Source organism: Lactuca virosa, chromosome 2, assembly GCF_052849685.1.
Source record: "Lactuca virosa cultivar CGN04683 chromosome 2, Lactuca_virosa_CGN04683_v6, whole genome shotgun sequence".
NCBI lineage: Eukaryota > Viridiplantae > Streptophyta > Magnoliopsida > Asterales > Asteraceae > Lactuca > Lactuca virosa.
Genome location: NC_136427.1, coordinates 199,443,275 through 199,515,363, shown reverse-complemented (window position 1 = coordinate 199,515,363; position 72,089 = coordinate 199,443,275). Strand labels below are relative to the sequence as shown.

The 72,089-nt window shown below is 41.5% G+C and overlaps 1 protein-coding gene and 1 pseudogene across 2 annotated transcripts; one reads left to right on the top strand and one right to left on the bottom strand.

Moving 5' to 3' along the window:
- Positions 1-47,361: 47,361 nt before the first annotated feature.
- LOC145159999 (mitochondrial uncoupling protein 5 pseudogene) lies at positions 47,362-48,610 on the bottom strand (annotated as a pseudogene).
- Positions 48,611-54,418: 5,808 nt separating this feature from the next.
- Positions 54,419-56,319, top strand: LOC145159998 (ribosomal protein S5 domain protein). 2 transcript variants are annotated; one of them, XM_079079057.1, is made up of 6 exons: positions 54,420-54,790; positions 55,313-55,354; positions 55,457-55,572; positions 55,641-55,746; positions 55,827-55,880; positions 55,999-56,319. In XM_079079057.1, exons 1-6 carry the CDS (start codon positions 54,527-54,529, stop codon positions 56,155-56,157), a joined length of 741 nt encoding a protein of 246 aa, XP_078935183.1. In that variant the 5' UTR covers positions 54,420-54,526; the 3' UTR covers positions 56,158-56,319. The 2 variants fall into 2 exon arrangements, with proteins under 2 accessions (XP_078935184.1, XP_078935183.1); XM_079079058.1 differs by lacking the exon at positions 55,313-55,354 and having other exon boundaries at positions 54,419-54,790.
- The last annotated feature ends 15,770 nt before the right edge of the window (positions 56,320-72,089 follow it).

Genomic DNA, 72,089 nt, shown 5'->3' with positions numbered 1-72,089 from the left:
GCCTAGCACAAAAGATGAATATCTCTAATCAATACTCTTTACATGACCCCAATAAATGAGGGCTATTCTTCTCTCTCTAACTCTTGAATTGGGTAAAAGACCATTTTACCCCTCCATGGTCTCCATTACTCATGTTGACCAAACCCCAAAGTCAACAGAAGTCAAACTCGAGTCAACAGTCCATGTCTGACCCGACTCGCCGAGTGCACCCTTGCGACTCGTCGAGTCCACTTACTTTCCTCAGAAATCTCATGACAGTCCAGCTCAGCTCGTCGAGTTGACCCCCAACTCGTCGAGCTATCGCATGCTCAAGCTCATCGGGACAAACCCTCACTGACTCGTCGAGTCAACTCATGGACTCGACGAGTCCCCTCGGTCTGATTCCTCATTCAGACGTCCAAAGTCAGATCTCTCATTCCAAACCCTAGATCTAGCCCTTTAAGTCACCAGAGACACATAAAGTCTCGACCTTTACGTTCATGCATGGCATAAATGCCTCAAAATGCCAAAACAAGCCCTTCATAAGGTGTTAAGCACAACAACCCTCATTTGGATGAATAAAGTTGGGACCTTTAGACTCTAGGGACCTCACAAGGTCCAGATCTGAGGACTAGGCTTCTACCTAATCCATATTACTCAAAGTCCCAAACCAAAGGTGGTAAAAGCCCTAGAACTCCAAACACATGAGATCTAACCAAATTAATGAGAAAGGTGCAGACTTTTACCTTCCTCAGAAGCTCTGGACGATCTATCACTGGATCCAACTTTCCCCCTCTTGATCCTTGCTTGACCTCCTTATCTTCTTCTCAAATGATGCACTAAAAATCCCAAGATAGCTTCTCTCTCACTTTCTAGCTCAAATGACCTTTAGGGTTTGCTTCCAGGGAAAAGGGTGGCCGCAAATGAGGCTATAAGTGCCTTTAAATAGGTCCCAAACCCCGGAGATTAGGGTTTCTGTGCCCAACACCTACTCGGCGAGTCCCTCTCCTAGGACTCGTCGAGTCCACTCATTAAATCCACGGGAGAAACCCGACTCGACTCGGCGAGTTGGACCCTTTAACTCGTCGAGTCTCTCCTTTAATCACAAGATTAACCTACACCATAATACCTCTGAAAATCCGGATGGTACACAGTATCATATAAATTGGTTATGGCACAAGAGACTATCTCACTTGAACTTCAAGAACATATCAAAGATTTCTGGGAATCGGCTTGTAAGAAGAATTCCTAAGATGCAGTTTGTCAAAGATAAATTATGTTCAACGTGTGAAAAGGGGAAAGAAAACCAAGTCCTCCTTCAATCCAAAGTCTTGTTCCTCCATCAACAATCCCTTACACATTCTCCATATGGACCTTTTTGGACCGGTCCTAATTAAGTCAAGAGCTGGGAAGAAGTATACTCTCGTTATTGTAAATGAATTTTCAAGATTTACTTGGGTAATATTTTTAAGAAAGAAAAGTCATGTTGTTAATGAAATCATATCACTCATTAAGAAATGGGAGGTTCTTTATGATCATAAAGTCATACAATTACGTAGTGATCATGGCACTGAATTCAAAAACTCCCCCTAAAAAACTTTTCTCAAACTTACGAATCTCTCAAAACTCCTCGGTTGTTAGAACTCCCCAAAAAAATGGCATTGCTGAAAGACAAAATAGAACTCTAATTGAAGCTGAAAGAACTATAGTCGTTGAAGCTGGTCTTGCTCTGTTATTTTGGGCTGAAGTTGTCAACACAACGTTATGGGAATACTACCTATGAGAAACTTAAGGGGATGAAACTGGATATCTCTTACTTTCATGTGTTTCGGTGTGTCTGCTACATTCTGAATCAAAGAGATCAACGCTCTAATTTTGAAGTTAAAGTTGATGAATGAGTGTTTCTAGGTTACTCTAGGGTATCCAAGGGTTTTAGGGTATTCTATCTTTCAAGGAAAACTGTTGAGGAAACTGATCATGTCACATTCGATGAAGTCTCGACCTTTACGTTCATGCATGGCATAAATGCCTCAAAATTCCAAAACAAGCCCTTCATAAGGTGTTAAGCACAACAACCCTCATTTGGATGAATAAAGTTGGGACCTTTGGACTCTAAGGACCTCACAAGGTCCAGATCTGAGAACTAGGCTTCTACCTAATCCATATTACTCAAAGTCCCAAACCAAAGGTGGTAAAAGCCCTAGAACTCCAAACACATGAGATCTAACCAAATTAATGAGAAAGGTGCAGACTTTTACCTTCCTCAGAAGCTCTGGACGATCTATCACTAGATCCAACTTTCCCCCTCTTGATCCTTGCTTGACCTCCTTATCTTCTTCTCAAATGATGCACTAAAAATCCCAAGATAGCTTCTCTCTCACTTTCTAGCTCAAATGACCTTTAGGGTTTGCTTCCAGGGAAAAGGGTGGCCGCAAATGAGGAAACTGATCATGTCACATTCGATGAAGACACATTCATTCATGATCAGATTGATCATCCTTCCTCCATTTTGAATGAACTTACTTTCAGGGCATGGTATGACACATTGGTGAGTTATCTTCCATAGACTGGAAACAAACGAAGAAAAACTGACAACACTTTGTTTATCAAGCATTCGTGATATCACATCATTCTTGCTCAAGTGTATGTTAATGACATCATTTTTGGATCCACAGATGAGAAAATGAGTTATGAGTTCGCTGAAGTTATGACCAAGAGATTTGAGATGAGCATGATGGGTGAACTAACCTTCTTTTTAGGTTTACAGGTTAAAAAACGAACTTATGGAATATTTATTTGTCAACCTAAATATATTGCAATCATACTGAAGAAGTTTGGCTTTTCTGATATCAAACCAACAAAGACTCCAATGTCTTCATTAGCATCTATCTCCTCAGTCCTTCAGACCCTGTTTACCAAATGTCACAGGGCCTGTTGTTGCCAATGTTGATCAAATTATCAACTCTCATTCTAACTCTGAAGATCATCTTGTTGTCTCTGAAGAAGTTGGGCCATATAACTTTTCAAATCAGGAAGATTTAGTTACAAACAACACAAATGAGAGTACTACTCCTAGAATTCTTAGAGATCATTCTGAATCTCAAATCATTAGAGATGTATATTATGGGATTCTCACTCGTAGCAGAGTTAGTAGCAACTTCTACATGTTTGTGAATTTTATCTCAATGATTGAACCAAAGAATGTCGTTGATGCCTTGAAGGAAGTTGGTTGTATCAAAGCTATGTAGCATGAGCTGGATGAATTTGAACGTCGCCGTGTGTGGACTCTTGTTCCCAAGACTCAAGGAGAAACCATCATTGGTACTAATTGGGTGTTTAGAAACAAGATGGATGAATGTTGAATCATCATTAGAAACAAAGCAAGGCTTGTGGCCTAAGAATTTTGTCAACAGGAAGGTTTAGACTATGCCGAAACCTTTACCCCTATTGCTAGACTTGAAGCAATTCATCTGTTCCTTGCTTTTTCTTCATTCAAGAACTTAAAAGTCTATCAAATGGACATTAATACCGCCTTCGTATATAGGGATATTCAAGAAGAATTATTTCTAAAGCAACCTCTAGGGTTTGAAAGTTAAGAATTTCTCAATCATGTATATCCTGTTGATAAAGCTATCTATGGTTTGAAGCTGGCACCCAGGGCATGGTATGACACATTGGCGAGTTATTTTCAAGAGAGTGGATACAAACGAGGAAAATGACAACACTTTGTTTATGAAGCATTCAAGATTTCACATCATTCTTGCTCAAGTGTATGTTAATGACATCATTTTCGGACCCACTAATGACAAACTGAGTTCTGAGTTCACTAAAGTTATGGCCAAGAGAATTGAGATGAGCATGATGGGTAAACTAACCTTCTTTTTAGGTTTACAGGTGAAAAAACAAACTAATGGAATCTTTATTTGTCAAGCTAAATATATTGCAATCATACTAAAGAAGTTTGGCTTTTTTGATAGCAAACCAGCAAAGACTCCAATGTCTTCATCAACGTCTATCTCCACTGATCTAATTGGGGCTGATGTAAATGCAACCATGTACCGAGGAAAGATAGGTTCACTGCTCTATCTTATTGTCAGTCACCCTGACATTATGTTTGCCACCATATTGTATGCTCGATATCAAGCTTATCCTAAGGAATCTCATATTCTCGATGTAAAAAGGATCTTTCGATACTTGAATCATACACCTAATCTTGGACTATAGTATCCTCGTGAATCTGAGTTCAAGCTGGTGGGATTCACTGGCTCGGATCATGGAGGATGTGGTATTTATTGTAAAAGCACTTTAGGAGGAGCTCAAATACTTGGAAATAGATTTGTGAGTTGGTCCAGCAAGAAGCAGACATCCGTGGCTTGCTCTACCACTGAAGCTACATATGTAGCCACCAGAAGGTGTTGTGCTCAGATTCTATGGATTCAGAATCAACTCTTAGATTATGGTGTTAACTTCTCAAAGACTCCTATCTGCTGTGACAACACCAATATCATTCAGATGATACATAATCCAGTGAAGCATTCCAAAACCAAGCACACCGACATTCGTCATCACTTCATCAGGGACATTGTTCAAAAGGGAAAATTGGAGTTGTTCTACATCCCATCCACTGATCAACTAGCTGACATTGTCACTAAGGCATTAAACGATAAGACACTAAACAAATTGATTGCAAATCTTGGCATGCTTTCAATGACTTATTCATTTTCTATCTCGTTTAAAATAAATTTTCTTCTACTTTATTTCTTAAAACAAAAAAGCACAAAAAAGTGCTTATTTTATTATGCTTTTTTCAAAGAACTTTACATAGTTTGCTTAAGCTTTGCATCTAATGTTTACAAGTATTCTCTTTTCTCTCTATTCTCTATTTTCAGGTCCATCAATATCTTATCTACGAATTATCTACACCTCTTCCTTCCAGAGTTAGAAAGAGTTGGAGTTGTTCAGAATGTTCTGAATGCTCTAGTTATTGAGAAGAATATTGGCATCAAGTCTTCTTCTTGTTGACAATACTCTTTCTCTCATCCACTTACTGTTATGGATGAAATAAGCAACCATCAATGCAACGAGTCTTACTTTCATCTACTGACTCATAATCCGATAAAACCTCGAGTGCCCTCGTGTTGATCTTGTCAACTTGATGGTTACATGTATTTGGGCCAATTAAATCGTATGTTTCAAAAACTGGTTTCAGTTCCTCTCATGATTTTGGTGAACATGAAGCTTGGATTTTATCCGCAACATCTCAATGATTAAAGGCTTCATCATTCTTGGTATCTCGACGAAAGGAAATTGATTCATGAGCTTTTAAATCAAAATATCTTCTAGCAGCAATTTTATGATTCTTCTGAAAAAGGCTACATAAAGAGCCTATGAAAAAGTTGTATATTCCTTTTTAACTATTCTTCTGTTTATTATCTCTTACGCTTTTATCTCCTTGCCTATTTTGTCTTGTACAACATTAAATGAATTGATGGTGAGTTTTATATTCTAGAATGCAACTCAGCTCTATAATATGGAAGATAAACCACTTCTTGTTGATAAACTAACATTGTTTATGATTCACACTGATCTCACTTCAGAATGATTGAAACATTCCATTCTCTCCGCAAATTCTTATTCATAAAACTTTACGATTCACTATGATATACCACACACTGATGAAAGTTTGAAACTTTATGTCGATGGTTAATCTATGTACCGTAGGCTATCACATGCACCAACCCCCTCTTGCCCATGAATTCTTCTTTAAAGCTTTATGATTCAACGTAACTGTAACACTCTAAATTTTCAAATAAAATTTTCATTTTTAATTCCACACTGTTGTGATATGTTGGAGACGGTAGTGTTGAGATTGTCGGTGGGGATGGTGCAAATGCCCTCTCCTGATATCACAATACACAAATGAAAAGTAGGTCATTAGTCGACATTCGTGAGGGATTCCCGGGATGAAGCTCCGACGATCTAGTTAGTGTTTTCTTACGGAAAAGAATATTCACTTGAAAGAGAGTCCTCCCTCCTTCACGAGGAAGAAGGATCCTTTTATACCTGGTTCCAGAGGCATGTGGACCTCAACTGATTATGTTGAACATTCCTTCGCGGGACGTGATGTGGCGGTCTCGTACTGGAAGATCCTTCATCACGTACCTTTTGCGTCCTCTCCTCATTGGCTAGAGGAGGATCATTCAATTATTATGGAGATCTTGGCTATCGTCTAACGAGCAAGTGGGACGCTTTGAATGGTCCCACACTCCCCGAGATGTTACCCATTGGTGAGGAGGTTATAGCGCTGCTCTGCACCATAATTGTCACGCCTATGCTTTTTCGCGTTGGCGAAGTCCCAACCTTGGCTTCGGACTTGGTCCGACTGAGTTCAGCTCAGGCCAAGCTCGGTACTAGTTTTGACTTCTCTTTTTGACGTTCCCTCTAAGGAATATGTTAACACACACAAAACACATTTTAACATCTCTCATACTCAATTTATAAATGTTTCAAAACACAAACATAAAAATTGTTTGTCACATATCCTAGAATTCTCAAAACATAAATCAGCAAGCTGGTGTGTACAATCATGCACACGCCTTCCCGCGATCCTGAGATGTACCTGAAACACATTTCACACAACACTGTAAGCACAAAGCTTAATGAGTTCCCCAAAATACCACACAAATAATTAGCCTCTCATGGCTATATCTCGATAAGGACCCTCCGGTCATGTGTCTCAGTGAAGACCCTCTGGTCTCACGGCTCGGGTTGGACCCTCCAGTCCTGTATCTCAGTGAAGACCCTCCGGTCTCACGACTCGGTTTGGACCCTCTGGTCCTATCTCAATAAATGCACAGAATAATATACAACATAAATCACAAAGACAGAATGCATAATATCACATATCTCAGTATTAGCATATAAGACCCTCCGGTCAGTAACACAAATAAGACCCTTCGGTCGCACAGTAATTACCACTCAGGTAATTATAGTGAGAAGACTCACCTTGTAAGTAAAGCAAGTATGTCTCGCACTCAAACTGTCGGTCTAGACTCCGCCTACATATATTACAATCATCTCTAATTAACAATTTATATTAACAACTCCAAGGATGTTAAGCTAACTCCTCTACTAAATCTCAAAAAGGGTGAAAGACCATTTTACCCCTCCATGGTCTCCAAAGTCCACAACTTGACCAAACCCTAAAAAGTCAACGAAAATCAACACTCAAGTCAACAGTCCCTATTGACTCAACTTGTCGAGTGCATCTATGCGACTTGTCGAGTTCCTTCTGTTCTTAAAAAATTGAGAAAATTCGAGTCAAATCGACGAGTAGTCTCACCAACTCGTCGAGTTTATACAGCGTCTAAAATATCGGGGAAAACCCTAACCAACTCGTCGAGTTCCTTAAGCCCTTTCTCTTATTCAGACGCTTTTAAGCGAGACTAATGCCCCAAACTCTAGATCTAACCTTCTAGGGTTGAGATACCACGTAAAGCTGCAAGCTTTACGTCCATGCATGGCATTTAGGGGCTAACTTTTCCAAAACAAGGCTCAACAAGGGGTTTAAGGCATGAAGATTGGCCAAAGCTTGATAAAGCTTGAGTCCTTAGGCCTAAAGGGCCTAGTAGTGTCCAGATTTGAAGTCTTAGCTTCAAGGCATGCTCAAAACCAATAATGACTCAAGAAACAAGTGATCAAGGTAATGGCTTTTTACCTTCAAATGGCTGCTACAACTGAATAAATGTTGGATCTATAGACTCCTTCTTGTTCCAAGCTCGTCACTCTTCAAGGAATGCACCAAAAACATACACTATTAGCCTCTCACACTCTCAAAATGGAAGGTAACTCGATTAGGGTTTGTCTCTGGTTGATAAGGTGATGAGGGAGGCGGGTTAAAGGACTTTGGGTCCTTTAAATAGGGTGCAAACCAGGAAATTTAAGGTTTTCACACTCAGCTCCAACTCGTCGAGTTGAGTCCACCAACTCGTCGAGTTGGTTCTAAAGTCACGCGGCCAATCTTAGTCTCTACTCGATGAGTTGGGGCCTCCAACTCATTGAGTTGCCCTATCAATATGAATATAAAACAATTTAAATTTATACCTGGGAGTCGGGATGTTATAGTAACATACTATACGCTGATGAGAGCTTGAAAAATTTGTGTCGATGGTTAAGCTAAACACCACAGTTTATCACATACACCAACCCATTCTCACCATATATTCTTCTTTAGAATTTTGTGATTCAACGTATGAAGCCTGGAACTGGTGAGAATTTGAAAATTCTATGTCAATAGGTATATCATTGTCCGTGATGTATTACATGCACCTACCCATTCTTTCCTAACAATTCGTTTATTAAAGAAGTTAATGATTCACTATATTAGCCATACACTAATATAACTTCAACACTCTTTTCCGATGGGTACATTTCATACCAGAATGTATAACACGCATCATCGTTCTTGCCTTTTATTCTTCTAATAAAAGAAGTTAATGATTCAGCATGTAGAACCACACGCCGATGAGACCTCACAATACCATGACAGTGAATGATCCATTTGGACATGTTGATCGCTTCTGCCAGTACCATATATGTTTCTAATGTTAAAAAAGGGGGAAATGATGGCACATGGTCTTCACATGGCGAATTCATGATACCAATACTATTCATTTGCTCAAGGGAGAAAGGACGACACATGGTCTTCGATACATTGTCTTCAATATACCCTCATGTGAAGAATAGACTATGATATTAGTTTCAATAAAGGAAGTTCCCATTTTCAAGGGGAGCAAATTTTAGATGTTATAAGCTCTTACTGTTTCCACTGCTGATGACCAAAAGTGGGGAAGATCCAATACACTTTCTCAGGAGGAGGAAATGCTGAATAATTTGTTGAAGATTGGTTTTTAAAACATCATATAGGAGGATATTGTAAGGTCAAACCTTATGATCTGATTAGTCAAACACTTTACACGCTGACCGCCAGCAGCAACGCTAGCGTCACCACCATCGCCATCTCCAACACAAGACCTTATCAGCGTCAACGTGAAGATAATGATCTTTATGATCTTTGTATATTAGGAAGTTATATATATATATATATATATATATATATATATATATAATAGATATTTGACACGTAATCTTTGTGATCAGGATCAAACCTTTACTTAGATAGGTATACAACCCTTAACTAGTAGGATTTCAGTTATCGCAATCGTATATATTCAACATTAGGGTGAAACCCTAATGTAATGTCTTGGTGACCGTCATTGTGACCAACCTTCTCTTGGTTAGAACATCCTTTCTTAGTGAAAGCATCTTTGTGATTACTCGTGTTCTTTATTTTTTTGCTTAATATTTTCTTAGTTAGTTTGTTATTTGTTATTCACACATGAAGTATATCTGATCGATACAAACCTTCAATTTTACACATCATTGGCATATGTTCAGTTTGTCAAGGTATAGGATCTCAAATGTGGTTGATATAAGGATGTGTCTAATAGTGGTTGGGGATTCGTCATTTCGTTCGATTTGCTGGTATGTCACTTGGGGGTAACGTCACATTTAAGGAGAACACAGTTGGCCTAAATGGCATTGTGTTTTCTGTTGGGGAGTGTGCCATGTTGTGTTTACAAGATGGAGCAGGCGTTCGACCATCTATTTTGTTTCCTAATCGTGTACGGTCAAGTTTCATCTAACGTAGTGTCAGAGGCAGTTGAACTGTGGAAGAGTGTGTATTTCGGAATGATATGGCTCCTGAATTTTGATAGTGTTGAGTGGGATCTTGACTGGATCCTTACCGGTTAGTAGGATGATGACAGTGTGTCTTTAGATAGTTGGATGTTGATCGGGAGTCCTCATGGTTGTGGTTGGGTGATGGCAGGGACGATGAGGAGCCGTGAGCTTCTCATCGCAGCGACTAGATGGCGTCACACTGTGTCATGAGCCATTATGGATTTTACTTGTGAGAGTGGGGCTGGTGGTTGTGTACAGGAGACCCATGTGTTGGTTTTTTAGTCGTATGGTATGGACGAGTGTTGTGCAATATATTGTTGTCGCTGGTGGCTCAGTGACAGATAGGTAGAGTTGGGCAGTTGTAGGGTGTTGGCTTGCGGGAGAGGTCATGGCGGTATATTAGCAGCTTGTTATTAGGATTCTTGTTAGTGGGTAGTGTTCGTCTTATAATGAGGTTCGTGTGGGTCTTCTCATTGTATTGCATATGTCATAGTGATGTGCGTACTAAACTAGTTGAGTCTTAGTAACTGGTGGTTGTATGAGTACTCTTAGAGTTACTGATAACTTGAGGATTGTTGATAGTCCTCAGGACGAATGATAGACCCAGGGTTGCTGATAACCCATAACCGTTTAGATTGACATAGGGGTAGTGGTACACTGGTTGGGAATACCAAGAGGCGGGTGATGCAAGTGGTTTTGAGACCATTGAAAATTTTGGCAGATAGGGGTGCGTCTGGTGCTATTTTGGGAGCCTGATTGTCATACAATTTTTGATATTTCTACGATTGTGATCGTAGGAGTAATTAGTTAGTTGTGAGTTATCAATAATTCGGGTTTGCAGATAAGGACCCCAATCATGATATCTGATTCTGCGTTGGAATGAGCTGAACCACTGTTGTTCTATTTGAGTATCTCCATGGCTTGATGTAGGGTTTTTAGACCAAGGGGGTTACTTCTATAGTGGAAGTTAGAAATGATTTAAAGGACAAAATCTAATTTAAGTGGCGGAGAATTGTAACACCCAGTTTCAAGAACGAATCGGTTTAGGGCTTCAAGGAGTCAGGCATGGTTTTTGATTAAAACCATAGAGAGGTCACGATGTGACAATCGATTAAATGAAAATGTTGATTTAACTGAGCTCACGACGTGAGACACTAGTGCTCACGATGTGAGATGCTTACATTGTGAGATGCGCTGCAACCCAACCCCATGATATTTTAGGGTTTCCTTCATATTTAAACCTCGTAAACTTCATTTAAGAGTTTATTTACAACCTCATTCATCCTCAAACACAGAAAACCCCTTACCCTAGCCTCTCGTTGTAATTTTTTAGCTATTGGTGGTGTTTTGGTGGCTTAAAGAAGAAAGGATCACCTTTTGGAGCATGGATCCAACTTTGAAGTTTCAATTGCATCTGCTAGCAATATCTGTGGACCTTTGTGTGTAACCAAGATTCAAGCTTTTTGATTTCTTATTGCTAGATCTAAGGTTTTATGCATGATTATCCTTGTTTAGATGAGTTAAAATGTTGGGACTCCGTAAAGTTTGCAACTTTATGTGTCCTTAGAGTCCCTTGGTGATTATATGTAGTGGATATGAAGTTTGGATGATGTTTGAGTTCATGCTTGATTTTTGACCTCCTTTTTCTTCATGAATGCCTTAATTTGAACTCAAGTCTTGCATTGGACATGCAAGACCTTAAAGCATAGATTTTTATGGTCTTTAGGATGTTAGGAAGCCTTCTAGAGAAGATGGATTAAGGAGTTTCTTCATCAAAATGCCATTAAGACAGATCTCACAACGTGAGACTATGCCTGTCACATCGTGAGGATCAAAGATTCTCGATTATTTTTTAGTGGATTACGACATGAGACTATGCTTGTCACGTCGTGAGGGGAAGTTTACCATTATCCGATGACTTTTTGACCAGTTTGACTTTGAGTCAAACTTCAAGGATTCGAGCTGTTGACTAAGATTCTACCATTTTTTTTAGTGTTAGAAGGTTTGTGAAAGAAAGCAGTGTAGAAAAGGGGGCGTATCGCAGTGTTTCTAGGTTCTTCGATTCAGGTGAATTTTCCTCACTGTACCTGTGGGTCGAAGGCACCAATGCTAGCCCACTAGATTTGGTTATGTATCCTTGTGTTTAGGATGTTTTTGAGCTATAGTGAGTTGTTAGATATATTTACATGCTTATGTGTTAGGATGCAGCAGTAATAGTATGCTGGCTAGAATACCAGTAGGCTAATTACTTATGGCTATGCTTTTCATGGAGATTTGTTGGTAGCAGAGTAGTATACTGTGAGGGGTCTAGTAGACGCTAGTGAGTTGTATGATTCGTAGTTTCCTGTATTTATGTGCCTACTTGATTTGTTGATTTTTTGTATGTTGACATATCATAGCAGTTGGGTTGAGGCACCAGGCCAATAAACCTATTGTAGCAGTTAGGTTGAGGTAGCTGGCCAACAAACTCGGGGAGCGGTTGGGGTTGAGGCAGCAGGCCAACACACCCAATATGCATGTTGTATATATATGTATTTTTTGTGTAGGGTATTTTGGAGTAACTCACTAAGCTCTGTGCTTACCCAACTAAGTAACATCCCGTTTAAAATAGAATAATTAAATAATAAACCCGGAAACCCCGAGAAGTAATTTTATTATTTTTTTTAGATTATTATAGCCCAAAAACAAATAATAATTATCGGGATGTTAGTTTCGGGGGTTAAAGGGTAATCTCGGGATTTGTTTTGCAAGGATTTTAGAAGTCAGGGGGTGTTTGGTATTATTTGGACTTTATATGTAAGGATTTATGGAAGCAGGGGCTCCTTGGAAAATATTTCAGACTTGATTATAAGGATTTTCATAAGGAAGGGTTTAGATGGTAAATTAAGGATTTAAATTGAAAGAAAAGAGGGATAAAGGGACCATTTCGGTTATTATGGATGGAAGTTTGAAGGGGCGGGTATTTAACCGTTCACCATCCCGTAACCTTAACCCTAATCCCTTCACACCATCCGCCACCCTCACCTCCTTTCCTCCATTCTCCAGCCGCCACGCACATTGTTGCTATGTCCGTCGCAGCCTCCTTGCCAACCGGTGTCGCCGATCGAAGCCAACAGTCGGTGCAGCCACGACAGCGATGAAGAATCACAAGTCACGTCGGTTTACTGGGTCGTCGGACCATATAGCGCCGCTGCTATCGAGTCGTACTCCGTTGGAGGCGCAACCTCCATTCCCCACTGCAGCAGCCTTCTTCTACGACCTCTGCCGCCGCCGTTGGATCCATGGGACCACTGAGAAGCTGTTGTGTCGTCTCACCGCCAATGAAGACGAAGATGCTGCCATCTGTCGTGTTTCAGTCGTGGGGATCAAGGCCGACAACCATGGAGACCATGGTGGTTTATGGTTTGTGATGAGTTTACGTGTGCATGTGTGGGTTTTCGGTCAAGTAAAAAGCCATGAAGAACCACCATAGCAGCCGGCCATGGTGGCAGCCTCCGAAAACAAAACTGTTACGCTGTTGCCCGCCTTATTGTGTCGCCATCGCCGCCTTATGCCACCAGGTGGGTGGCTGGACACCTTCCACGAACAGAAGAGTGTGTGTGTGGGTGATGCATGACCGAAAAGCACAAGAGAACCACCACCACCACCGTGAGGTGGTGGCTAGCACCTCCGACCACCACCTGCCGCCACAGAGCGGCTGTGTGTGTGTGTGTGTAGCTTAATATGTGTGTGTGTGTTATTTGAGATTTGCATTGTAAAACTGTAATAGGGTAGGAATAATCAAAAGAAAAACTCAAAAACCACCACCGTAGGGTGGTGGCTGGCGCCTTCTGCCGCCACCAGCCGCCGTGTTGGGTGGCGGTGTGCCTCGTTTGCGTTTTGACTTGTTTGGGATGCTTGGACAGAATGGGCCTAATGAAACCCTAGTGGGCCCAATGAAACCCTAATGGGCCCAATGAAGCCCTAATTTACCTAAAAGCCCAACCATGTTACTAATGGGCTAGTATTGGGTTTGAAACCCTAATTAGGGTTTGGAAAACCCTAATGACATGAAACCTTAATTTTGGGGATTTATTGGGACCCGCACTTGAATTAATTACTAAACTGAAAATGTTAATTAATAATCATTTGAAAATTAACCTAAGGCAATATTGGACTTAATGGATTAAGTACTTAATGGATTAAGTACTTAATGGGTTAAGTAGGAACACTTAACCCTAATCGTCATTTCATGTGAAAACCCTAATTTCACTTGGGCCTTGAGTTGGGCCTTCCTATTGGGCTTTGGTGATTGGACTATTGATGGGCTATCCAAGAACAAGTAAATGGACCAAAATAATTGGATGAGCTTTAGGGTAAGGCCTATGTGAGAGTCATGGGCCCAATTTGGAAAATTGGGCCATAGATGGGCCATAATTGGGCCTTTATGATTATGTGATATTGGGCCATGGGAATACCAAGAGTTTGGATTAGAATAATTGGGTGGGCCTTAAGGAAAGACCATGTAGAGGTCTCGGCCCAATTGGGAAAAGTGGGCCATATGTTGAGCTTTGGCCCATTACTTGACTTTTGTGCCTTTGGAGTGTGAGTTGGACATTGGGCTTGGAACTCAATTATTAATTGGGTATTGTTTAATGTTGGCAGTTCGGGAATCTGTCAACCAGCAGCTGAAGTTTTATCCTCGGGACTTTAGCAGTGCCAGGTGAGTTATCCTCACTATAATAAGGGGTCTAAGGCACCAAGGCCGGCCCATTGGATTTGATATCCCAGTAGTTGATTACGTGTTGAGTATGAGATGATTATGCATGCGAGTTTGCTATGCCAGTTTGCTATGCCAGTTAGGTAGATCTGTAGGACTACCTGTGTTACTGTTTGATTATCCGTATGTGCAATTAGTTGTATATGTAGACATGTTGTGTGAGTAGGGTTGAGGTTGCACTGTCTCGTGCAGTGACCAACAAACCCTGGAGTATGCCAGATATGAGCTGAGGGTCGGGAAGGCATACCAGACCCATACTGAGGACTCATTAGCATACCAGATACGAGCTGAGGACCAAGTGGTATGCCAGACTCGTACTGAGGGCAAGTCAGTTATGTTTCAGTTGTAGGACTGAAGGGGGAAAGCCAGTCATAAGTTGTGGGCTCGAAGGCAAGCCAGATGTGAGCTGTGGGCCCGGAAGGTAAGCCAGACTCACACTGTGGGCCCAGGGGGTAATCCAGTCTGTAGGGCTGTGGACCCATTACATGCTGTTATTATGTGTATTGTTGTTATGTATGGGTATTTTGGGGGAACTCACTAAGCTTTGGGCTTACAGTTTCAGTTTTGGTTTCAGGTACCTCAGATGATCGTGGGAAGGCAAATGCGTGATCGTACAACTCCTCACATTTTATGACTAGGTTTCTAGGTGACTCTGATAATAAACTATTTTGAAAACGTAATAACTAATGGCTTTTGAATGTTTGAAAAAGTTTTAAATTGGCTTGGTTTTTATGGGTGTTACAAACTATTAATGTTTTCATGTATCATCTATGATCATGGAAAGGCGAATGCGTGACTGTACACATTCACCAGCAGCAACGAAAATTTCACATTTACTATAATACTCTGATTTTTAATAATATGCTCTGGGACAAATGGTTTTTCTTAACGTGTATTATGAAAATGAGCAGTTTTACCTTAATTAAAAATGAAAAATTTTGGTTGTGAAAATGGGATGTTACAAGTTAGTATCAGAGCCCTGGTTTGAGGGATTTAGATGAACACTCGTGGAATTCCAAACTCAAACTATGGAGTTGGGAGTTTTTCTGAACCTTTTTGAAGAATATTCATTCAAGAAAAGAAAGGAGAAGATGCGATGTGTACAGTCAGCCAGAGCTCGAAAACTGATTTCCTAAAATATTTACATTTACTTTATATGTTATATTTGACTTGTTGTTATATGTGTTATAGTATGATGTGCATGCTATAATTAGGATAAGGGTCTACTCAGGTTGCATGCTAGAGTGACTGCTTAGGAGAGATGCCTTTTTGTTTATGATATTTGAGATGTTAGAGATGATGGATAGTGTGTGGGTTAAGGATCCTCGAGAATTGCATGTTAGAATTTCCTAATCCTTTTGATGTTTTGTTGCTAATTGATGTTAGCTAGCTATTAAGTGAATATGTTAAGGTACATGCTGCAAAGGGAAAATAATATTGGAATGATTGATTCAACCCTATTGTGCAACTCTCGTCTGAGTCTAACCGTTGTGGGGACGAGCTTTCAGTCGAAAGATTATTTTATTTTTGTTTCATGTAAGTGTATTCATAAGATAGTTAGTTGGCATTAGTAAACGTTTCTTTCACAGCTGATAGCAGGGTGGGGATGAGTGTTCCTAGTGACCCCGGAGGAGTGCTATAATGTACTTGTGTGAGCGTTGGTGTATGAGGAAGTCTACGTTAGGAGTCTAGGAGCTTGGGGTGGCTTTTCTAAGCGTAGCGGTGTACTGATACACCTGGTTGTGGTAGAGTTCCTAGAAAAGCATTCTAGTGTGTGCTCATCCATGAGAAGGACCCTAGAGTGAGAGAGTCTAGGGTGAGCGGTAGTATGTGCCTGGGGTGGCATGGAGATCTGAGATTGATAGTGGTTTGGTGAAGTCACTTAGGGACTTTGAGGAAATTCTCGGGACATGTATGGATAGTTATGGAAGGGAGTAGGGAGCATGTCAGTAAGGGTCAAAAAGGTTTCTAAGGAGCTATAGGAGGGTATATAGTATGGTATAACGCTAGTGTTAGTTTCAGTTGTTCCTGCCACAGTTGGCCGGACGGCCATGATTTTTTTTTCAGAATAAGACTGGTAACTGATTCGGCCTTAGTGTTCGTGGCAGTTTGGTAGTAGATAGTGCAGATCCGTGTGAGTTAGTTGATTCAGAGGTCTCGGAGACCTTACTCAAATTAGTACTAGTTTGAGTCGCGGGACTCAAGAAGGAAGCATTTATGATGATCGACTCGAGGATTACAGCCTGAGGCTGAGTGGTCAGCCGATGGCTAGGGATGATACTTTCTGCATCGGGGTTGTGTTTTTCTGGTCTCCTATGCTTGAGGGAGGAGATAGATCGGATGTGGGTCATTTGATGGTTGAGATAGGATATGGTGATATCCTCTTTGGTTCTGCTGTAAGAAGGTGAAGTTTAGTTTGTAGTAATTAGTCTCTGTGTTGCAATGAAGGGATATTTAAGAGTCATTGTTTATTATGGTTCGACGGCCAAGGTTAAGGCAATGTTGAAGGAGGAATATGCATTGCAGGTTCTAGAAGATCGAGTGTACCCCAAGGAGGCATCAAGTTATTCCTGTCTTAGGACAGGAGTGTTTCACAGACATTCTAAACTTTTCAGAGTTGTATTTGAGCATCCATGGGGAAAATTCTTGAAGTCTCTAGAAGAGGATAAGGTTTTGGATCAACTCTCCAAGTGTAAGGTTTTTTAGGTGCAAGTTCAGTTCGGAAGGTGCTTAACCTATCCAATGGTGTTATGATCGTTTCCACTAAGTTTAGTTGACGATGCTGGGAAAAAGTCTTCGAAGTCTCCATATGAGATTCAGAGTCTTCTAATTCAAAGGATCATTTTTTGTTATTTATGCATTCTGAGAGTCAAGTCGAGTATGATCACAGTTAATCCGGTATGAGGTTTTGGTGTTGTAGACGTCAGTCGATGATGGTTCAAACCCTAAGTGGGGGAGAAGTGGGTATTCTTCTTGGAGGATCATTGGTCGATTTGAATTCATGGTTTCATCACAAGGGGTCGGAGGAATCTACAGTTCATGTGAGCTAGAATTAGGTTCGGGTTTATGGCCGCATGGGGGAGGTAAGAAAGTGGGTTACCATCAAAGTGCTCACGATTTACAAGTTTCTCGTTGCGAGGATCTTTCGGAACCCTCCATAGATGTGGATAATTTAAGGTTTGGACAAATCGTGGGTTCAGAGCAAGTTGTCGTTAGGTGCACGTCTTGAGAACACATGATTTGTTCTCATAGTAGAAAGCTGATGGGTAAGGAACTTCTTGTAGTTAGTAGCTCCTTTTTGGGTAGCACCACTAATCTATATGGAGAGGCATTGAACTGCTCATTTTTGTTTCACTTATAGGAAACATGGTTAGCTCGCGGTATGGTTTGGTTATTCCTGGCCGAGAATGGGCAGTCATTAATATGTTGGGCAGTTTCTGAGTTCGCCAAGAGTATTCCCACGGGGATCTTATTCGGTGTGTGTATGGTCATCGGGTTTGGTTCCCAATCCATTTTTAATCGTTGGTTGTTCGGTTATCACTAGCATATGAGGTTATTCAAAGGATTCAACCTGCATCAACTAAGGGTGTGACTGATGAGCCGACCCTTGGTCAAGTCTAGTAGAGTTGTGTTTTGATCTCGGTGTGGGTGACCTCTTGATTTTCTTGGTTGCGAAATTGTTGATTCTTGTTATTGGAGATGACATTTGGTATTAGTTATTAGAAGATTTGATATCGGATCAACGATGTTCAATTTTCATGAATGATCGTGGTTGTGCAAGATTCTGTTTTGGCAGATCGCATCGGCTGGGTTGTTATTGGGATGTTTTCGAGCATGATTTTGGCAGCATTTCTGACCAATTTTTTTAATCCTTCCCGAAGTTGAAGGTTTTATTGATCTTTTGTGCATTGGTGGGATATGTTCAGATCATCAAGGTATGGGAACTCGAATGTGTTCAATAGAAGGACGTGTCTAATAGCGGTTGGGGATTCTTCATTTTGTTCAATTTGCTAATACGTCACCTTGGGGTAAGGTTACGTTTAAGAAGAAATACAGTTGGCCTGAGGAACGTTGTGTTTTTTGTTGGGGATTGTGTCATGTTGTGTTTACAAGATGGATCAGGCATTCGACCATCTATTTTTTTCCTAATTGTGTGCAGTCCGGTTTCATCTAACGTAATGTTAGAGGCTATTGGTATGTGGAATAGTGTGTGTTTCAGAATGGTATGGCTCCTGAACTTTGATAGTGCTGAGTAGGATCTTGATTGGGTCCTTAACGGTTAGTGGGATGATGACAATGTGTCTTTAGACCATTGGATGTTGGTCAGGAGTCCTCATGGTTGTGACTGGGTGATGGTAGGGACGATGAGGAGTCGTTGGCTTCTCATCCTAACGACTGGATGTCGTCACGGCGTTTTGTGAGCCATCATGGGTTTCACTTGTGTGAGTGGGGTTAGCGGTTGTGTAGTAGAGCCCCATGTGTTGGTTGTTAGTCATGTGGTATGGACAGGCACTGTGCAATATAGTGTTGTCGCAGGTGGCTTAGTGATTGGTAGGTAGAGTTGGCAGTTGTAGGGTGTTGGCTTGCGGGAGAAGTCATGGTGGTATATTAGAAGATTATTATTGAGATTATTATTAGTGGGTTATGTTCGTCTTATAATGAGGTTTCGTGTGGGTCTTCTCACTGTATTACTTATGTCATAGTGGTGTGCATACTAGACTAGCCGAGTCTTAGTAATTGGTGGATGTATGAGTATTGTTAGAGTTACTGATAAATCCAGGACTACTGATAGTCCTCAAGACGACTGATGGAACTCGGGTTGCTGATTACCCATAACCGTTTAGATTGACATAGTGTGGTGGTACATTGCTTGCGAATACCAGAGAATTTTGAGACCCTAGAGAATTTTGGCAGATAGTGTGTGTCTGGCACTGTTTTGGGAGCCTGGGTGTCACACGAGTTTTGATATTTCTATGATTGCGATCGTGGGATTAATTGGTTAGTTGCGACTTGTCAATAAGTCGGGTTTTCAGTTAAGGACCACAATCATGATATCTGATTCTGGGTTGCAATGAGCTGAACTGTAGCTGTTCCGTTTGACTATCTCCATGGCTTGATGTCGGGTTTTTGGACCAAGGGGGTTACTTCTAGAGTGGTGCAAGAAAAGATTTTGAGGATGAAATCTAATTTAAGTGGGGGAGAATTGTAACACCTAGTTTCCAAAACAGATCAGTTTATGGCTTCAAGGAGTCAAAGTTATGGTTTTTGGGTAAAACCAGGTGTCAAACACAGAAAAACCCTAGAAAGGTAATTTTAGGGTTCATTTATAGCCTCCTTCGTCCTCAAACACAGAAAAACCCTAACCCTAGCCTTTCCTTGTGATGTTTGAGCTTTTAGTGGTCTGTTGGTGGCTTAAAGAAGAAAGGATCACCTTTGGAGCATAGATCCAACTTGGAAGCTTCATTTGCATCTGCTAGCAACATCTTTGGACCTTTGTTAGTAACCAAGATTCAAGCTTTGTGATTTCTTGTTGCTAGATCTATGGTTTTCCTTGTGATTTTTGAGCTTTTAGTGGTGTTTTGGTGGCTTAAAGAAGAAAGGATCACCTTTGGAGTATAGATCCAGCTTGGAAGCTTCATTTGCATCTGCTAGCAACATCTTTGGACCTTTGTGAGTAACCAAGATTCAAGCTTTGTGATTTCTTGTTGCTAGATCTATGGTTTTATGCATTATTATCCATGATTAAATGAGTTAGAATGTTGGGACTCCATAAAGTTTTTCCTGAACTTGTATTGGGACAAATGTTTTTTATGAACTTGTATTCTGAAAAAGATAATTTTTACCTTAATTAAAAATGAAAAGTTTTGGTTTAATAATGGGATGCTACACCTCTCTTATAGTTCCATGGTACCTTGACTATGGGAATGCGGCTCTGTTTAAGCCTCTTGACTTCGCGATCTATGATCTCGATAGGTTCCTCAACGAAGTTGAGTTTTGTGTCAATCTGAATTTTGTTGAGAGGTACAACTAGTGTGTCTTCAGGGAGACATTTCTTAAGGTTTGACACATGGAAAACATTGTGTATGCTGTTGAGCTCTTGGGGCATAACGAGTCGGTAGGCTACCGTGCCTATTTTAGCAAGGATCTCAAAAGGTCCTATGTATCTCGGTTTGAGTTTGACCCTCTTTCCAAATCGTATAACTCCTTTCCAAGGAGATACTCTTAGTATAACTGTATCTCCTACTTGAAATTCAAGTGGTTTCGTCGAAAGTCGGCATATTTCTTTTGAGGATCACGTGCCACTCTCAATCGTTCCTTAATTTTCACGATCTTCTTGGTGATTTCGTGAATAATCTCAGATCCAATTAGCAAAGTGTTCCATGTATATTTCTTTTCTAGTTGGGTATCACTGACTTCTTCCCAACATAACAGTGAACGACACTTTCTACCATAAAGTGCTTCAAATGGTGCAGCCTTTATGCTCGTGTCATAACTATTGTTATAGGAGAACTCGACCAACGATAGGTGAGTATCCCAAGCATCTCCAAAGTCTATTATACATGCTCTGATCATATCCTCCAAGGTTTGTATGGTTCTTTCTCTTCGAACATATGTTTGCGGGTGATAGGCTATGCTCATATCGAGTCGGGTTCCCAATGCTCGCTGTTTGCCAGAACCGGGACGCAAATCGGCTATCTCTGTCTGAGATAATAGATGTCGGTATTCCATGTAGCCGGACTATCTCCTTGACATAAGTCTTGGCTAACTTTTCCATTTTGTCTGTCTCCTTTATGGTTAGGAAATGGTCAGACTTAGTCAGATGATCGATTACTACCTAGATCGTGTCGTAACCGTTAGGAGTCTTAGGTAGTTTTGTGATGAAGTCCATGGCGACTTGCTCCCATTTCCACTCGGGTATTTCGTGTTGTTGCAGTAACCCGATGGTTTTTGGTATTCTACCTTGAACTTAGCGCAATTTAAGAATTTGCTCATGTAGGTGGCGATTTCTGCCACCAATAACTTTTCTTTAAGTCAAGATACATCTTATCAGATCCCGGGTGAACTGAGTATCTTGTCTTGTGAGCTTCTTCCAGTACTAGGCTCCTGATGTTGCCAAATATTGGTACCCAAATTTTGTCCATGAAACGTAAGGTTCCATCTTCCTTGTACTCGAATTGTTTCTCCATATGTAACGCCCGGTTCTTGGTACATATCTTAAATAAAGATTTTTTGCATTTCATACTAGGACTCGACGAGTTGGGGGCTCAACTCGTCGAGTAAGGGACGGATTTTGGACGCGGATGAAAGAGCCTACTCGCCGAGTCGGAAGCCCCGACTCGACAAGTTGACCTATCTGGATGAAACCCTAAGTTTTAGGGTTTTCACCCTATTTAAACACATTAACCAGCCTCCCATGCAGCCCCCATCGTCTCCCTTAGTCCAGAACGCCATAACTTGTGTCCCTTGAGCTTTGTTGAGTGTGTGAGCCATTTGTGAGACTGTTTGTGTGATTTCAAAGCTAGAGGAAGAAGAAGAAGGAACTAGAAGATTCAATGAAGCAGTAGATCCAAGGTTCAAGCTACATTTCCACCCCTTAAAGGTATAAAGTTGCTTCCTTGACTTTCCTATTGCTAGATCTCTCCATATTTGAGTTTAGGGCCATCTTTAAGCAAATTTGTGAACCTTTTTGAGTGTGAAGTGTGATCTAAAGTTGTAACTTCATATCCAGATCCCTTTCAGCCCCTATAGCCATAAAGTTTACGAAATTATCATGCTTTAGCTCTTCCCTTTAGCCTAGACTTCATTTTAGACTTGGAAATGGTGTTTTTGGCTCATGATACCTTGCATGCACGTAAAGTTTGTAACTTTACATGTAATATGTACCCTAGGAGGTTAGATCTACGTTTTAGATGTGTTAAGCCCGACTGAAAGTGGCTGTATGGATTTGGGCATTGAGGGACTCGACGAGTCGCTTATACGACTCGGCGAGTTGGGTCGCAGTTTCCCTAATCTCTTTTGATATTGAGCAACTTGTTGAGTTTTGAAAAGAACTCAGCAAGTTGGGCTCGTTTTTGGACTTAAGGATCATGGAACTCGGCGAGTTCAGGGCAATGTCCCAATGAACAAGAAGAAGAACTCGACAAGTCAAGGAAAGACTCGGCGAGTCAAGGACTTACGTTCCAACTTGCATAAAGAAGGACTCGACGAGTTTAAGGACGAACTCGGCGAGTCATTGACTAAAGGTCCCGATTCTGTATGAAGGAGAACTCGACGAGTTCTTGAGAGACTCGACAAGTAGGAGCGAAGTTCTAGGATGTTAGTGGATTATGGAACTCGACGAGTTGGTGGACCAACTCGACAAGTTGAGTCAAACAGATGTTGACTTTGACCAGGGTTTTGACCTGGACTTTGACTTGACTTGAGTTGACCCTTGAAAGGGTTAAGAGTATGAAATGGTAATTAAGGAAGGTTGTTATGTGTGGGAGTTTGAGAGGAGTTGATCCCAACATCGAGGACAGTTCGGACACTTCACGTCATTGAGGTGAGTTACCTTCCTGTAGGAGTGGGTCTATGGCTACAATGCCGACCCGCTAGTAGGAGTTGTTTGATTAGAAGATTATCTTTGTGATAATTGTTTGGGTTGCCACTATCTGATATGGTTTATGTGCTAGGATGCTCTGTTATATGTGTTAGTAGTAAGAGGGGTGGAATAGCCTCGGAAACCGGTTGAAAGATACCGAAGGGGTAGACAGCACCCACGCATGCCTAGCAGTATGTTCATGATATGTTATTATATGGTAGTGGTAGGCGGTGAAAAAGTCCCAGGTTACCGGTTGAAAGATACCGAAGGGGAGGTCAGCTCCCGGTTACCGGTTGAAAGATACCGAAGGGGAGGTCAGCTTCCTTGTTACCGGTTGGAAGATACCGAAGGGGAGGTCAACTCTCGGTTACTGGTTGAAAGATACCGAAGGGGAGGTGAGCTCCCGGTTACCGGTTGGAAGATACCAAAGGAGAGGTCAGCTCCCGGTTACCGGTTCAAAGATACCGAAGGGGAGGTCAGCTCCCGGCTACCGGTTGAAAGATACCGAAGGGAAGTCCAGCTTCCGATTATCCCAGTCGGATACCTGTTGAAACATACTGAGGGATAGGCAGTATATGTTTGTGGTATGTGGTATGATGGGGGAACTCACTAAGCTTCGTGCTTACAGTTTTCAGTTTTGTCTCAGGTACCTCTTCGTGCTTAGTTTGAGGGATTTAGGCGCACTCTCGAGTTTGAAGGATTTAGGCGCACTGTCGGGTGTGTCTGGACTCAAACTAAGGGCTTGGTATGAAAATTTTCAAAAGAAAAACCATTTTTATAAAAAGGAAATTTCGAAAATATTTAAAAATAGAAAAAGGAACTTCAAAAAGAACGAGCTGTGTGATGCGTTTTCCCCAAGATACCCATACATGCTATGTTATGATGTGATATGACTATGAGAACTGCATGCTAGATCAGGGCTAAGGATCTAGGAATGATGCCTTATATGCCTATTGACTTTGTATGAGAACTGCATGCTAGATTAGGACTAAGGATCTAGGGAGATGCCTTATGTGCCTGCTATATGTGCTTATTGAGATACATGCTAGAATTGATTAGTCAGTAATACGATGGCCTGTATAGGATATGCTTGGTGTGGTTACTCAATGCTCGAATGCTGCTTGCTTTGTGCTCTTAGGAGTTCTAATTATTTTTAGTTAACTAGTAAACGAATACGATAAGTTACATATTGCGAGGAATAAATAATTTCAGAAGCTTAGGTCTAGCCCTACTGCGCAGCTCTTGTTTGAGTCCAACCGTTGTAGGGTAGGATCTCTCATTCGAAGAATTATCTGGTCTTAGAAATATGTAATGGTATTCGCAAGCTAGTTTGGTAAAGGTAACATGGATTTCTTATGCAGCTGATGGTAGAGAGTAGGTTGGAGAGTTACCCTAGGGTAAGCCTAGGATGAGATTAGTGCAGAAAGCAACAGTAGTAGAAGGGACTTGGTGAAGTCAAGGCAATCCTTGAGGAAAGTACGGTGTAACGCCCCGATTCTCAGGTATTGTTTAAATAAGAATTTAATTGGTTTCAAGGCCTACTCGTCGAGTAGCAGCGGGTTGGTTCGCGTATTTAGTGGCTTACTCGCCGAGTCTAAGAAGGGACTCGACGAGTAGGAGCGGGCAGATGAAACCCTAAATCCCGGGGTTTTGCACCCTATTTAAAGAAGCATAAGCCTCCTTTGGCCTCTTTGCAGTCCACTGAGAGTCCAGAAGAACCCTAACTCGAGTGTGTGTGTGTATTCTTTGGAAATTTAAGCTTGGAGGAAGATTTTTGGTGAGGGAATCTCTTAGGAAGCAAGCTAGTTGAAGCAAGAGCTTGTGGGTTTCAAGTTATGCATCAGAAAGGGCTCTCTTGAAGGTATTAAATCGTTTTTCCCTTGGCTCATTTTCTCCTAAACCATTTTATGCATAAGTTTAGGAAAGGATTCTTGTGTCTAAGCCAAGATCTGAAGTTGTAACTTCAGATCTGGACTCCCCTTGGCTTCTACATTCATAAAGCCATCAGCCTTGTCTGGTATGAGCCTTCTCTCAAGGATGTGACTTCATTGCAAGCTTAGTTGTGCCATTTTAGGGTCTTAAAGCCTTGCATGCACGTAAAGTTTGCAACTTTACGTGATAAGCATGCCTAAGGAAGTTGGATCTGCAATTTGGGGCCTGGGCATAGGTTAGAAAGTGTCTGCATGGTTAAAGGGCTGAAGAGACTCGGCGAGTCACATAGTCGACTCAGCGAGTCATATGAAGATAGGCATTGAACTCGACGAGTTGGATGAACAATTCGGCGAGTCCGATGAAGATTGTCGTAGACTCGACGAGTGGACGAACAACTCGGCGAGTCGGTTGAGGTTTCCCCAATTTATGTATGCGTGTGCAACCGTCGAGTCGCAAGAAGGAAAACTCGATGAGTGGCCTTAGAGTTCCAATCGCGAGCCTTAGAACTCGACGAGTCACTCCGGTGACTCGGCGAGTGGTCAGGTATTTCATGGAACTCGGCGAGTAGCTAAGGGTACTCGACGAGTTAGGGTCAACATGGATTGTTGACCTTGACTGATGACTTTGACTTTGACCAAAGGTTGACTAGTTGATTGATGGGGTACCTTGAGAGGTTGAGAACTTACAGTATGGTTATACTATGGTAATAGGTGGTGGAGTTGGTGGCAGTGATCCGAGTGTTGAAGTTTATCGACCGAGTTGACATCTGCAAGGTGAGTTATCCTCACTATATCGATCGGGTCTAAGGCAACAAGGCCAGCCCTTTAGTTGTTATTGTTATGGTATGCTACATGTGGTTATGACCTGTTAGATCGGAATCAGGATAGACAGTATGTTATGCTCTTATGATCCGTAGGGATTGATATATTAGTGACCTGCTAGGTCGGTGCTCTAGTTACGAGAGATTGCTATGATTGGTGATCAGTGAGATAGATATGTTTGATGCTTGTATATGCCAGTATATGTTAGTTATGCGCACATGGTTATTTGCTTGTTGCTTGGGTTGAGGCGGTCCTGCTTTGTGCTGAAGGCCAACATACCCTATGAGCGGTCCGGGGAGACTGTAGGCCCACGTGGCGGTCTAGTTATGCCGAAGGCTCGGGACAGATTCAGATAGACTGTAGGCCCTACAGGGCGGTCCAGACAGGCCGATGGCCCAGTATGCATGTTGTTGATTGTCTGTTACTGATATGGTATTATCGGTGTGGTATTGGTATTTTGGGGGTAGCTCACTAAGCCCTCGGGCTTACAGTTTTCAGATTATTGTTTCAGGTACTTCAGGAGATCATGGCAACGCGAAGGCGTGACCGTACCGCTCCTCATCCTTATGATCTGGTTATTGGGACACTCTGATGAATAATGATTGAAAACATTTTTGTAAACAAATACTATCTGGTTTTATTTGTGATTGAAAAAGTTTAAATTTGGCGTGAAATTTTTGGATGTTACAAGTTGGTATCAGAGCCTTGGTTTGAGTGAATTGGGGGAAACACTCGTGTGAACCCAGTCTCAAATCAAGGAAATTTTCGGAATAAATTCTAAAATGGTTTTCAAAATAAAGGATGGAGGATGCAGAGGGTACGATCAGCCGGAGCCTGTAAGTAAACCCCAAAATACCATATAGTTATTTGATATTATGATATGATAGACCATCATGCTAGTGTTAGGCTAGGAATCTTCAGGAATCGCATGATAGACTTGCCTGATTATATGATACCTACTAGCCTAGGGTTTCGTGTATATGGAATTGACATCATAACTGTAGGTGTTTAGTGTATACATCACGGCTGTATATAACCAAGATCTTATAGCCTGAGAATGTCTGATTCGACCTTAGTGTAGGATTGGATATTCGAAAGTCTATCGGGTTCAGCGTTATGTGTGGCTAGCATACGCTAGTGCTGCAGGGTTGGTGAAAGTTTCATGGATGTGTGAGTTGTGGAAGCTATGAGACCAGTGGCGAGATAGTCGATATTCCCCTAGGAGTGAGGGTTGAGCGCATATTATGTTGATGATAGTATTAGGGCATTGTGGTGATACTTGAGACAAATATGGGTAGGTGCGGAAGGTAGTATGGGCCCGTACTACTGAAAGCACAGGACCCATACGCGTAGCAAGGAAGTCACAACCCCGAGGGTGGTGGGAATTGGTCTCCCGATATATGTTGCTTATCTGACGTCTTGGTTATATTTTCAGTATGGTGGTGACGAGACGTTTTACTACTGGATCCGGGTCAGGATCAGGATCGGGAGACGGAGGGTCAGAGGTGCCGGTAGCACCTGAGCCCGTGGTACAGATAGGGACAGAGGAGTTGGATGCCAGGATCCGGGAGATTCTGCACGACGAGATTGCTGCAGCGTTCCGAGCGCAGCTGCCAGAGATGTTTTGGTCGATTAAGACTGTGATGGTTGAGTACTTTGATGAGCGATATGCAGCTCTAGCAGAGACAGCTGCCGCTGCAGCCACATCGGCTGTAACCGCGACAGGGGTTGGAGGAGGAGTCGGCAGGGCTTTCCAGTACCGGGACTTCGATAACACGAAGCCCCCGACGTTTGATGGTACACAGGATGCGATCAGGGCTATGAGTTGGTTATCTGACGTGGAGGGTTGTTTCTTCACGTGTTCATGTCCTGCTGACCAGAAGGTCAGGTGTGCCCTGAACCTGCTGAGGCTTGGGGAAAAGGACTGGTGGAGATTGACGACCGGGTCGTACACTGATGATCAGCGAGCTGCTGTTACTTGGGAGCAGTTTCGGGATATGTTCCGCACCCGCTACGTTCCACGCGTTGAGCGGGAGCGGCTTGCTCAGGAGTTGTTGACATTGAGGCAGGATGGGGAGTCAGTGATGGAGATCACTCATATGTTCACGGAGAGGGCTATGTTTTGCCCAGAGTTTGCTTCAGAGCAGTCTCAGATGACTCGTTATCTGAGTATGCTCAAGACTGATATTCGACAGTTTGTTGCTACGCAACGTTGTGAGACTCTTTTGGATCTTCAGGAAGCCGCGAGGCGGCGCGAGTTGGAGTTAGAGCTGCAATTGAAGGAGCAGCGTCAGGTTTCGGCACAGTCTCAGCCGACACCTAAGCGGTCCAAGACCGCTGATACTCGGACCGGGGGTCAGCAGAGCCGCACTTGTGGAAAGTGTGGCAGGGGTCACTCTGGGGTTTGTCGAGCAGGAGGTGGTTGCCACAAATGTGTCAAGGAGGGGCACTATGCCAGGGACTGTCGCCAGTCCACCCCTCCAGTAGATATGAGGATTTGTTATCATATCATCAGGTTGGTCACGTGAAGACCAACTGCCCGCAGCTCGCCGCCAAGCCGGTGCAGGGATCTGCACCGGCTACTTTGAGGATGGGCGATGGGAGGCCAGTCAAGGTGGAGCCTCCGAAGGCTCAGGGGCGCGCCTTCTAGCTCACAGTCGAGGAGGCCAAGGCAGCACCGGATGTGGTTGCTGGTATGTTTCTATTTTCTGTTTCAGTTATTGTATCAGTGTTATGCTTATCAGTGGTACCTGTGTTTAGGTACGTTTTTAGTAAACTCTTTGCCTGCTTTGGTTTTATTCGACTCGGGGGCGAGTCGGTCGTTTGTATCTCAGACCTTCAGTAGAGAGTTCAGTGTGTCGGTAGATGAGCTTGAGTGTTCGTTGCGAGTTTCGATCGCCAATGAACACGTGATTTCTGCTTCTTCGGTCTACCGGGGGTGTGAGTTGGAGATTTTCGGGGTATCCTTCCTGATAGATTCGATTCCTATTCCCATGGGGGAAGTATGTGTGATTGTGGGGATGGATTGGCTCAGTCGATTTGGCACCATGATCGATTGTGAGGGACAGAGAGTAGTAGTTTGAACCCCAAGTGGGGGAGAACTGGTGATATATGGTGAGGGCACCAGAGTAGGATCACGGTTTTGTTCGGCAGCCAGGGCTCGGCAGCATATTCAGCATGGGTGTGCCAGTTATTTGGCGTACGTGGTGGATACACGGGTTGGAGACCAGACTTCAGTTTCAGAGGTTCCAGTGGTCAAGGAATTTGCCGACGTATTTCTGGAGGAGTTGCCTGCGATACCTCCGGAGAGGCAGGTCGAGTTCAGGATTGATCTAGTGCCGGGTGCGGCCCCTATCGCTAAGGCGTCGTACCGTTTGGCACCGCCAGAGATGCAAGAGTTGTCATCTCAGTTGCAGGAGTTGCTGGGTAAGCAGTTTATTCGTCCAAGTAGTTCACCCTGGGGAGCACCGATCCTCTTCGTCAGGAAGAAGGACGGTTCGCACAGGATGTGCATTGACTATAGGGAGTTGAACAAGTTGACGGTGAAGAACCGTTATCCACTCCCAAGGATAGATGATCTTTTCGATCAGCTGCAGGGTGCATCTTGGTTTTCCAAGATCGATTTGAGATTCGGGTATCACCAGGTCAGGGTGAGGGAGGAAGACGTGGAGAAGACCGCATTTCGACCTCGTTATGGTCATTACGAGTTCGTGGTGATGCCGTTTGGGCTCACCACCGCGCCGACAGTGTTTATGGATTTGATGAATCGGGTCTGCAGACCGATGCTCGATCGCTCGGTCATTGTGTTCATAGATGATATCTTGGTGTATTCCAAGACCCGAGAGCAGCACGAGGAGCACCTCACGGAGCTGCTGGAGGTTCTGTGATGAGAACAGTTGTATGCCAAGTTCTCGAAGTGTGAGTTTTGGTTACGAGAGGTCCAGTTCCTCGGACATCTCATTAACCAGGAGGGGATTTTGGTCGACCCGGCCAAAGTCGAGGCGGTTATGCAGTGGGAGATTCTGAAATCTCCCTTAGACATCAGGAGTTTCTTGGGATTAGCAGGGTACTACCGGAGATTCATTCGAGATTTCTCCAAGATTGCAGTACCCCTCACTCGTCTAACGAGGAAGAGGGTGGATTTCCGGTGGGGCACTGAGCAGCAGAGGGCATTTGAGACCCTCCGGCGGTGTTTATGTGAGGCGCCAGTGTTGACGCTCCCCGAGGGAGTTGAGGATTTTGTAGTATTTTATGATGCATCCATCACTGGCTTGGGGGTAGTCTTCATGCAGAGGGGACGAGTGATAGCCTATGCATCGCGGCAGCTGAAGCCGCATGAGACGAGATACCCTACGCACGATCTTGAGTTGGGAGCGGTGGTATTCGCTCTCAAGATTTGGAGGCATTATCTGTACGGGGTCCGTTGTACTATATACACGGATCACAAGAGTTTGAGGCACATCATGGATCAGCCGAACCTGAATATGAGGCAGCGCAGGTGGCTGGATGTAGTCAAGGACTATGATTGTGAGATCTTTTACCATCCTGGTAAAGCGAATGTGGTTTCGGACGCTTTGAGCCGCAATTCAGCTGGGTCTTCTACCCCAGCAAGGTGTATGAGGATAGCGATGGATTCCCCGCTTGTGAGCTTGATTAAGGATGCTCAGGTTGAGGGCATGAGACCAGAGAAACTGGAAGTTGGAGCATATTAAAGGCGAGAGCACCCGGTTTGTTCAAGATAGCCGCAGATTATTGACCCAACACGTTCGGGTTTGGGTTCCGATGTCCGGAGGGGTCCGGCAGACAGTGATGGAGGAGGCTTATAAGTCTCACTTTTCTATACACCCGGGGGCCACCAAGATGTACCGCGATCTGAGTTTAAGTTACTGGTGGCCCGGTATGAAGCAAGAACTCGCTTGGTATGTTGAGAGGTGCCTGACCTATAGGATGGTCAAGGCCGAGCATCAGAGGCCGCATGGTAAGCTGCAGCCTCTGTAGATTCCCATGTGGAAATAGGAACAGATCACGATGGACTTCATTACGAAGTTGCCGAGGACGACGAAGGGGTTCGATACTATATGGGTCATCGTGGATCGGTTGACCAAGAGTGCCCATTTCTTGGCCATAGGGGAGAGTTCGTCGGCCGAGAAATTGGCCGACATGTATGTCAGCGAGATTGTCTCTCGCCATTGGGTTCCAGTCTCCATCGTTTCCAATCGGGATGTCAGGTTTACTTCCCATTTTTGGCAGAAGTTCCATGAGGAACTGGGTACGCGGCTGCACTTTAGTACAACGTTCCATCCGCAGACCGATGGACAAAGTGAGCGAACCATTTAGACCCTCGAAGATATGTTGAGGGCGTGTGTCATTGACTTCGGTGGGAGTTGGGATTCCCACCTACCGCTTGCAGAGTTCGCCTACAACAACAACTATCATTCCAGTATTGGTGCCCCGCCTTTTGAGCTGTTGTATGGTCGGAGATGTAGAACCCCGGTCTGTTGAGGTGAGGTTGGACACAGAGTGATGGGTCGGACGAAGGTAGTCTTGCAGACTACCGAAAAGATCCAGCAGATCAGACAGCGGCTGCAGACCGCTCAGAGTCGGCAAAAGAGTTACGCTGATAGACGCCGATCGGATTTAGAGTTTCAGGTTGGTGACATGGTACTTCTGAAGGTATCGCCCTGGAAGGGTGTGATCCGCTTCAGGAAGAGGGGAAAATTGGGTCCCCGTTATATTGAGCCATTCATGATCATTACCAAGGTGAGCAAATTGACTTATAGGCTAGAGCTACTGGAGGAGCTCAGCCGAATTCATATCACGTTCCATGTTTCGCAATTGCGAAAGTGTATTATGGATCAGGAGGCAGTAGTATCGCTGGATGATATTCAGGTCGATGAGCGCCTGAATTACGTAGAGAGGCCTGTGGCCATCTTGGAAAAGAAGAAGAAGATTTTGTGTAACAAGGAAATACCTTTGGTGAAAGTGCAGTGGGAGCATCGGAGGGGATCCGAGTGGACATGGGAGCCGGAGGCGGAAATGCGAGAGCATTACCCGGCGTTATTTATTCCAGCAGACTTCGAGGGCGAAGTCTAGTTCAAGTGGGGGAGAATTGTAACGCCCCGATTCTCAGGTATTGTTTAAATAAGAATTTAATTGGTTTCAAGGCCTACTCGACGAGTTGGTTGCCCTACTCGTCGAGTAGCAGCGGGTTGGTTCGCGTATTTAGTGGCCTACTCGCCGAGTCCAAGAAGGGACTCGACGAGTAGGAGCTGGCAGATGAAACCCTAAATCTTGGGGTTTTGCACCCTATTTAAAGAAGCATAAGCCTCCTTTGGCCTCTTTGCAGTCCACTGAGAGTCCAGAAGAACCCTAACTTGAGTGTGTGTGTATTCTTTGGAAATTTAAGCTTGGAGGAAGATTTTTGGTGAGGGAATCTCTTGGGAAGCAAGCTAGTTGAAGCAAGAGCTTGTGGGTTTCAAGTTCTGCATCAGAAAGGGCTCTCTTGAAGGTATTAAATCGTTTTTCCCTTGGCTCATTTTCTCCTAAACCCTTTTGTGCATAAGTTTAGGAAAGGATTCTTGTGTCTAAGCCAAGATCTGAAGTTGTAACTTCAGATCTGGAATCCCCTTGGCTTCTACATTCATAAAGCCATCAGCCTTGTCTGGTATGAGCCTTCTCTCAAGGATGTGACTTCATTGCAAGCTTAGTTGTGCCATTTTAGGGTCTTAAAGCCTTGCATGCACGTAAAGTTTGCAACTTTATGTGATAAGCATGCCTAAGGAAGTTGGATCTGCAATTTGGGGCCTGGGCATGGCTTAGAAAGTGTCTGCATGGTTAAAGGGCTGAAGAGACTCGGCGAGTCGCATAGTCGACTCGGCGAGTCATATGAATATAGGCATTGAACTCGACGAGTTGGATGAACAATTGGGCGAGTCCGATGAAGATTGTCGTAGACTCGACGAATGGATGAACAACTCGGCGAGTCGGTTGAGGTTTCCCCAATTTATGTATACGTGTGCAACCGTCGAGTCGCAAGAAGGAAAACTCGATGAGTGGCCTTAGAGTTCCAATCGCGAGCCTTAGAACTCAACGAGTCACTCCGGTGACTCGGCGAGTGGTCAGGTATTTCATGGAACTCGGCGAGTAGCTAAGCGTACTCGGCGAGTTAGGGTCAACATGGACTGTTGACCTTGACTGATGACTTTGACTTTGACCAAAGGTTGACTAGTTGACTGATGGGGTACCTTGAGAGGTTGAGAACTTACAGTATGGTTATACTATGGTAATAGGTGGTGGAGTTGGTGGCAGTGATCCGAGGGTTGAAGTTTATCGACCGAGTCGACATCTGCAAGGTGAGTTATCCTCACTATATCGATAGGGTCTAAGGCACCAAGGCCGACCCTTTAGTTTTTATTGTTATGTATGCTACATGTGGTTATGACCTGTTAGATCGGAATCAGGATAGACAGTATGTTATGCTCTTATGATCCGTAGGGATTGATATGTTAGTGACCTGCTAGGTCGGTGCTCTAGTTACGAGAGATTGCTATGATTGGTGATCAGTGAGATAGATATGTTTGATGCTTGTATATGCCAGTATATGTTAGTTATGCGCACATGGTTATTTGCTTGTTGCTTGGGTTGAGGCGGTCCTGCTTTGTGCTGAAGGCCAACATACCCTATGAGCGGTCCGGGGAGACTGTAGGCCCACGTGGCGGTCCAGTTATGCCGAAGGCTCGGGACAGATTCAAATAGACTGTAGGCCCTGCAGGGCGGTCCAGTCAGGCCGATGGCCCAGTATGCATGTTGTTGATTGTCTGTTACTGATATGGTATTATCGGTGTGGTATTGGTATTTTGGGGGTAGCTCACTAAGCCCTCGGGCTTACAGTTTTCAGTTTATTGTTTCAGGTACTTCAGGAGATCATGGCAAGGCGAAGGCGTGACCGTACTGCTCCTCATCCTTATGATCTGGTTATTGGGACACTCTGATGAATAATGATTGAAAACATTTTTGTAAACAAATACTATCTGGTTTTATTTGTGATTGAAAAAGTTTAAATTTGGCGTGAAATTTTTGGATGTTACATACGGATAGATGTGGAAGGTAGTATGGGCCCATACTACTAAAAGTAGAGGATCCGTACTCGAGTCAAGGAGGGTTGAGAGAGAACCAGGGAACTTGTAGTATGTGAGACCTCTCCAGGTTATGTATGACCCTGATGATTATGTGTTTTGTTTCAGAATGGTGATGATTACACGACACGGAGGAGGAGGTTCAGGGTCAGGATCAGGTTCAGGATCAGGTTCGGGTTTGGGATCCGAGCCAGTAGATGAGGGACTACGCGAGTTCATCGCGTCTGAGATCCCGAGAGGCATCCTTGAGTCGACCCCGGTTATTTTCGGGTCGATCAAGGAGGGGATTATCGAGCTGATGGAGGATCGTCAGGGAGTTTAGGAGTGACTGGGAGTCTAGCCAGTCAGGGGCGCGCACACTGTCCTTTAAGGACTTCAGGGGATGTGGTGCGCCAGACTTCCACGGGGTGAAGGACCCCAATGTTTCCAGGAGGTGGATTGCGGACATGGAGTCTGCCCAGTTGACGAGCTCCTATCCAGAGGGGTCGAAGGTCCGGTACGCTGCAGGTTGTTTGAGGGACATGGCTAGAGATTGGTGGGAGCCGGTTGGCGATTCTTTGGGAGCCTCAGCCATTGAGGTTATGAATTGGTCTGACTTTATGACCAAGTTTAGGGCTGAGATAGAACCAGGGAACTTGTAGTATGTGAGACCTCTCCAGGTTATGTATGACCCTGATGATTATGTGTTTTGTTTCAGAATGGTGATGATTACACGACACGGAGGAGGAGGTTCAGGGTCAAGATCAGGTTCAGGATCAGGTTCGCGTTTGGGATCCGAGCTAGTGGATGAGGGACTACGCGAGTTCATCGCGTCTGAGATCCCGAGAGGCATCCTTGAGTCGACCCCGGTTATTTTCGGGTCGATCAAGGAGGGGATTATCGAGCTGATGGAGGATCGCCTCAGGGAGTTTAGGAGTGACTGGGAGTCTAGCCATTCAGGGGCGCGCACACTGTCCTTTAAGGACTTCAGGGGATGTGGTGCGCCAGACTTCCACGGGGTGAAGGACCCCATTGTTTCCAGGAGGTGGATTGCAGACATGGAGTCTGCCCAGTTGACGAGCTCCTGTCCAGAGGGGTCGAAGGTCCGGTACGCTGCAGGTTGTTTGAGGGACATGGCTAGAGATTGGTGGGAGCCGGTTGGCGATTCTTTGGGAGCCTCAGCCATTGAGTTTATGAATTGGTCTGAATTTATGACCAAGTTTAGGGATGAGTTTGCGCCGGCTGTGGAGCTTTAGCAGCTGGTCAGGGAGTTTCTTGACATGAGACAGACTATTGAGGCGGTGGCGGAGATTACCGCCAAGTTTCGGGAGAGGGCTTTATTGGAGCCTCAGTATGGCGGAGATGAGGAGATGCAGAAGACCCGCTATCATGATATGTTGAGGGCTGATATTCAGGAGCATGTCAGCTACTCGGCATGCTCGACCCTGGATTCTATGATTGCCAGGGCGAGGGAGAGGGAGCTTGACTTGGAGCTCCTCAGGAAGAGGAAGGCAGAGACGGAGCAGGTTACTAGGGTTACGGGGAAGAAGCCCAAGGGATTCGACTCTAGGTCGAAGGGCGAGCAGGGCCGGGGCCGCTGTGGGAAATGCGGCAGGTCACATGAGGTGGTTTGCCGCACTGGGTCGGGATCCGGCTGCTATAAGTGCGGCAAGACTGGGCACTTTGGTAGGGATTGTACTGCCGCTACCCCCACCATTCAGACATCAGACCTGATTTGCTTTCATTGCAATCAGAAGGGCCAAAAGAAGACCAACTGCCTTAGATTGACAGCAACAGCGCCAGCTCCAGCGACCCTGCGGATTACTGATGGCCGGCAGGACAAGTCAGAGGCTCCATTGGTGAGGAGCCGAGCCTTCCAGTTGACTACCGAGGAGGCACGTGCCGCACCCGATGTGGTGACGGGTATGATTTCTTCTCCCTAGCTCTTATTATATGTTGATTATGATATTTATGTGCCATGTTATGTGTTGTGTTTAGGATCGTTCCATGTGAACGGTATCCCAGTTCAGGTGTTGTTCGATTCGGGTGCTACCCGATCATTTGTTTATCTTGTGCTTAGCAAGAGGTTCCCTGAGTCTTCGGGCATGTTGGATTGCCCTCTATGGGTCGAGACTGTCGATGACTGATCAGTACGAGCATCAAAGGTTTTCAGAGATTGTGTTTTGAGGCTGTTCGAGGAGCGGTACTTGGTGGAGTTGATTCCCATACCATTGCGAGGGAACAAGGTTATCATCGATATGGATTGGTTGAGCCCTAATGGGGGCAGTGATAGACTGCATGCAACAGTTAGTACGTGTCAGGACCCCAAGTGGGGGAGAGTTGGTGATTCAGGGCGAGAGGCCACAGCGTAGATCAGCTTTATGCTCAACAGCGAGGGCTAGGCGCTAGCTTCAGCAGGGTTGCATTGGATATGTCGCCTACGTCATGGATACCCGGGAGGAGGGTAAGGCGACTGTGAGTGATGTGCCTGTGGTACGAGAGTACCCAGATGTGTTTCCAGAGGATTTGCATGGGATACCTCCGGAGGGACAGGTGAAGTTTAGGATCGACCTGGTCCCTGGTGCGACTCCGATAGCCAATGCACCGTATCGGTTGGCACCTCCCGAGATGCAGGAGTTGTCTACACAGCTGCAGGAGCTGTTAGACAAAGGATTCATCAGACCGAGCAGTTCACCCTGGGGAACCCCGATCTTGTTCGTGAAAAAGAAGGACGGGTCACATCAGATGTGTATAGATTACCAGGAGCTGAACAAGGTAACGGTGAAGAACTGTTACCCACTCCCGAGGATTGATGATCTCTTCGACCAGCTATAAGGGGCATCTTGGTTTTCCAAGATAGATTTACGTTCAGGCTACCATCAGATGAGGGTCAGAGACGAGGATGTACAGAAGACTGCGTTCCGGACTCGCTATGGCCACTACGAGTTTGTGGTGATGCCCTTTGGGCTCACCAAATTCTCCTGTCGTGTTCATGGACCTCATGAACCGCGTATGCAGACCGATGTTGGATAGGTCTGTGATAGTTTTCATCGATGACATCTTGGTTTATTTGAAGACGCAGGAGCAGCACGAGGAGCACTTGCGAGAGGTGCTTGATACCTTGAGGAGGGAGAGCTTGTACGTCACGTTCTCCAAGTGTGAGTTCTGGTTGCGCAAGGTGCAGTTTCTTGGGCACCTTGTCAACCAGATTGGTATTTTGGTTGACCCGACTAAGGTGGAGGCCGCGATGAGATAGGAGGTTCCGAAGTCTCCATCTGAGATTTGGAGTTTCCTAGGATTGGCAGGCTATTACCGAAGATTCATTCAGGATTTCTCCAAGATAGTCCTACCCCTAACCCGACTGACGAAGAAAGTCGTTGTATTTCGCTGGGGGCCTGAGCAGCAGGCAACGTTTGAGACATTGAGGCAGAGACTATGTGAGGCGCCGATCCTCGCCCTGCCAGTGGGCGTGGAGGATTTCGTAGTATACTGTGATGCGTCCATTTCAGGTTTGGGCGCAGTACTGATGCAGAGAGGGCATGTCATCGCCTACGCTTCGAGGCAGCTGAAGCCTCACGAGGCGAACTACCCGACACATGATTTAGAGTTGGGGGCGGTCGTCTTCGCCCTCAAGATATGGCAACATTACCTCTATGGGGTCCGTTGCACCATTTACACGGATCACAAGAGTCTGAGGTACCTCATGGATCAGCCGAATCTGAACATGAGGCAGCGTCGGTGGCTAGATGTGGTGAAGGATTACGACTGTGAGATCCTCTACCACAAGGGGAAGGCCAACGTCGTGGCCGATGCTCTTAGACGCAAGGCGGCCCCGATCAGAGATATTTTCCTGCGGATGAAAGTAGCGACTCTGCTGTTGGAGCAGATCCGAGAGGCCCAATAGGAGGCTATGAAGGAGGAACATTGGAAGAGCGAGCGTATTGTGGGTCAGGTTTCCTCCTTCGACTATGATAACTGAGGGTTGTTGACACTACACCGTAGGGTGTGGGTCCTTATCATGAAGGTGTGCGCCAGGTTCTGATGGAGGAGGCGCACAAATCCCGATTTTCAATTCATCCCGGGGCGACGAAGATGTACAGAGATCTTCGTCCTGATTACTAGTGGCCCTGCATGAAGCGGGGTGTAGCCTGGTACGTCGAGAGATGCCTGACCTGCAGGAAGGTCAAGGCGAAGCACCAGAGGCCTCACGGAAAGACACAACCGTTAGATATCCCTATGTGGAAATGGGAATATATTACTATGGATTTCATCACAAAGCTTCCCAGGACCGCACGGGGAGTGGATTCGATTTGGGTCATCGTGGATCGATTGACCAAGAGTGCTCATTTCATACCAATCCAGGAGAGCATCTCGGCCGAGAAGTTGGCCGATATCTACATCCAAGAGGTAGTAGCTCGACACGGAGTGCCAGTTTCTGTGATTTCTAATAGAGACGTGCGGTTCACTTCCAGATTCTGGAAGAAGTTTCACGACGAGTTGGGTACTCGTCTGCACTTTAGCACCGCTTTTCGCCCTCAGACGGATGGTCAGATCGAGCGGACCATCCAGACTTTGGAGGATATACTGCGGGCATGTGTTTTAGACTTCGGTGGTAGCTGGGATACCAACCTTTCCTTAGCAGAGTTTCCTATAATAATAGTTATCACGCGAGTATTGATCGTCCTCCCTTCGAGATGTTATACGGGAGGAAGTGCAGAACCCCGATATGTTGGGGTGAGGTTGGGCAGAGAGTCATAGGGAGTACCGAAGTGGTACTCAAGACGACGAAGAGGATCCAAGAGGTCCGCAGCAGGCTTCAGACTGCTCAGAGTCAGCAGAAAAGTTATGCCGACAAGCGCCGTTCGGACCTGGGATTCCAGGTCGGGGATATGGTTCTCCTGAAGGTGTCACCTTGGAAAGGTGTCATCCAGTTCAGGAAGCGGGGCAAGTTAGGCCCCACGTACATCGGTCCTTTCAGGGTTGCTGCCCGGGTGGGCAAGGTGGCATATAGGCTGGATCTGCCAGCCGAGCTTAGTCAGATTCACAATACCTTTCACGTCTCCCAGCTGCGGAAGTGCCTGGTAGACGACTCTGTAGTAGTGCCTCTAGAGGATATTTAGGTGGATGAAAGCCTGAACCACATTGAGCGACCAGTAGCTATCTTCGACAGGAAGTCGAAGGATCTGAGGAACAAGAGGGTCGAGCTGGTGAAGGTGAAATGGCAGCACCGCAAGGACTCAAAATGGACTCGGGAGCCGGAGGACGAGATGAGGGAGCACTACCCCGAGCTTTTTCCAGATGCAGCAGCAGACTTCGAGGACGAAGTCTAAAATAAGTCGGGGGAGATTTGTAACGCCCGGTTCTTGGTACGTATCTTAAATAAAGAATTTTTGCATTCCATACTGGGACTCGACGAGTTGGGGGCTCAACTAGTCGAGTAAAGGACATATTTTGGACGCGGATGAAAGAGCCTACTCGCCGCGTCGGAAGCCCCGACTCGACAAGTTGACCTGTCTAGATGAAACCCTAAGTTTTAGGGTTTGCACCATATTTAAACACATTAACCAGCCTCCCATGCAGCCCCCATCGTCTCCCTTAGTCCAGAACGCCCTAACTTGTGTCCCTTAAGCTTTGTTGAGTGTGTGAGCCATTTTTGAGAGTGTTTGTGTGATTTCAAAGCTAGAGGAAGAAGAATAAGGAACTAGAAGATTCAAGGAAGCAGTAGATCCAAGGTTCAAGCTACATTTCCAGCCCCTTAAAGGTATAAGGTTGCTTCATTGACTTTCCTATTGCTAGATCTCTCCATATTTGAGTTTAGGGCCATCTTTAAGCAAATTTGTGAACCTTTTTGAGTGTGAAGTGTGATCTAAAGTTGTAACTTCAGATCCAGATCCCTTTCAGCCCCTATAGCCATAAAGTTTACGAAATTATCATGCTTTAGCTCTTCCCTTTAGCCTAGACTTCATTTTAGACTTGGAAATGGTGTTTTTGGCTCATGATACCTTGCATGCACGTAAAGTTTGTAACTTTACGTGTAATATGGACCCTAGGAGTTTAGATCTACGTTTTAGATGTGTTAAGCCCGACTGAAAGTGGTTGTATGGATTTGGGCATTGAGGGACTCGACGAGTCGCTTATACGACTCGGCGAGTTGGGTCGCAGTTTCCTTAATCTCTTTTGATATTGAGCAACTTGTTGAGTTTTGAAAAGAACTCAGCAAGTTGGGCTCGTTTTTGGACTTAAGGATCATGGAACTCGGCGAGTTCAAGAACAAACTCGGCGCGTTCAGGGCAATGTCCCAATGAACATGAAGAAGAACTCGACAAGTCAAGGAAAGACTCGGCGAGTCAAGGACTTACGTTCCAACTTGCATAAAGAAGGACTCAACGAGTTCAAGGACGAACTCGGCGAGTCATTGACTAAAGGTCCCGATTCTGTATGAAGGAGAACTCGACGAGTTCTTGAAAGACTCGACGAGTAGGAGCGAAGTTCTGGGATGTTAGTGGATTATGGAACTCAACGAGTTGGTGGACCAACTCGACGAGTTGAGTCAACCAGATGTTGACTTTGACCAAAAGTTGACTTTGACCAGGGTGTTGACCTGGACTTTGACTTGACTTGAGTTGACCATTGAAAGGGTTAAGAGTATGAAATGGTAATTAAGGAAGGTTGTTATGTGTGGGAGTTTGAGAGGAGTTGATCCCAGCATCGAGGATAGTTCGGACACTTCACGTCATTGGGGTGAGTTACCTTCCTGTAGGAGTGGGTCTACGGCCACAATCCCGGCCCGCTAGTAGGAGTTGTTTGATTAGACGATTGTCTTTGTGATAATTGTTTGGGTTACCACCATCTGATATGCTTTATGTGCTAGGATGCTCTGTTATATGTTTTAGTAGTAAGAGGGGTGGAATAGCCCCGGATACCGGTTGAAAGATACCGAAGGGGTAGAAAACACCCACGCATGCCTAGTAGTATGTTCATGATATGTTATTATATGGTAGTGGTAGGGGTAAAATAGTCCCCGGTTACCGGTTGGAAGATACCGAAGGGGAGGTCAGCTCCCGGTTACCGGTTGGAAGATACCGAAGGGGAGGTCAGGTCCCGGTTACTGGTTGAAAGATACCGAAGGGGAGGTCAGCTCACGGCTACCGGTTGAAAGATACCGAAGGGAAGTCCAGCTTCCGATTATGCCAGTCGGATACCGGTTGAAAGATACCGAGGGATAGGCAGTATATGTTTGTGGTATGTGGTATGATGGGGGAGCTCACTAAGCTTCGTGCTTACAATTTTCAATTTTTAGGTACCTCTTCAGCGAAAGGGAAGGAGCCGGCATGGTAGCAGCGCTTCACACACATATGATTTCCGCATTTTGAGATCCATGGGATTGTACTCTGACATTCTTACTATTTTGATGATATGGTTGAGACATATGACTATGGTTTTATGAATTGATATGATCCGATGATGTTTTTCAGTAAACAATTTTATAAGTTACTTAATCAAAAACAAAATTTTTGGTCGTGAAATTTGGGATGTTACACCATACCTCGTAAGCATTCCTCTGCCTTATTTTCTTCCTTAAGTGCCTTTACTTGTGCTTCTCGGATTTGGTCAGGGAGGTTTGATTGAATGGTTAGAGTGAGTGCTTTCACTCTGTGAGGTTTGTTTTGTTCCTTTCTACTTAGGGCATTGGCTACTACGTTAGCCTTGCCTGGGTGGTATCGAATCTCGCACTGGTATTCGTTTAACAGTTCTAGTCGTCTCTGTTGTCTCATGTTGAGTTCTTTTTGGTTGAAGATGTGTTGAATACTTTTGTGGTCGGTGTATATGATACACTTCGTTCCATACAAGTAGTGTCACCTGATCTTTAAGGAGAAAATTACAACTCCCAATTCAAGGTCATAGGTAGTGTAATTATTCTCGCGAGTCTTGAGTTGGCGCAAAGCATAAGCGATCACCTTTTCTCTTGTTTGGTTAGGTTATACGCTAACCTTTTGGCACTATCATATGTCGATGGGTAGTGTAATTATTCTCGCGAGTATTGAGTTGAACCAATCCCCATATGTACCTATCCACCTTCTTGTACTCGGGATTCACGAATTTTGGGTAAAGGGTCGCGAGGTCATTGAACCCATTGTTGTAGGCTTAGATGTCGGTGTCACTCATCGTCAGGTTCCACAGATCCTGTTCAAATTGTTGAATATCTTCACGAGGACAATACTCCTCGATGAGCATTTGCTTAAGTTTCTCCCAGTTTAGGGCATTGGCATTTGCGAGACCCATGGTCTTGATGTGGCCGTTCCACCAAGACATGGTTGCATTCGTGAAAGTGCAAGCGGCAAATTTAACCTTGCTTTCTTCCACACAAGAGCTGATTTCAAAGACAGACTCAGTCTTCTCAATCCATCTCGTGAGGCCTACGACCCCTTCGTTCCCATAGAATTTTTTAGGCTTGAAATTTGCAAAGTCCTCGTAGGGGCATGTCCTTTGAGAACCTTGATGGTTTACTTGGGAACTTTCTCTTCCCGCTCCTACACCATAGTTTGTGTGGCGATTGCTTGCAGGTGTGGCTAGGGCATCAACTATCCTTTGCTCAACCATTGCCTCAATAGCCGCATGGTCTAGAGTTGGCTTACTTTGAGAACACTGGGCATCTTGCTCATCTTGAAGACCTTGGCTAGATCTGGTAATTATTGGGGGTGCCATTTCTAATTCCTAGAGTTAGTGTCGAAAGGTGAGTTAATTGGTCAGAATCAGTAAGTTCGTACCCTCATGGTTATGTTGTGGTGTGTCAATGTTAGTGTTAATGGAAACAGTAATATTACAACAACACAGATTTCATGCAACCATGCAAGTATACTATGCATCATATATCATATAGAAAGACTATCAAAACAAGGGGTGGTTAGAGTAAGAAAAGCTCTAAGGTTACAAAACAAATGTGTATGATCTTTTCTAGTACAATACTCTAACCCAAAAAAATATAAGTATCCTTCCTAGCCATCGTGCCAGGGTATAGAAAAGAAAACTAGTATCTGCATTACACTATCAAGAGAGTCATCAGCTGAACCAACTTTCTATACACATCATCAATCCAAACATCATAAAATGAAACTCGTGACTCCGTCCTCTCCACCTGGAGCTCTAATCTGTCTGTGTGAATGATCACCTCCTCCAACACCAGATGATGAAATTGGGCCTCATCCCTCGTCTCCTGCAACTGGTCCTAAATGAGCAGGTTTCTCATATCCATCACATCCCACTCCTTCTCCAAATACTATACCTGCTCCGTGAGCTGCCTCAGGGCCATCCTCAAATGGAAGAGCTTGGATTCCATTGTTCCTATGTGATCCGAGTGATGGGCGCTTCGTGGTACTAGGAGTGAGATAGCTTGCTCAACATGTGTGTTCGGGGTTGGAGTTGGTGCCGTAGAGGACTCCCTAACTCGAAATTCGAACTGATATCCTCCTCCTGTCTCCAGGCTCTAATCTGAGGCATCCAAGTGGCGTCTCCACATGGTATAGTCGTTGGCGGTGATGATGTTGGGGGGATGCCACTCTCTTTCGAGAGGGAACGATAGTAGTCTTCCTCGGGGTTTATTTCACCCGATTACTAGTGTATGCTCTGTAGGATAAATGTGAAGGAGTGGGGTAGGGTGGTGAGATCTCCGGCGAGGTGGAAGTGTCCTCCTCGTCCTCATCCGACTCATAATCAAAACCGAGAAGCTGAAGCCTAGCCGGTGTGTAGTCTAGTGAATGGGCTAGCTCGGATAGGTGCTCTCCAGTCTCACTGTACTCATGGGTTGAAGGCATCAATTTCAACCCATTGGATTGTGTTATATAGTATACTAGCTGTTTTTGTGATACTTGCATGGAAGATCCTAGGGTATACCCGTGTCACTTGTATGAAAGAACATGGGGATAACACATAGCAATTATATGAAAGACCATGGGGTAGCCCATGACACTTGGATGTCTGACCATGAGGGTGGCCCATAGCATTTCAAGGAAAGACCATGGGGGTAGCCCATGGCACCTGCTTGTAAGACCTTGGGGTAGCCCATGACATTTCAGGGAAAAGACCTCGGGGGTAGCCCATGTCACTTGTATGTATGGTATGTGGTATTTTTGGGAACTAACTAAGTTTTGTGCTTACGGTTTTGTGGTTTAACATTTTCAGGTACTTCCAATTCGAAAAAGGGAAGGGTCCGACGCGATCACACAACAACCCCTTAATGATTCAACATTTATGACTATTTTGGTCTGATGATTTTGATAAACTGTATTATGGTTGATTTTGAGACACCCGATGTATGGATATTATGATATTAAAATGAAAATTTTTATCTCTATTTTTGGAATGTTACATAAAACATCTTTTATACCCGGAAAAAAAAACGTGAACGGGAAAGGATATGTGTTTGCAGTCAAAGTGGATACTTCTTCTTGATGGTTAGGTTACCTTGTTGAGCGCCTAACAATCACAAAGTCACAAGAAATACGTAACAAATTGGCAATGATAGCTATTGAGAATGAAATATTAGAGAATATTGATTATGAAGAGTTGTGGAACAATTTTGCTTCCAATAGCCTCACGATTCATGTGTATATATATATATTATCGTTCATTTGTTTCGATTGTTTTATAACATTTATCGAGTTATCGTCGTATGAACAAATTTTGTTTATATTTAAAAAAAAAAATACGGGTCCAATTTTATTTTTCGCACATGGACTTCAAAATCAACGGGACGCTCCTGAAAAGGTTAATCTTAAAATTCCTAAACCAATTATTGTACAATTAGATATTTTAGAACGTTAAAAATTGCAAATATGATATTTAAATGTTAGACTAGACAAATATGATATTTTCACGTTTAATAAGGGAATATACGAAATTCTACAAAAAAAAAAATACAATAACAAAACAGCAAATCGCATAAGAATGAGCTAAGAAGCGGTAAGATGGTGAACAATCGAAGTTGTTTCCAAAAACAACCTCCGATAAACAAAAAAACAAAAAGTAAAATACAAAATACCTTATCCTTGAATTAGATCTCATGTATATTAAAACATCAGCTCACCACGAATCACATAAGAAAATAAATAAATCATTAACTAAACAAAATGACACTTGTAAGTGTTTGATGACTAAAAGGAAAAAGAAGATATAAACAATAAAACTATAAATGAAGAGGTTTAAAGGTAAACATTAGGCATAATATGCGTATCAAATACTAGAGAATATTTTTGGTGATATGTGTCACCAATATCACTTAAGTGTAATGGGATGAACTTGTTGACCAACGTGATCTTGAAAAATATTGAACAAGTAAGGATAGTGCGGAGTGCACACTTGTTTGAGTTTGTCTTGATTTAAAGTACATTGTTATTTAAGGGTGAAACCCTTAAACCATGGGGTCCAGGGGCCAGCACCCCTGGTAGCGAGGTCCAAAGGGTGGCAACCCCTGGCAGAGTCCCTGGCTGGTTACGAAACTGCCATATGGCAATTTTGGCAATTTTTCAGATAAAGTGGTTATTTCCTATCTTATTGTAAACTGTCATATGACAATTTTGGCAAATTTTCAGATAAAGTGGTTATTTCCTATCTTATTGGTCATACGAAGGGAAGCAAAAGATAGACATATAAGAATGCAAACATATAAAATATACAACAAACAGGGAAGCAAATGACATACTTAGAAATGTAAAAACAAACAAAGGTTGACCTCAAAGTGATACATGTATAAATAATGTAATCAAACAGTAGCAATAAAGCATAGAGCGAACACCAGCCACAAAATTGGAGTAGATACTAACAAATACAAGCAAACAATAAAGAATGAACAAAGGTACTCATCAAGCACAAACAAAAGCCAACTTGAAAATATTACAAGTTCAAAGAAAGGTTAAACTCAAAAGACTACTCATATTTTACTCTAGTAACTTGATCATATGCATTCATGCCCTCGTATCTTGATGCCCTCGTATTTGAGCTCATGTCCTCGTAAATATCCAACTCCTTTAGGTATAACGTCATGCAATCTTCATTTCTTAAATTTCTTGTTGATTTTCATCACTCCTAGTGAGATTCTGATTATCAGTTGTGTTTGAGAAACCTAGTCCAACAGTGTTCTACAAAAAAAAAATCTTCATACCATACTCATTTTCACGACTTCCATCTTCTTCTCATATTCCTTCGTCATCGGCTAAAATTTAGATCCATACAACAAATGTGGCCTTACAACCACCTTATCGAAACTTCCAGTAAGTTTTAACGGGACCCTCTAATGGATGTTTTCCATTTTATCAATCCGATCTTTAAATCTACGTATATATAATAACTATAGTTTTAAAAATTGAATGACCTTCAACCTCCAAAATGAAATTAAACGACTAAATAATACATACATAATAATTCAAATACCGCTTTCAAACATAATATTTATTATTAATGTAGTTAATAAAACAATATCAACTATTGTTTTTTTATCTTTCAATCACCTATCATGTAAACAAAACTTTTTTAAATGACAATGAAAAGAAAATCAAACTTCTATCTTTTTGGGTGTGATTATCAGATTATTTAGAATTTACAAGACATCTATTATTTCACAACAATTTGATTGCAGATAAAACATAGTAATAAATCGTACCATCATTTATGTTTAACTCATTATCATTCATCATGCGGAATGTAAATTACAAAGTACTAATAATATTTTAGACATTCGATACTTTAAGTTCTCAACAAGGTTATGAAACTTGATCCTAGATAAATGATTGCAGAAAACAATCCAAATGTGAAGGAGCTGTAAGGGAGTTGGATGGATGATGGGGCACATGGTAATAAACTAATAATAACAAATAGGAATGTGACACAATAAGAATACTTATATAGTTTTTGAATTATTCTATTGATAAGACAATTATTTTGATAAAAAATATAGGGATAATCTTATAAAAACCCAACATATTTTTTCAGGAAAGTCTTAAAAAAACCACTATATTATTTTTTTGTACGTTAAAACCCTTATATTTTTTAAAATGTATCATTTAAGGCATTGAAGTCGGTATGTCTTAGATAGCCAAAAATGTTAGGTTATCGATTCTTAACGTTTCTTTTGTTACAACTCATTATATTAAAAGAATTTTAAAAAATATGAGGGTTTAAATGCACTAAAAAAATAATATAATGGTTTTTTAATCCTTTCATGAAAATAGATTAGGTTTTTCTCAGGTCAGAAAACTTTAAATAAGAATTTTAGAAAATATAAGGGTTTTAGTGTACTAAAAAATAATATAATGGTTTTTTTAAGCATTTAATGAAAATACGTTGGGTTTTTCCGAGGTTTTCCCAAAAATATATTTATTATGGTCTAACTAAAAAAGATTCTAGCAAATGATTTAAATGACAAAAGATGTTTAGGCTATATTATCCTAAAAAGTAATGATATTTTTATAATTTATTTTCCCATAAAGAAACAAAAATAAAACCAAAAAAAAAAAATAATAAAACATGGGAACTTTTATGCTAAAAAAAAACACTAAATCATTTGTCGTCGTCATCAATCAAATCAGAAATCCTTGAGCAATTTCCGGACCTGTTCCAGTGTGACAAATAGCACGATCGTAAATGGTCCCTGCCGTGATATCGTCGGAATAAATCCTTTATACAGTGCCATGGGTCCTTCAGTCTTTATGGTTTTCAATGCGCAATCAGTTGCTCCGGCATACGGCGGCGCTTCCCCGGCCTCCACCTTCATATTCATCACCCGAGTCTTAATTACATCAATCGGATTCGTTACAACTGAAGCAATAAATCCGGCAGCAAAACTCGCCGTCACATGGGTCCCAAAACCATCCTCCATCACACCTTTATCGAGTATCGTCTCCTTGATCTGATCATACGACGCCAACTGCGATGCAGTCACTAACATGGCCCGATTCACAGTCAGCGATGATCCTCGCCAAAGGCTTCCGATCCCTTCGCTTTTTGCCATCTGTGAGATCGCATCCACCACGCTTTTGTAGTTACGACGCTGTGCAGCCGGGAGCCTTCCGTCAGCCTGCATGCGGACCATCGCCACGTCCGCTGGGTTCCCAACAGCGGCGCCGATCCCACCGGCGATTAATCCGGCACCGATCTTCTTCCATAATAGCATGTTTCCGGTTTCGGGATCGGTCCATTTTGTCTTCATCATGTCGTAGAGACCCATACGTGTGGTGGAGTATAGTGTTTGACGGAGAACGGTGGCGGATACGCCGGAGAAGAGCCCTGCTGCTCCGTCTTGCTGGATGATCCGCATCCCAACTGCAACGGGTCCCACGCGCGGTGGTGCGGCGACGTGGATATTGGCTCCCAACTGTGCTGGGGCGGCGCGTACGTTGTTTTCACCCTGTAACTGCATCCGGACCTTGATAAGATCAAGTGGATGAGTTGAACATCCGGCTACGATTGATGCTATTCCGCCTTCAACAAATCCTTTCACTCCCATTATTCTGGAAGAAGAATTTTAGAATACAATTGGGTAAAAACAGTTAAATGGGTAGGAATTTAGGGTTTAGGTGTATGGAGAGAGGGTGATAAAACAGGAAAAGTGGGTCTTTGTGAATATGCTACAAAGACAGAAGAGAGTGATGAGATATGCTTTTCGAGGAAAGTTGAAGAAGTAAAAGGAAACATATATACGAAATTAATAGGAGTAGCAGAAGAAAATCATACATTTTGAAATTTGGGTATTTGCCATTTAAGTTGATACGGACATTTTTAGGTAACCATTGATCCCAAAGATAATTATTAGGTAAAAATTGCGACTTTGGTTGAAATAATTAATTCTAGAATTAATTTTATGATTTAAATCTAAAAGATAAAATAAGAAATGGTCAAAATATTGTAATGTGACTAGTTTATAGTTGAGGCTTGCCCCTCATAAGTTATTTTAACAAAATAACCAAATAAGCAAGTAGAGCACCAATTGAATCTTCTACATGATTGTTGTTTGTAATGTCCCAATCTCCAAAATATAATATTTGGATATTGTTTGTAACATTCCAATCTTTAAAAATGCAATACTAGTAAACACGGGTGAACATTATAACAGAAAAATCAAATAAAAACCGAAATAACAGACTAAAAATAGACGAACCATAATAAAAAATAGACGGTGCCATTTTTAATTTTTGTTAACCGGTCAAAGATATTATGGTTTTGATTTCACTTCGATAACCAACCTAATATTAACGGAACTAAACCCCATTATAACATACTTCATTCGTCTCATACTTATTGTCCACTTTTGACTTTTAAAACATTTATTTTTCAGCTTTGACCTTAAATATTTTTATTTGTGTTATATATTACTTGATAAAACTTATAACAATGAAAAGACATTTAAAACACAATCAATTCATATATTTTCATCAAATATTATAAATCAAAAAGAAAAATAAATAAGATCAAAGTTGAAGAATAAAGACTTCAAAAGTCAAAAGTGGATAATAAATATGGGACGGAGGTAGTATTAAAATTTTCAAAGGAGTTATTAAGTTAAATGTAGATACATCCCAAATGTACATGTAGAATTGGATGCCATCAACATATTGAGCACGTACAACCCATCAGTAATCTCAACTAGTAATCGATTGATTCTCATATTCGCTCTTCTCTCTCCAATCCGTTGACTCCACAATGGAACAACACCCACCGATCATCATCCCATTAATCTCTTTAAGTCTCTTTAATTCTCTATTACCAATAATCACTTACTCTTAAATCTTGATATGTTTATGAGTTTATGTTATTTTGATTGTTTTATAGCATGCAACTTACTTCTACTTCTAATCAATAATTACTTTATATCACATATTTTTATTGAATCCTATTTTTACTTCTAACTACTAGAATGTTTTATGCAAAATATTCAATATCACATGAAGACTTTTTTCTCCTTAATGGTAGATGGTGAGGTAGCCAAGTTAGCACAAATCATACTTATAGAGGCTCAAGCATCACCTTATGGGTCACATGGTAAGGGAAAGTGGCTTCCCAAATGGGAGGTCTCAATTCCAATCATGGGGTTTCAATCACAGGTGGCCGGGAAGGGTAATGCAACATCACTTTGTGAGTGTAAGACAAAACGACTTCGTGTCTTCACCAAAATAGTGAACCACCTGCGGGGGAGTATGATATAAGTGGGAATACCTTTATAAAGGAGAAGCATACTCATATAGGCTCAATCATCTATAACTGTTTAACATGTGAACTATCGCACATGTACTACATAGAGGGTACGCAAGACCCAATAAGCTACAAAGACCTTATAGAATGCCAACATAAACATCTCATCATTTAAATTTTGATATCCAAGTCTTCTTAATGTCCATACCATACTAATTTATTAATTACCTAGTAGTTAATATAAAAAAGTATAAGACTTAAATCTACCAAAAATCCCATCAGGTCAAAATGGTATGGGAATACCAAAAGTTCTAAATGGTGTGATGTGTGAGGTGGAGGCAAGGTCAAGCCTTAATATTTACAAGCTAAGACGAGCCATGTCAAGATCCTCATTTGTAATTGTTTGAACTTTTTGTGAGTAATTAATTTTTTCCACTTAAGTTTGTCTTGAGAATTCAAGATATCAAATCTTGTAGATATGATTTCAAATATACCTTTAAAGGTTCGTGGTTTTAGTGGATCATCATCATCGAGTGAAGCTAGTGAAGATGGAGATGGACTCACTGACGAAGTGGATTAACCTATCGGTATAGAGACAACCACCCAGCCTCTGTGGCCACGGAGGTTCGCCTGCAATGATTCTTGGGCATGAGCCATAGACTCATGTTTGTGGTGGGGGATTAATAGGTGCGTGAAAGTTGGTCTGTAAACCCTCATTATGGAAGTTCCCTTTCCCCCCAAAAAAATAACTACTCTAAATCATTATGTTCAAGTCTTTTATCCCTTATTTGTTTTTCATATTATGAATTTAGATATGCTTGTATTTTTATAGTTGTTGGTTGGAATATTCTTCTGGAACTACTTTCTAATTTATTTTTATATAAATCATAGTGTGTTGAGTATTTTTGGGAAATCTTCTACAAATTGCTTATATTCTAGGCTCATTGACGATAACTCATGATTTTTTTAAAATAGAAAAGGACAATGAACAATTAAATGTTTATAGAAAATAGACTAAACTGCACAAATGGTCCCTATGGTTAGCTGAAAATTGCCACTTTGGTCCAAAAAAGTTTGGACTAGCACCAGAGGTCCAAAAAAGTTTGGACTAGCACCAGAGGTCCAAAATTTTCATTTTTTTTAAAGACGATTTTGCCCCTGATTATTTAATATTTTAATTTTCTTTTATTACAACAACTATAAAGAATTAAAAATAAAAGAAAAAAGAAAATACTCTCTCTCTCTCTCTCTATGTGAATATGAATTAAGTTCATCAACAGACTTTCGTATCTGGAATTCAACAAACACCCATTCTTCATTCCACCCTCATCTTTTTAGATCAAATATCCATTTTCCACTAAAATTTATTGTTCTTCACATGTTTTTTTCAACAAAATCACAATTTTTTTTATTAAATGCTTTGACCGTTTTGATTTGTTTCGAGAACCCAAAATCCATCGAACCAGAAATTCATTTAGGACCTCATGTATCACTTCGATAAACACGAAACAATCGTCATCACCATACCTAAAAAGGTTCTTGATTGTTCTTCAAAGATAATTACACCCACTTCAGGCTCAAAGCTTTCAACCAAACAAAAAACTCTCACTCACACACACATATAAACAAAAAACCCAACTAAACCCTCCATCTCTATCTACCATCGATCTGTATAAATATTAAGGTAATGAACTTCTCAGAAAACCCACTTCGTTTGAGCACTTCCAGTTTAAATTTTTTACTTGATTTCTCATGTAATGGAACAAAAGTGTAATGTATTACAGAGTGAATATGAGTTGTATTGAAATACCCGTTTCTTTACAGCCTCACATAGGTGGGTTTACATCACAGATGTGGGTTTACATGGTTTTCGGATATATGGCACATCATAAAGGTGGATTTACAGGGTTTTCGGATCTGGGAGAGGGGGAGAGAAGGGTTATCAGATCTTAAACAGATGGAGAGAAGGGCGGCTGGGCTAGGGTTTTCGGCGATGGTTTCGTGCGTTGGAGGTGGAGATCTGTGAAAACCCTAGTAGGGACGACGACAACGATTTGTGTTTTCCGGTAGACGATATCAGAGAAGGTAGAGGGTGGCGTTCCAGATCCGGTAATGAAGAAGATAAGGCATGAAGAAGATGTTGGTGGTCGCGTTCTTGAAGGCTGACTGATGGTGGTTGTTGTGGAGACGACGACAGTGGATAACGGTGGCGACGACGACGGGTGGCGGTAGTGTATCGGTAATTTTCATCTTCCTACAAGTGGTGGTGAATCAGTGTATATGAAAATGAAAGAAGAGTTACAGACTTTAAGAGAGAGAGAGAGAGAGAGAGTGTGTGTGTGTGTGTATTATTTTTCTTTTATTTTTAATTGTTTTTAATTGTTGTAATAAAAGAAAAATGAAAAATTAAATAATAAGGGGCAAAATCGTCTTTATAAAAAAAATTCAAACAATATCGGACCAAACTCACAATAAAATGAAAAGTTTGGACCTTTGGTGCTAGTCCAAACTTTTTTGGACCAAAGTGACAATTTTCAGCTAACCACAGGGACAATTCGTACAGTTTTGTTTCTAGAAAATAACAAGAAATCGACAATCTTTTGCTTGTTTGAGATTTTAGTTAGTAATCTTGGTTTTTAAAGGACAATCTTCAGAAAATTCATATATTTTAGGTTCATTAATGATAAATATGAATCTTGTTGTACTACAATTTCACTATATTCTCTTTGCATGACATAGTGTATTATCTTATTGTTAAGTTATTGTATTCTCTATGCCTAATACATGGTTTTGTCTCATTATAAGTTTAAAATCTCGATCATAGAATGACAAAAAATATATATTCAAATTAAGAATATCCGTTGTCAAAGAAATTCTCTATTAGACACAAAGAATATACAAGAAATCTATTATAGTAAGACAAGATCCCCTGTAAAACAAAGAGAATACATTAAGACTATATTAAAACAAAGAAAATACATTAAGACTATATTAAGATAACAGTCACAAAGAGAATACATTAAAATTATAATAAGATAATATCTTCTATGATACAGATAGAATATAATAACATTACAATAAGATAATTATATCTCTCATACATAGAGAATACACTAATATTATAATAAGATAATACTAATTTCATATTCTATTAAAAAGACATGCATTTATTCTTAATAAACTCAAAATATAAAGACATTTCTAAAGATAATCGACTAAAATCCCAAATGTATAAACGATTGTCGGTTTTCTTGTACCTTTCTATAACAACTGTTGATATTTTTTATTTTTTCTGTTTAAAATAAATTTATAACTTTATCATTAACAATTGTCGGTTTTCTTGTACCTTTCTATAACAAATATGTTGATAATTTCCATTTATTTTTATATATTGTTGTAATGTTTATTCAAGATTTTTATTTTGATAACCAAATGATGTGTAAGAACTTATTATTAACTCAAAACATCACCAAAATACTTCTTACAATAATACACTTCGTCTAAGCCATTCAGGGGCGTATCCAAGCTTATAGAAGGTAGGTCCTAGGACCTACTTTTTTTTTAATACAAGAAATATATATAGAAAATATGTAGAAACTATATCATTTTTGCTAAAAGACCTACCTATTTTTGCTAAAAGACCAACCTATTTCAGTTTTATTTACATAAGGAACCATGTGGTTTTTGGTTCTAGATTCGCCATTGAAGCCATTTACATATCAAAGTATTCGAAATATTGTTTAGGTTTGCAAATGTGTATACATGCACATCATGTGCATATATGTACAATTGTTTTTTCAAAAAAAAAAATTTGTGTGATTTTTGCAACTTTTGAGTTGCAATTGAGCTAGACGAGGTGTGTAGATGTTTGTGGTGGTGTTTTAAGCAAAAACTTTTGAGTTTTCAAAAAAAAAAGTTTCGTCTATGTAAAATGTCCTAAACACCCTTCCCCCAAAAAATACACTTTCAAGGACTTGAAATTAATACAAAATCCCTTTAACTAGTCGGGTCTTAACCAAAACCTGTCATTTTTAAAAGATGTCGAGCCGACAGATTCAAATTGGTTAAAGGGTTACAAATTCCAAAACATCCTCTATTGACCATATGTGGGTTTATATATATGGACTTTAACAAATGGGCCGGATTTTTAACATGGATATAGAGTTTTTTTTATAAAACATAAGATCTTTTGTTTTCTCTCATTTCAAATAGCTGGCCCATACTGTTTTTGTTTTTTAAATGTAACAATAATACTATTTTTTGTTATTGTTTTAAAAGTTAAAAAACATAATATCTAACTTATTATTCGGTTCAAAATTGATCTTTTTTTTTTCTTTGTTACATACGACACGTGAAAGAGATTGAAAATCGAAGAGAAGGGATTTCATTCCAAAATTCCAATTAGAACTGGTGTCCCCAAATGCAGGTTTCGAATTTGATATTAACCTACCATTGCTACCACCACCAGCATCGCATCTCCTCTTCTCTCTTCCTCCTCAGATCCATGGTCACCGCCACCAGCAGCAGTAGCAGTAGCAGCGTCGCTGCTACCTCTACCGGCGGTGGTGCTTTCACGACGATTGCAGAGAGAGTCAGTTTGGAACGTGATATTAAGAAAAGTAAATTCATCGCTATTGCCGGCCACATCCCCGACGAGCGCTCAGCCCAGTCTTTCCTTTCCGAGGTATACGCATCTGGTATTTCTCTCGCTCCAGTATATAACATCGATTAGCCAGTTTTCTGTTTTTGATTCAGTGATAATCGAAAAGTTAATGCTTGATACAACTAAAATTACGAGAATTTGTTTCGTATCAAGCAAAAAACATAGATAATCGAATCTAACTGTTGCAAATTATTAAGTAGAAGCATTTCGTGTTAGAAAACACATCTTCAATTTGAACAATACCTTAAAAACATAATCTAACTTATCAGTATATGCTTATTGGAGATGTTCAAAGTAATAACTGAATCAAACCTATGTCTGTAATTTTATACTAGTGATTATGAATTTTTAGCCCCTTATAGCCATTGTTAATGGGCTAAATAACTTCTCACCATGATTTAAAATCATTTCGAGATAGTTTTGGCTAAATCTGCTTTAGGTTGGGGTGTTACAACTTACACCTCCAAAATCAAATTAAGACTTTCTTTCACCTTAATTGTATGACAACTTGAAGCTAAATCTTCATGAATCATGACCCATTAGGTTCAAGATCCACGTGCAACTCATAATTGCTGGGCTTATAAGGTATATATATATATATATATATATATATATGTGTTTTCTTTTATCACAATCCATTTTTTTTATTATGTTTCTTCTTTATAAATAATTAACCTTGCATTCTAGGTTGGAAATCAGTATAGAAGTAACGATGATGGTGAACCATCTGGTACAGCTGGCAAACCAATTCATTCTGCAATTGAAAATTCTGGATTAGATCGAATAATGGTTGTTGTCATTAGGTAAAATTTATCAAAATTTCTATGAATTTTAAGTGAAGAAATTAATAAAATAGTTGTTTATTTTTTAGGCACTTTGGAGGGATCAAATTAGGAACTGGAGGTTTAGTTAGGGCCTATGGTGGAGTAGCAACAGAATGCTTGAAAAATGCTCCTACACGACTTATAAAATCTCAAGTAATTACTTTTCCACTAATTTTCATGATTTTATAAAATAAACAAATAAATAATATTTGGAAAACATTTTATTCTTTCAGGTTCGTATGGGTGTTGAGGTTAGTTTTGACCTTTTGGGGGTTGTTTACCATCAGGTAAGACTGAACATTGTGTGGTAGTAATAAATATATAAGTAAATAAATAATTACTTTTAACGGTTAATATATTATATAATATATTAATTTAACTTTTGTTTTTGGTGATTTTATTTAGCTTCAGGCATTTAAAGCTGAAGAAATTAAGCAAGATTATGATACTGGAAAAGATGGAATAACAATGGTGACATTTAAAATTAGTTTTGATCAGGCTGAAGCATTAGAGGAAGCATTAAAAACCAATTGCAGTAGAAACCTTGTATTTTACAAGCATTGATGAATGGTCTCTGTGGTTTGTAAAGGACGATTTTACCTTCACATGCCTTGCACATGTTGTGAATTAACTTAACGTATGAAAATGACAAAACTGTAAAATTGGTTGGTGTGGTATTAAAAAAAACTTTGGATAAGGTCCAAAAAGTTTTTAACTTGCATTAAAGGTCCAAAATCAAGAATTTCCTGTGATTTTAGTCCAAAAAATGTCGAAAGGACTATTTTGCCCTTTTCATTTCTTTTTTGTATTTTTATATTTGTTTTAATACCTTGTTAATTAAAAAACAAACAAAAGAAAAAAAAAATATATGTTGGGGACCACCCCACCCACAAGTTTTTTTAATAATCTTCAAAAGTTGCATTAAGATACAAGCTTTATAATTCCCACCTCCAATTTTACACATGAACAAAAAGGTTACCATGCTTGAAGGTGGGCTGTTCTTTCCGGATCTGAAACGAAGATGGAGAATGCCAAATCTGAAACGAAAACCACATACAAAACTCTACCTGAAGAACACCGCTTGAAATGACAATGAGCTCCGATGAACACCACCTGGAACACACCCGATGAACATCAACTGGAATGATGACGAACTTAGGAGATCCACCATCGATGACGATTTGAAGTCATGGGCGGAGCAAGAGCGTCTTCCTCCTCTGCCCCGGAGATCCATCCACAGACACCACCATTAACGCCGTTTGGTTGTAGCATCACCAAATATCCATATCTGTTTGTGGTTTGTGGTTTTCGTTTCCTACAAACACAACCCAAATACATTACATCCGATTTCAAACCCAAACATATTGCTTCTTCTTCTGTCAATTCCATCAGCCATCGATTTGTGTATGTTTATGTTAGTCGTTATTCCTAAAAAGCCCAGAAAGCAATTTGTGTGTGTTTATGTTAATCGTATGTGTGTTTTGTGAGAGTTTGATTTGCAGGAGAGAGAGAGAGAGAGAGAGAGAGAGAGAGAGAGAGAGAGAGAGAGAGAGAGAGAGAGAGAGAGAGAGAGAGAGAGAGAGAGAGAGAGAGAGAGCCCAATTCTTTCATTTTTAATTTTTAATTAATAAGTTATTAAAGAAAATATAAAACAAGTACAAAAAAAATAATAAAAGGGCAAAACAGTCTTTTCAAGTCCTCCAAGGACCAAAACCAAAGGAAATTTCTTGATTTCAGATCTTTCATGCAAGTTGAAATTTTTTTGGACCCTATCCAAAGTTTTTTAAATACCACAAGGACCAATTTTACAGTTTTCTCTATCAAAATTGATAGAGTGAGCTAAAATGACTGTCAATGAAAAGTTTTAAAACCTCAAGGACCTTCTATGAGCCCGAAAAAAGTTAAGCATGAAACATGATCTTCTGGGAAACCATGCTCCAATGAAGATTATTCTATATTTAATGGTAAATTATATTTTTGTCCTGGTTTCATAATTTTTATGGTTTTTTTCGTTTTTAACGTTTTCGTCCCTTTAAAAAGATATTTTTATTCATACTTTTCATCCCCGTGTAATAATAACAATAACAATAATAGTTATAATGAAACTGATAATAAAATATAAAAATCAGGATAGATTAGTGATTTTACATGAGTTTTAACCGTTATAAATTAAAGATATTCATCTCATGGAAGAAAAACAAGATGAAGAACCATTGTACGGACGATACATGTAACGACCCAAAAATCAAGGGTAAAAATTTCATTTTTAATATAGTCAAAATATAGATATCATTTATTCCAAACATCTAAAACATCGTTAATTAAAAACATTTATCAGAGTTCATCCCAAAATCATTCAACGCGGAAAACATAGGTGCGTGCACTGCGATCAATCCGAGCCCTTCTGTTCCAAATCGATGATACCTGAAACCAATAAACAAAACTATAAGCACGAAGCTTAGCGAGTTCCCCAGATCATACCCCACACAGTCCACATAATCACATAATCCATATTAGCTATAAAAGCTACATAAACCATATCAATCACATATCTATACATATCAACATATACGAATGTCGTGGGCTCGTCCCCAGGGTCTTTCTCCAGGATGCCATGGGCTCTCCACATGGTCTTACACCTAAGTGCCATGGGTTCTCCCATGGTCTTTGATAGGAAAGCCATGGGCTCTCCATATGGTCTTACATCTAGGTGCCATGGGCTCTCCCATGGTCTTCCATGCAAGTATCACAAAGACAACTAGCATACCACATAATCACTAGCATACCACCTGTACATGCATACCATACATATCAGTAGTGAATCTACATTAACACTACAACATAGTAGGAAAGCCATGGGCTCTCCACATGGTCTTACATCTAGGTGTCATGGGCTCTCCCATAGTCTTCCATACCATATGTACCACTAGCATACTTCCTAGCACATAACCAGCTAACATGTCACATAATACAACTTCAGCTAGTATACCACATATCATAAAATGGGCCGACCTTGGTGACTCACCTAGCATTGCTGAAGTCCCGCTTGAATTCCTTAGCTGCTGCCCCGCCAGCTTCCCGAGCTGTCACTACCAAACAATATACCCAATTAGCAATTGGGTCCCATACCAAAATCCTTAATCCATGCATGGGTAAAATGACCGTTCTACCCCTAGCCCAGTACGATCCAAAACTAAGGCCCAATACCAAAACAAAAGCCCAACACTAGGTAGGCTTTCCAAGCCCACTAGTGGTCCACTAATGGCCCAATTTGCCAAATTGGTCCCAACCCCTCCAATGGGCCTTACCTTAAGCCCATACATCTGACTTCTGATGATCCACTAAGGCCCAATGGCCCAACCCAAGGCCCAAAACACTCCAAGCCCATAACTGATGAGTACGTGGGGCGTACTACCTTGTACGCTAAGCGTACTGGCTGAAGGTGGTGTACGCTGCGCGTACCTGCATGTACGCCCATCGTATGCCTCTGTTAAGCCACTTTTCCAATAAGTGCTTAATACTCTACCCCAGAAGCTACAATTACAGATCCAAGTCCTCTTCAACGTCTAAAACCATAAAGTTACTTACTTGATGGCTTTGCATGACCCACATAAGCTCAAACTCCAAAAATGATAATCTACTTCCATGGAAATGGTCTTAACTCATGCATGAACCCATGAAGACCTCCAAGATGGCAACTTTCTGCCTTAGGGACCCATTTAGAACTGAGAGTAGCAACTCCAAGTCCTAGAAATCGGATCAATCACAAAGCTTCAACCTTTGGACCAAAATGGTCCAAAAACTCAATCTAAGAGATCTAAGAAGATAATCACGAAGTTAAGATCTTTATACCTTGAAATGGTTAGAAATGAAGCAACAATCCCAAATCTGCAACCTCTCCTTTGAACCACCACCATGCCTTGCTCTTCACTTGCTTGGAAAATAGATTCACAACACCATAATGCTCTTCTAATGGCCTACAAAGCTCCAAGAACACTCATGGGAGGATTAGGGTTTCGTGGTGGCTATCTAAATATGAAATGGAGGCTGACCAAAGAGGCATATTATTCCTTTTATAGTGGCATAACCCTAAAATTAGGGTTTAGAAACTTTGAGTGTACGCTGGGCGTACGCCTCCAACACCCGCGTCCACCTTACACCCCTACGTTGGGCGTACACCAGCTTACGTTGGGGGTACTCACCTGGCTGCCACCTTGCATGAAAACTTTTCCATTCAGGGATCAATTCTGCCAACAACTTCGAATTACTATAACTTCTTCGTTCTAAGTCCGTTTCCGACGAAATTTATATCTACGAAAAGGTGGAATGAAGCCCTACGCTCCAAGCTACACCCCAAGCCTTAAAACCTTTCGGATAAAACCCGAGACCCATAAAAGACCGAATCGCCAGATTACGCTTATACCCTTGGCCTCCGAAGACACACACGAGCACTTTCAAAACCAGGTGTTACAATATACATTAGAAAAAATAATAGAGCAAATGCATAAAAATCATCAAACCATAGGGATGAAAAATCTCCATGGAAATAGAGGGTGCCAGTGTTCATTGGGTAGTTTTAAATTGGTTTGGACAAATATGGATAATGAAGACAGATGTCAATGGGGCTAAATGTGAGGAGAAGGGCATGTTTGATAGTTGCTGACTAGGAAATGTCTGTCTGAGTAATAAATTCTGACCGAATAAGAAATCATGTTGTTTGATTGTATATCTGACTGAATATCCTGGCTAATAAAAATAACCATCTTACCCTGCTACTCTATACATTTTAGCCTGATTGCTTTGATGTAGCCCAAATGTTGATCCAATTATTGTTCAAATTTTGTTCTATCTATTATTGTTCATCCAATTCAATTTGTAAGCACGATCCACTAATGTATGTTCATTGAATGATTTGTGTCCCAAAATCAATAAAATTCGTACTTATTCCCGTTTCTTGCGTCAATTGATTCAAAATTTCATGAATTCTGTTTTTTTTTGTCCGCTGATTCTCGATTTCCTCTTGATCGAACGTTCTTTCTTCACTTGATCAGTTTTGAATCAACAAAACGAATATCCAGATCATATATCAGTCGTGATTTATATTCAATCTGATTTAATTGATTTTCTAGGATCAATTTTTCTTCATCGATATCATGATTATCGATTGATTTCCCTCATTTGTTCAGTTTTGATTATAAATCCACTTATGTTTTTTTTGTCATCGATCAGATTGAGTTATTCAATGAGGTCCAAATTAGATAATCTGTGTAATTGGAGATGATGTTTTTGATCTGGAAATCTGCGGTTGTAATTTTCATTTGATGAACTCGGTGAAGAACATTGAAGAACACGATGGATTATTTTGGGGTGAATGTGTGATCTGAAAAGTTGAGTTAGGGAAAGGGTACGATTGGAAACCTTTCTTCCTTTCTCAGTCAACAAATTTTCCACTCCTTTCTCAATCAGATCTTCTTTTCTGATTCAGATGCCCAAAATTTGTTTATCAAACACCTTCAGCTGAGCTGACCAAGTCAGCCAAAAATGTTTGACATGACTCGGTCAGACACATATCAAACATGGCCAAAGTCACCCTTTAGTACTTTCAATTTTACGATATATGTATCCACTTTTAACAAATTATATACCACTAAAAAGGATCTAGTTGATACTTTCAAATTGATATCGATATCAAACACACTACAAAGTTAAAAATTTACAAAATCATATAAAAATTTCACATAATTCACATACCAAAATTTATCATTTTCTTTAGTCCACGTCAATGAGGTTTATCATGATGGCGGCTGTTCATGTTATTATAATATCGATTTGAACATCTCCTGACATCGATTAACACATGTTTAAAATATTATGTTTTAATTTTCCAATCCAATTCTAACCAATAATCACATTGAGGAAGCGACACAAAAGCAGAATGTTGGTCCCAAAATCTATCAAGTGATTTGATGAAGGTAGCATGTAATAATTCGTCATTATTTAAAACCTAATATCTTATTAATACGAGCATTATGCGTGTATCTCTAACTTACATCCTTCTAGTTCAAAATCCACACAGTCTGGAGATAAGCCATAGACTGGCCTGCGAAACAACCTTACCATTTTCCCTACTCAAGATTATCGACTCAGTGTACCTATACATCTAAGGCAAATCCATCCGCATGAAGTTTTATCACTCTGCAACACCATTTTTCCGAAGCTTTCCAAAGCTTCATACTTACCCAAAATCTGTAATAGGATTCCTTAGTATCTAGAGAATATTTGATCTGAAGCATATCCGTCTGAACGCTTTTCTCTGAATTTGAAGGCCATTATGCGGAGTATGCGAGACATCAGAAGAACAACCTTCAAAGTACCAAGTCTCATCTTCTTATGGTGAAAAGGCTACCTAATACCAAGGTTGTAGAACTCGTTACTCGGTATCTGTTCGACCGACTACCGAGTAACGAGTACTCGGGAGTACTTGGGGAGTACTCAGATTCGGTAATTCATGTATAAATATTTTAGGTAAATTATATATGTTAAAATCATAAGTTAAAATCATAAGTTGATTGAAATATATAACAAAATTAGATACATATGAATACACAAAATCTAAAAAACACATAATGGTCTCACTTCGTGAATAATTACTGAAAATTTAAGATATATATGTAGTAGTAATCACAAGTGTGTGTGTGTGTTAAATAATAAATCATCAAGTAAATTATACATATTAATCACCTAGTTGACCAAGTTTTACAACATTGCTCAGTTCAGTAAGGGGCCGATTGGAGAGTACTCGGGATTCTGTAACTCACCTCGGTAAGGGGCCGAGTAGTGAGTACTCGGAGGAGTAATCGGCCAACTCGACGAGTTTTACAACTCTGCCTAATACTCTCCTTTGCCCATGTCGTTTGAATTAAAGATAGTCAAAGAAATCACAAACCACTTCCAAAGCAAGGTGTACCTTCCTTCCAGAATAGTCAGGCTACGGGGTCCAGTATGACCCAATTCTTTTTTAATTAATGTATTTAATAAGGGTTGCCCTTTAAATAAAATAATGTCGGGTATGAGAACCATACCTATACTTTTAACAAATATATTGTTTTTACTGTTTTAGATTTTATGGAGATTTTCTATTACGAAAAATCTTATATTATTTTTTTTTAATTTTTTTAGGTTAGAAAAATTCCCTCTATAAATAGAGTGCCCCTTCCATTGTAAAAGACAAACGATTATGAAATGAAAATCTGAGTGTAAACTCTTTTATCCAAATCATGTGTCCTTTAAGGCTTAAGGTGGTCCTTTATTATTGATTTCAATGGCTATGTATTTATGAATCTGGTGGTGAGACCTTATCCAAAGACCTTTATCGTTTATCCCGATGTCTCGATCTTTACAGGCATTTATGGCGGCTTCAAAATGCATATTTTCATCATTCCTGGTGGCTCGTTCCTCTACGAAATGTCATGGTGGGTTCCCCAAAGTAGGGGAGCATATGGATTCTGTTAATGTTGTGTACAACTGAGGATTTCGATGACGAAATCTAATTCAAGTAGGGGAGAATTATAACATCCACTTTCCATGTATACTTCTTTCGAGTTTTAATCATTAAATCTAATTTTTGTAAGGTTATGGATTGGCCATGACATGGTGGTAGAGGGACCACGATGTGGCATTGCCAGTTTAATGGACTTGCATTCACGAGACACCACGACGTGGTGAGTGGTTTGCCACGACGTGGTGGCGGCTGGGGTTCAAAATGCTAGATGTTGGGATCTGTGCCCTATTTAAAGGCACTAACTCCTAAGGTTAGCACATTTGACAACCTCCACCCTATGAGATTGTATTCCACCCAAACCCTAGCCTCTTTGTGTGTGTTTGAAGTGTGTGAGCCTATTTTGTGAAGGTTGAAGGAAATAGGAGTCTCTCTTGTTACTTGTGTGCTTGGTTCCAACTTAGATCTATCATCTTCATCACATTTTTGATCATTTGGAGGTATAAATTTTGCTATCTTACTCATTACTTCTCTAGATCTATTGTTATGTCATTTGTATGAGCTTTTTGGTCCAAACTTCTTGTTTTTGGAGTTTGAGTGAACTCCAAAACCCTTGAGTGCATTCTATGGCTTCTAGACCATGGTGATGGTTAGAAAGATGGCTTGCATGACTTAGTTTGGTGTTCATGCTTTTGGTGAATCCATTAAGAAATTAGGTTTAGAGATCTTAACTTATTGGGATGAATTAATGGATAAAGTTGGAAACTTTATCCATCAAGACCTTTGGAAGGATCATATATGAGCTTTTGAGCTCCGGAAATTAAGGGTTAAGAGCTTAATCCATTAAGTTGCTAGAACCAGATCCCACAATATGGTGGTGTGCTTAACATGACGTGGTGGAAGGGTTTCTTGCGACTGTTTTGTCGTAATAATGCACTAACGTGGCCTATTCTTGGCCACGACGTGGTGGCCAATTGAGTTGACCTTGTCTTTGACCATTGTTCATTGACTTTTTGATCAAGTAGACTTTTTGGTCAACTTGTGGGTTTTAGACTATAGATTAAGGATTTTCCTCTAATTGATGTATAAGTGATTTCTAGTGCCATTCTTTACCTCCGTGTGAAATGTGGTGATTATATGTCATTTGTGAGGTGAGTTTTCTCACTATACTTTGTATTGCAATATGAATCATTTATGTGTTAGGATGTTGATATGATGTAGTGATATGTTAGATCGGTAGATCTGTTATGATTACCTGTTTTTACTTGTTATTGTATTTGCATATGTAGACATATTGTGGTTGGTTTAAGGAGGTCCTACTCTTTGTTTATAACATCCCGATGTTGAGGTATTTTCAATTGTAACCCTTGGTGTGATTAAATATTGCTTTTTGGTCCCTGAGCATAAGAAAGAGTACATAATGGCCCATAGTGGCATTGTTGTAATTTTTGGTTGAACACGCGTACGCTGGGCGTACTGCGTGGTACGCGGGGCGTAATAATCATTTAAGAGAACGATGTCGTTTTGGGAGTACGCTGGGCATACAATGCGTTACATAACCTCTTCCGCAGTGTCTGAAATGCCGCCTACTGCTTAGGGCCCTATCAGAAATCCACTCCCTTCCTCTTCAGATTACTGAGGGGTACATTGATCTTGGAGAAATCCTGGATAAACCTCCGATAATATCCCGCCAAGCCCAAAAAACTCTTGATCTCTGAGGGAGATTTCAGAACCTCCCACTTCATCACGGCCTCAATCTTGGCCGTATCAACTAAAATCCCGTTTTGGTTAATGAGATGTCCCAGAAACTGGACCTCTCTTAACCAATACTCACACTTCAAGAACTTGTCATACAACCGTTCTCACCTCAACACTCCTAAAAGCTCTTGAAGTTTCTCCTCATGCTGCTCTCTGGTCTTGGAATACACTAAGATATCATCAATAAAAACAATAACTGGTCGATCGAGCATCGGTCTGCATACCCAGTTCATCAAATCCATAAACACCGCAGGCGCATTGGTGAGACCAAATGGCATCACCAAGAACTCATAATGCCCATAACGAGTCCAAAATGTTGTCTTCTCCACATCCTCCTCTCTCACCCTCACCTGATGAAATCTGGACCTCAGATCGATCTTGGAGAACCAAGATGTACCCTGCAACTGATCAAAGAGTTCATTAATCCGCAGAAGGGGATATCGGTTCTTCACCGTCAATTTGTTCAACTCCCGGTAATCAATGCACATCCGGTGTGAACCATCCTTCTTGACGAACAATATCGGTGCTCCCCATGGCGAACTGCTCGGTTTGATGAATAACTTGCCTAGCAGCTCCTGAAGCTGGGATGATAACTCCTACATCTCGGGTGGTGCCAAATGGTATGGTGCCTTGTAAATCGAGGTCGTACCTGGCACTAGGTCAATCCTGATCTCAACCTGCCTCTCGGGAGGCACACCGGGTAACTCCTCTGGAAACACCTCAACAAATTCCCTAACAAGTGGCACATCTAAAACCGATACCTGCTCCCCAAACCGAGTATCAACCACATAGGCAAGATAACCCACACACCCATGCTGAATATACTACCGATCCCTGGCCTCCGAACAAAACCCTGATCCAACCCTAGTATCCTCTCCATAGATGACCAGTTCTCCCCCACTTAGGGTTCGAACTACTATTCGCTGACCCTCACAATATATCATAGCATCAAACCTGCTCAGCCAATCCATTCCTACTATCACGCATACACCCCCAATGGGGATGGGAATCAAATCAATCGGAAAAGGCACCCCGAAAACCTCCAAGATACAACCATGATACACTCTGGATGCGGAAATCCCATGACCGATGGCGATAGAAACCCGCAACGGACACTTCAACTCGCTAAGGGTCATATCAAAATCCCTACTAAAAGACCGAGACACAAAGGACCGACTCACACCTGAGTCGAATAACACAAGAACATGAAAAGATTTCACTTAGAATGTACCTATTAGAAACATAAACATAAGCATACCATAAAATAATCGACAAATTAATAAATAGACACATACCAGTAACGAAGTCTGGCGCCGTCCTGGCCTCCTCTACCGTGAGATGGAAAGCGCGACCTCGAGCCCTCGGGGGCTCCACCCTGCCCTGGCTCCCATCATTGATCCTCATAGTAGCCGACGCTGGACCTGTGCCGGTCAAGCTGTAAGAAAAGAGCACTGGTCCTTCACATGGCCCACCTGGTCACAGTGATAACAAATCCTGGTGCTCGGTAATGGAGCCTGCTGATGCCAGTCCTTGGCGTAATGCCCCTCCTTGCCACATTTGTGGTAACCAGATGAAGATCGAAAAATACCCTCATGAACCTTGCCACACTTACCACAAATGCGAACCCTCTGACCTCCAGACTTCGAATAAGTGGGCTTGAACCGCTTCACTACATGTTGTTTCCGAACTAGAGCCTGCCTCCGCTCTCTCACCTGGAGCTCCATCTCAATCTCCCGCCTCCTAGTGGCCTCCTACAACTCCACAAGTGTACTATAGCGATGTGGGATACGAACTGGCGGATATCCGTATTAAGCATGCTCAAGTACCTGGTCATATGAACTTGCTCAAAAGCAGCAAACTCAGGACAAAACATAGCTCTCTATGTAAACATATTGGTGATCTCAGTCACCGACTCAGTCCCCTGCCTCAGATCCAAATACTCCTGAGCCAGCCTCTCCCACTCCAACAATGGAATATATCTCGAGCGGAACATCTCAGGGAACTGCTCCTAAGTCACAGAATCCATCTACTCCGAAGTGCACAATCTAGTCACCATTCTCCACCAATCCTTCGCTCTAGACTGAAGAAGGTTCAGAGCGCACTTGACATTCTGGTCAGATGGGCAGGAACAAGTAAAGAAACGTCCCTCAACATCTGATAGCCACCTCATAGCAATAATCGAATCCTGAACCCCATCAAACACTGGGGGCTTTGTATTGTCGAAGTCCCGGTACTGGAAGGCTCTCCCTACGCCAATCCCCACAGCAGTGATGACTGCGGTAGATGCATCAGTAACAGCCTCAGAAAGTGCAGCGTACCGGTCATCAAAGAGCTTCATCATGGCGGTCTTGATAGATCCAAACAACTCTGGTATCTTCCCCCGGACAATAGAATCAACCTCAACATGAATCGTCTCCCTAACCTGGTCCTCAGTCAACCCTGGCCTATCCTTGCCACTCGATCCAGCTCCTGACTCAAATCGCCTCGTAACCACCATATTGAAAATAAACTAGAAAATATTAGACGAGGCGCAAATCATACCATATGAGCTATTGCAACCAGCAAAACCCTAGGGGTTGTGACTTTCCTGCTACGCGTACGGGTGTTGTGCTTCCAGTAGTAGGGGCCCATACTACCTTCCACACATACTCATATTTGTCTCAAAAGATCATCACATTGACCCTAACAACACACACTAGAATACGCACACCCTATTCTCACTTATTAGAGAAAGGATAGACATTCCTCAACTGGCTGAATGACCCACATAAATCATCCATGAAACTTCCACCAACCCTGCAGCACTTGTTTATGCTAATCATACATAACACTGGATCCTGTAGACAGTCGAATACCTGATTCTACCCTAAGACCTTCATCAAACCAGAACATGAAATAAGTCTAAACCAAAAATTCTCAGGCCATAGAATCTTAGTTATGTACAACTATGATGCATACACTAAGCAACTACAGTAATGATGTCAATTCCATACAATAAAGAAACCCTAGGATATCAGGCTTCAATTATCAGACAATTCTATCATGTAATTCCTGAAGATCCCTAGCCTATCACTAGCATGCTGTTCTATCATAAACATAACAACAAATCATAGTGTGGGTAATTTGGGGTATACTTTCTTGCTCTGCATGATCGTACACATCGCATCCTTCCTTGTTTACTTTTGAAAACATTTTTTTTTGAAAAATCAGTTTAAAGAAAAACTTTTGCAGTTCCCTAGTTTGAGTCTGGATTCACATGAATGCTCATCCAGTTCTCTAAAACCAAGGCTCAGATAACAACTTGTAACCCTCAAAAATCACAAAAATTTAAAATTGTCAACAATCAACCATTCATCATCATTGTTTACGAAAATAGTAATTGTTTCAAAAGTGTTATTTCAAATCAAAGTTTTTCCCGAAGATCCAGTGACAAACATGACTTTGTGTATGATCACGCCTTCACCTTCCCTCGATCATTGGAAATACCTAAAACCATAAACTAAAATTGTAAGCCAAAGCTTAGTTATTTCCCTAAAGTACCACTACACAAACATATCATCAAACAAATACTGGGTCCACAACCTCCTGGTTGGATTACCCATGGACCACAACCTTTCGGTTGGAATGCCCCGAACCACAACCTTTCGGTTCGAATGCCCAATACATAACAGGTCCACAAGCTCCTGGTTGGATTACCCTCGGCCCATAACCTTTCCGGTTGGAATTCCCTGGCCCACAACCTTTCGGTTGGAATTCCTCAGTCTGTTGACTTACAGCACAAAGCAATACAGTCTCAACCCTACCATACCATGTCGACATGCACATAACAAATAACATATATCTAACAACATATAATCATAAAACTAGTTAACATAATAGCAGGAAGATCTACAGATTACTACTGTATAGCAACATCCTATATACTAGGATACATAACCAAATGGCCCGACATTGGTGTCTTCGACCCACAAGAACAGTGAGGAAACTCACCTCACAGTCTGACTAATAGCTGAACAATATATTGCTCCAAATATCAGCTCTACAGGTCACCTATTCAACAGATAGAGACCAAGGCTTAGCTATATCTCAAAATACCCAAAATACCCTTAACTCAAACTTGCTCAACCCTGGTCAAAGTCAAAGTCAAAGTCAACGGGTCAAGGAGTCAACTTGGTCAACTCAGTTGGGGCGTACTCAGCTCCTACGTTGGGCGTACTCGAGCTATGACTGCAGTCAGGAGGTTGACCATGTATGTGCGGCGTACGCTTAAATCCTCCTTTCCTCAATAAGAGCTTAATGCATTAAGCTCTCGCGTCCAACTTTCAGATCCAAGGCCAAAATACCACTAAGAGTCATAAAGTTTCCGACTTTATGACTTTGCATGTCCATTAAGTTCTTAATATACAAAATCCCAACTTCTTAACACCTTAATACCTACTAGAGCATGCATGGAGAAAAACTAAGCATCAAGACCACATTTTTATGACTCAAGTCCCCTCCAAAGGTCTGAAAGGATGACTTATTTGGTTAAGAGCATACCATACTCCAGAATCACCATATTTGGTACCAAAAGTGCCCTAAATGAAGAGATGGCTACATCTACAAGATAGTATGATCAATTTGTGAGCTTTTTACCTCCTGGAGCTTGCTAGCAAGGAGATAATCTCATATCCAAGTTGCTTCTAAGCTCCAAGTTCTTCTCACCACCTTCCTCTTCTTCAAGAATACCACAAAACACAAGGATAAGATCAAGTTGCACTCTTCTCACTTAGGGTTAGCTAGAGAGTCGATTTCTCAGATGGAGGCTGATGAGGGGAATGAGAAGTGATGGGATAATGATGCTTATATATGGACCAAACCCTAAAAATTAGGGTTTTAGGATTTACCATGTATGCCCTGAGTATGCGGTGTACGCCTTGCGTACTAGGGTCCGCCCTAGTACACCTAGTGTACACAACGTATGTTCAACGTACCAGCCTCCTGGCCAAAATTATCAAAATACCACTATGGGCCATTCTTGCAATCTTTTTCAAACCCAAGGGTCAAAAAGCAATATTCTTTCATACTTAGGTTTAAAATTGAAATACCTCATCATCAAGATGTTACAAGTCGTTTGCACTTGAAAAGGGAGATTGAGCTTGAGTTATAGGCGAAAGAGAAGAGACAGACCCTGAGTCAGACCCAACCTGCAGCTAAGTGGTTTAAACCCGTTGATTCCTGATCCGGAGGCTAGGAGGGTCGCACCTGCCTTAGGTGTAGGAAGGGCCATGCGAGTTCTTGTAGGGTGAGAGCTAGATGACAAAAGTGTGGCAAGGAGGGCCATTATGCGAGGGATTATTAGCAACATAGTACACGAGTTTGTTACCATTGTGATCAGGTGGGCCATGTGAATGGCAATTGCCCGTTTCTTGTTGGCAGGCCAATGCAGGCACCGACTCTTACGATATTGCAGATTATGGATGGTCGCCAAGGGAGGACTAAGGTCCCGAATGCCAAATGTCACACTTTTTAGTTGGCTGCAGAGGAGGCCAGGGCGGCGCCTGACATTGTTACTAGTATGTGTTCACTTATATTTTTGTCAAGTCATTTACTGCATGCTTATGTTTATGTTTTGACTTGGATCCCTTCGTAGTGAATTTATTTCCTGCCTTAGTGCTATTTGACTTAGGTGCAATTCAGTCTTTTGTATCTCTAGCCTTTAGTAGGAGTTTCGATCAGTGTCACACCCCGACGGGTGGTGGAAACGTATTGTTGAAAACAATCATTGAACATACATTGAACATTACAAGAGTATAACATAAATATTGATAGTCTTATTTTTGAAAATTATTACACTATTATTCAAAGTTTACAATATTCTATGCCTTAAACATTAGGGTATTGTTGTGATATGTTGGAAATGGTAGGATTGAGATCAAGGTCGGGTGTCGAGTTGGTTCCTTCTCCTGATATCACAATACAAAGAAAAGAGACGATCGTTAGACAACGTATGGGATTGGTTCCCTGGACGAATCTCCGACGATCAAGTTAGAATTGATTTCGGGAGAACATAGAGAATGTCTGAGAGAAAATCGAGTCCAGACCCCTTCTCCGTAGGGAAGAAGGATTCTTTTATACCTGATCGAGAGTGTTGGAGCATGGAAATGCTCTACAAATAATGAGTGGTAGTTAGGTTGTATTTTTCCCCTTTATTGTATTCTTGGTGTATTTGTCTCTCCCTCATATATAAAGGGAGATGTGGTCATTTTTCTATGTATGCACCTTTTCTAAAATGTACTCTCTAGAGAGAGAAAGTGGTGGGATTTCTCCCGTCCAGGGAGAGTTTCTTTCTCCCACCAATGTTCTTCATGAAATATATTTTATCTCTCTTTCTTTCTCATCTTCTACGAATTCTCATCATGTTCTTCATATTTTTATATTTTGATACACGATAAATATCGAGATACTATTCTTCCACATCCACCGTTCGTATAAAATTGGGTTCCTACAATTGGTATCAGAGCCGTACCTTGAAGGTTTAATCGACTAGTTCAAGGGAATGACTCCCGTTCGGTGATTATCTTGAAGTTTTTCGTGTTTTTGCAAGAATTTTCGGGTTCAAACCGGAAATTTCTGATGAGTTTTCTATTTTTCTGGGTGATTCTTACTTAGTAAAATAATTATGTTGCTGCTGCTCAATCAAATTCATTGCTGGAAATTTATGTTCTTGGTGTTCTTAGTATTTTTCTGTTGAAGAAATGCAGAAAATGGGAGAAGAAATTAATTTTTGTGGTCCCCAAAATGTTGAAGAAATTGCTCCAGGAATTATTTGTTCTTGGAAATGAGAAGACACAAAATTAATGGCTTATTATTCTTGAAGAAAGTGGAGAAAAGCATTTTTTTTGAAGATTTTATCTTCCAGCAACTCTTATCATCATGAGGTATGAAGCTCTTGATTCTCATATTTTAGTTGCTGTAGATCTTCAAATTGAATTGTTTGGACGTGATAATTTGTTTGCAAAAAGTCAATTGTCCTTGTTACTCTTTTGGGTAAAGAGTACTCCACTATTTACTCCCTCAAAAAGACAAAACCATGTGACATTGTCCTTTCCCATCACCTTTTGTCCCTAAAAACCCACCTGCACTCTTCTTTTTGCCTTCCCAATACCAACTTTTGACTCAAAATTCTTTATAAAAGATTCCCTTATTAAAATATGAATAAATGGCCTTTGCGGTACCATTTTTCATGAAAAAATAGCAT

Coding starts and splice junctions, on each gene's coding strand:
- LOC145159998 (XM_079079057.1), top strand. CDS start 54,527: ATGCAGGTTTCGAATTTGATATTAACCTACCATTGCTACCACCACCAG. Junction 54,791..55,312: donor CCCAGTCTTTCCTTTCCGAG/GTATACGCATCT, acceptor ATGACCCATTAG/GTTCAAGATCCACGTGCAAC. Junction 55,747..55,826: donor CACGACTTATAAAATCTCAA/GTAATTACTTTT, acceptor TTATTCTTTCAG/GTTCGTATGGGTGTTGAGGT.